At 28.2% G+C, this 63,577-nt stretch overlaps 3 protein-coding genes across 12 annotated transcripts; all 3 read right to left on the reverse strand.

Moving 5' to 3' along the window:
• Positions 1-13,067: 13,067 nt before the first annotated feature.
• Positions 13,068-21,462, reverse strand: LOC111037828 (transmembrane GTPase Marf). Of its 7 annotated transcripts, XM_022320612.1 has the most exons (14): positions 21,335-21,462; positions 21,195-21,261; positions 20,995-21,025; positions 20,600-20,684; positions 19,679-19,808; positions 19,127-19,289; positions 18,834-19,067; positions 15,723-15,830; positions 15,624-15,641; positions 15,117-15,409; positions 14,309-14,486; positions 13,811-14,236; positions 13,579-13,737; positions 13,121-13,522 (listed from the first exon to the last, which is right to left on the reverse strand). In XM_022320612.1, the coding sequence occupies exons 3-14, from the start codon at positions 21,010-21,012 to the stop codon at positions 13,121-13,123; spliced, it is 2,214 nt and encodes a 737-aa protein (XP_022176304.1). In that variant the 5' UTR covers positions 21,013-21,025; positions 21,195-21,261; positions 21,335-21,462. The 7 variants fall into 7 exon arrangements, with proteins under 7 accessions (XP_022176301.1, XP_022176304.1, XP_022176306.1 ...); XM_022320614.1 differs by lacking the exon at positions 20,995-21,025; XM_022320608.1 differs by lacking the exon at positions 20,995-21,025 and having other exon boundaries at positions 20,600-20,831.
• A 5,303-nt stretch (positions 21,463-26,765) lies between these two features.
• Positions 26,766-33,559, reverse strand: LOC111037835 (vesicular glutamate transporter 1-like). Of its 4 annotated transcripts, none has more exons than XM_022320625.1 (7): positions 33,538-33,559; positions 31,939-32,129; positions 30,401-30,719; positions 28,397-28,620; positions 28,141-28,287; positions 27,701-28,075; positions 26,766-27,020 (listed from the first exon to the last, which is right to left on the reverse strand). In XM_022320625.1, the coding sequence occupies exons 2-7, from the start codon at positions 32,107-32,109 to the stop codon at positions 26,868-26,870; spliced, it is 1,389 nt and encodes a 462-aa protein (XP_022176317.1). In that variant the 5' UTR covers positions 32,110-32,129; positions 33,538-33,559; the 3' UTR covers positions 26,766-26,867. The 4 variants fall into 4 exon arrangements, with proteins under 4 accessions (XP_022176317.1, XP_022176316.1, XP_022176315.1 ...); XM_022320624.1 differs by lacking the exon at positions 33,538-33,559 and adding an exon at positions 33,219-33,525; XM_022320623.1 differs by lacking the exon at positions 33,538-33,559 and adding an exon at positions 32,347-32,474.
• A 7,256-nt stretch (positions 33,560-40,815) lies between these two features.
• LOC111037839 (sialin-like) lies at positions 40,816-50,463 on the reverse strand. Its single transcript, XM_022320628.1, has 10 exons — positions 50,332-50,463; positions 50,059-50,264; positions 49,653-49,886; positions 49,509-49,593; positions 47,508-47,734; positions 44,847-44,993; positions 44,664-44,796; positions 44,418-44,573; positions 41,917-42,002; positions 40,816-41,170 (listed from the first exon to the last, which is right to left on the reverse strand). Exons 1-10 carry the CDS (start codon positions 50,336-50,338, stop codon positions 40,979-40,981), a joined length of 1,473 nt encoding a protein of 490 aa, XP_022176320.1. The 5' UTR covers positions 50,339-50,463; the 3' UTR covers positions 40,816-40,978.
• Between the last annotated feature and the right edge of the window lie 13,114 nt (positions 50,464-63,577).

Raw genomic sequence — 63,577 nt, forward strand, 5'->3', positions numbered from 1 at the left:
GTGTACATAGCGTGCCATCGGTTACGCATATATCCTGCAGAAAGCAAACGCTTTTACATCATTGTTGTCGCGCAAGGTCGATTATTGCTTTTTCATTTTCGTCTGTCGAGCTTATCGTTCGTATACACTATACAGTATATTAGATTATTGTCAAGTATAAACAATCATTTTAACGCCACATCATGTTGCCTAAGTGATATTTTAACAATATAAATCTAATCAATCGTAGGGGGTGGTCAGGATTTTACTCGGTGACCGAATATACTTAAATATAAGATATATTTTGTTTCGTGTTCAATGTCTTAACTCTAAGCAAAAAAATAAGCGAAATATATTATATGAAGTTGAAGCTGAATCCATACATGTGTATTGATGTTGAAATGCACTATGTAGTACTTATAGTACTATTGTATAAAGTTTTAATTTATTTAAAGTTTATGTTTTTTTGTATACGTTTTACTGTCAAATAAATTATGTAAGTAGTGTAAAAAAATATATAATAGTAATATATCCTATAATATTTTAACATGGATATAAAATATTTACAAATACACTCATGCTTAACGTTACGAAACCTAGAATATATTTTTGAACTTTTTTTTGTTAAACTTAAAGTTGATGTCAATTTTGTTTCAATGTCAAATTATAGACACCTGTCAATATTTATATATATATATAGATAAAAGTAGGTTGTCGAAAAAAACGTTTGTTTGATTTAGGATCGTTCGAAAGTACCGTATTGGTGTTTTTTGTATTTTATTTTTATTGGCTGACGTTTCAAATTTGATATCATATTATTATATATTGTTACGGAGAAAGATGAATGGACGTGCGTTTTGTGTACAAGTCAAACATTGTAAAATCAACATTGTTTTTGTGACATGTACGTTTTTGCAGTATTGTCGATTTTATTGATATTTGACGAACGATAAACACGTTAATATTCGTTATCGTTTGCGTATATTACAATAGCATCCCCGTCTGCACCCCCCACCAAGGGATGTACCACAATCGTTTCCCGATAAATGGACGAATGCGGTGCTTATGGAATGATTGGAATGCATTGGAAACAATCAAGACCACGCGGGTTTTTCTAGAAATTATTTAGAGCCGTTTTGTCGATCTGGCTTTGGTAATATATAATATATAAACGAATATTACTGCGGGGCCGTGATGATAAGGTGGCAAAGGGTAGGTACCTATATATATAACGAGAGAGCTGTAGGGATACATATTGTTGGCGATTATTTGGACTTATAATAGGTAGGTATACGTTATACACACACACACACACACACACACACACACACTAAAAATATAATACATATATATATAAATTCTATACTTGCGGCTTAACGTGCAATCTGTCGGCTATTCGCCACTCGATTTGAGGGGGGTGACTAGAGAAATGCAGAGAGGGGCTGATCCGATTAATGTTCCCGAGCCTAATGAGTCCTGGCGATCGTTATACGCTACAACCAACAGCACACCACACTCGCTGAGCCAAAACCTCGACGATCGGGCTGGGAGAACAAAAATATATTCTGAATAAGCCACAACCACGGAGTATAATAATAAATAATTGTTGGAATATATATTATTGTAATACAAACATTGCCGACCATTCATAAGGTTTTTAGTAAGAACGCTATCGTTGTTCAAACAAATAGTTACGCTGAATATTATAATATACAATATTTATACATATATATATATATGCACTTTACAGATTATAAGTAATATATATAAACCGCACTATGTACAATAATATTATCATTACAATGTAAATATTACATAATATAACGCTATATCTTCTGTAATTCCAAAATAATTGTTAAAAACGCAATGTTTTAAATGTTACGTCAATTTTACTAAATGTTCAAAACCGTGAAATAATAAAAAGTAAAATATGTAATTTTTATAATAATACGTCATAACTATTTAATTAAATATATTTATTTGTGCCTGAAATATTAACTTATCTTTAGATATTTGTTTTAGTTAGGTACGTGGTGAGTATAGCAAGATTTATTAATATTAAGTATTAACCATAAACCAATAATAAGTACGAAAACAATAATAAATTATCATGGTAGTGTATTATTGTGATTACAATTTTTATATAATATATCTAGCCATCGAACAAACCATGGAAATCTTGTAAAACCTGGTGCCCCAAATTATTTTTTGGCGTGTTTATCCAAAAACGAATTATGAATATTTCCAAGCGAATGTATCAGCCTGACAATATGTTTCATTAACATTACAAGATTGTTAAAGTTTAATAAAGAGACGTTTTAAATTCATAAATTGTATCAAATATCCATTTCATTGTGTTATGATTATGTTTTATGAATACACCGAAGATTTAAATTATAATTCTTTGTCATAAAAATAAATCATATCATTTTATTCGATTTAAGTTCAACGTATACATAGTTATAACATATAATACGTATCGATAACATCGCATATCGATTCAATAGCGATATGTAAACAACCAAGGAGAGGGTTCTTTTCAAAAACCACTTGAGATGAGGTATAGTTTTGTTTGTGCACAATTCGACAAAAGAATATCGTATTCGTTAAAAAACCTAATAATCAAAACCCAGGGGGAGGGTCACCCGGTTGCTCACTCACCCCTCTAATATGCTCTTGGCAAACAGCTAAATATAAGCGATAGTCATAATAGTTATACTGCACCATCATGAAACCATTTTTGTATTGTAAATTTATTATTTTGGAATTCGGAACGAAATGAATTTTTTGAATTGGTTATGTATGCACCTACCTAATAATAATATTTTGCTATAGTATAACACAAACAATATTTTTAAAAATAATAATAATAATAGAAATAAAGTTTAATAAAATTACTTAATATGTATATTTTATTTTTTGAATTGGCAGCCACCGTGCACAAATCCCACGTACCGGAACCCTCAGGTTTAATAAAACGGGGCATTCATTTATAATTAAGGTAGAATCCAAAGGGGCAATACCCTTCAGGGCGAAATAACACAAAACACCACCATTAAACTAATTACGAGAATCGGTATTTATTTTTCTAATACTCCACCGGGCGTAGTAAATTTTAATTTATACCACATAACAAAACAGTGTCGGCGGCACCGTCACTATTATACAAAGCCGCAGGAAAAAAAAAAGAGAAACTAATAAAATGCGCAACGACACCGAACCAAAACGTTTAAATTTATTTACGGCTTTCGAAAAGGATTCGAAATTGCAAGGTGCCCACCGGAGCTGATGACGTTTGCGTTCAATGTTCACACACATACTTTCTATACGTCAAAGTTAACATCTCACGGCAATAACAGATCCAGTGTTGTGACCCCATGGTGATAGCTCATATTATGAAGAAAAAACTTTACAGTCAAGCCGTAAGTTCACGCGGACAAGTGGTTGAATTTTTTTCAGTAATGGGCGGGTGTGTGATACCTGCAGGAGAATAATATTTATCCAGGATCGATTGGCTCCTGAGGTCTTCGAATGTATTCATCGAATACAACATAAATAGTCGGAAACAGCTCATAATTTTCTTATCGTTCATTTCATAGCTGGTGGTACTCAAACGTCTCCGTAAGACGTATTAACGGCATTTGTTCAATACCAAAATCATGCTCTCGATATTCAAAATAAATATCTAGATTGAAACTGATTTTAGGACAAAAACTGTAATGTTATAAAAATAAAATAAGACAATATTTTCGACTCCACTTTGCCATTTTGCGTCATACAGATATGTATCAATAATATTATTTACTTTTTCTTATTCATAACCATCTTCAATATAATTGAGAGCTGGGAAATTCAGAAGTGCTATTATATTTTAAATATTTTTTTATTTTTTTTGATTAACGATTTGATATTTCATATTGTATTTTTGATGTAAAATGTAAAAACTTAAAAGTATATCATAACGTAAATTCATCAAGTTTTTGTAAAAGTACGTATATTATATTTGTATTATACATGAATTATAAAGTTTGAGATTTTGTTCGTTTGTTTTTTTGATTTTAAATATAAAAGTTGATTAATGTCGGTAATTTAATTTTTTTCATCAAAACAATTGAATAATATTTTATATTTAGTATACAGACTTTTCTTGAATAAACCTAATAAAAACTTTTTTTAATGATTTTTTTTTGCGATGGAAATATTTTGTTCTCTTGAAATAAACCGTCTGACTCACACTTCAATGATTTCATAGGGAAAAAATTTAAAACTTTCAAAAAAAATATCTCACTTTCGACACTTTGATTAAATTTTAACCATAACGATATACTATCTTGGATTTGCTATAAATGCTATGAATTGTCTGACGTCTCAGTGTGTATCAAAATGAAAACCTAGAGCCAAAATTATTACACGTTTTCACTGATTGCTAATAAAATTCTAGATCATTTGAAAATATTGAGACCTGAATGACACATATTTTAAATGTCTCATTTTATAAGTAATGTACAGTTTTTTTTTTTTTTTAATGTAATTTAGTTTTTACCGTTGGAAATCCCATACGTTGTTCAAACACTTAAAACCTAGTTTATAAAAAAGTATTAAAATATATATAAATATTGAGATATACGTATACGTAATTACGTAAATCTTGTAAAGTGGTATAATCAGTAGCATGAATAAAAGGTCACGCAATATGCGATCCCTATATAAGTACAGTGGAGCCTTAAAAATATCATTTTAATTTTTGTGACCACAGGCATTGATTTATTAAAGACTTTTAAGTTTAAGTTAGATTATTTAATAAGAAAATGCTTCTCTGAAATAAATACATATGACTTTAATCGTTAGCAATAATAACAATGTACCCCAATAATATTATTGTACTGATGAATCATAATTTGAATAATTACATATTAAATTTGTATGATAAGAAATCAAGAAGCATAGGTTTTAAATTGTAATTTTCTATTAGCACTCAAGCCACCTAATCACCCCAGTTAAGACCAAGGTCATTAATAAAAAAGCAACATGGACACATGGTAATTTAGGATTAGAGAAACTGTACAGACCGAACTTTTTTAACTTAAAAATGATATAGAGGAACACTTAGCAATCATCCCATTAGCAATGCACCAGTTATATAAAAGCGATTTAAGTATTTTATTAGTAAATCGGAATCGTGTGGTAACTATATGGATTTGAATATTTCAAAGTTATATGCAACTAATAATAATATATTAAAAATGTTAATAGTAAAAACAATATAATTTATAAAAAGATTAAATAATATAGGTGATAACTACTAGTTTATAATTAATATTACATACACCGGGTTCTTTGAGTGAAAAAATAATGGAACCAAGATAATAAAGGGTCAGCAAAAACAATCTTCTTAAGTCTCGTAAATAAAAGACCGTGATCGATCCTATCAAAGGCTTTTTCGAAGTCAGTATAATAATTTATTACATTTGTTTATTTGCCTTTTGAAAAATTGTCTAGTAAGAATTGTTTAAACCTTATTAAATTAGTAGTTGTCAGTTGATTTCATAGTGTGAAACCATTCTGTTGTGTCGCAAGAATATTTTTTAAAAGAGGTCTTAGTTTAAAATTGTTGGAATATTGTTTTAATCTTCTTACAAAGTTACAACTTTATGCACGTCTTATTTCTACAGTGTAATAATTATTTTCAACTTTAAACATATTTTCAAACGATTTACAATTAATGGATGGTAAATGTAAATAATAAAAATTTAGAAAAAATCAATATAAATATATACTGCACAATATATTATCCTTTATAACTATATACTAGTATATTATAGTATACCGTATACACTATACAGGTATTAAATAAATTATTTAAAGTAAAAAAACAAAGCATATTTTGCCAGTTTAAAGATTATTAAGAGAATATTTTAAGGTTTTTTTAGAGCACATTATTATAATCATATTTTAAACTTTTAAGAACTTCGCTAAAATCCGCTCTTGTTGCCCTTTGAGCGGAAAATTCCTAAAAATACAACCGTGCCCACCACTGTTTCAGGGTAGTACAACTGGGGTAATGTCGAATACCGCCAATAATGGTCTTAATAGTATATGTACTGTGTGCGCTTCGCCGTAGTTGGAGATGAATATACACTATGCGGATCCTGCGTGTCCTGCTGCAAGCCGTCTACGAGCGCTGCAGCACAGACCATATAAAATACCATTACATGTGTGTGTGTGTGTGTGTGTGTGTGTGTGTGTGTGTGTCATGTGAGTGTACTATCGGTACAATATATATCATTGGAGCAGTATGAGGATGAAAAAACGCCATTACTGTGATGACCCGAAGGCTGAAACGCACTTCGGAGCGCGTATATCACGCACGTGGTGAATTCCATCAATTGGCGGTCGAGTCTGCGACTCGTTCGCCCTTCTCGAGACCGCGCACCCGCCACCGCCTCGCCATTCCATAATAAAACGACCGGCAGCGTGCGAGTGCACCTAATGTATATTATAAGCTCTCACGTTCTACCGCGACCGTGGTATAGCTGCACCGCCACCGCCGCCGACAGGTTCCTTAAGATTAATTGTTGTATTATGCAGTTCGGGTTTCGGTGTGATGTAAATCCTATTACGGTTCGGCACCGCTGAGAAGGGCGCGAACGGTCCACGCGTACCTACCAATAACGAATATATATTATATACAGGGTGATTCATCGGACAAGTTCATCCCCGTGTTTACTTTCGTAATGAATCTATATGGAAATTCTGATTTTTAGAATTTTTAAATATGTATGCTTGAAGACCATATTTTAGAGTTCTTGAGATTTTTTATACCTACTACTTAATTATAGTAGGCTGCAAGTGTTCTAACCGTAATGATAGGTACAAACTGCTGTTTTCAAATTTGAACCAGCCCCCCACCCCCTTTTTAAATTTGATAGTATTTTCCCAGTTACTGAAATGTATCAATTATACTAAGTAGGGATAAATATCGTTCTTAGAAATGATTTAACAAATTTAAAATATATGCTGTATTGGATCTAATATTTATATTATACCTACTTGGAAAAGTTTTTACAAATTATAAACGTTGAAAGATTTTTATAAATTGATAAAATTGTCAAATCCCCATAGCATTCATATCTTCCAAACCTTTTATCGTGGACATACCTTCAATATTAACCTTTGTACCCAAAGTTATATGACTCAAGAACTACTAGATGGAATTTTGATGTTGATGCGTCAACATGTTCAGAAAAATGATCTGCTAATTAGTTTACAGTAGAAAATGGGGGGGGGGGGTCATTAGTAAAACAAAAGTTTGTAGTTGCATAAGACAATCTTTAAGTAGTGAGTATCTACACAAAATTTCAAGAATTGGAAAATATGATCTTTAAGAAGGTAGTAGATACCTATATGAATATTGTCTTGTTTTTTTTGCATTGTTGAAGAAAACTGGCCGGCTTGTTGAATCGCCCTGTATTAACTGTCCGTACTGCGATGATAATAATAATAATAATAATATGTACGGCGCGGTACATTTCGAGGTGGGTTTTTATTATTTTTGTTTTGGCCGCGAGTTTTAATTAAAAACAAAATCTCGCGCGAGGTATACGCGACTACTGTGGAGCAGCAGTTATGGTGCGCGCGTGTGAAAAAGACAGATCGAACAATAGTAAATAATTATATGATAGAAACACTAGAAACCGCAGCTCTGCTGGACGAGCTTCGGCAATAATTGAAATGTCCTTTATAATATTATGCACCGCTGCAGCAGCTGGTATAATGTATGTATAATAATAATAATAATATTATATGTTTGAATGTTAATTGCCTCATTTTCCGCCGACGATTTATCGGTGATAAATATTAACGTTGTCCCAACACGTGTCGCACTAAAAACGACTCTTACACAGGTACCATAGTAATATTACAACTATAAAATAATATACAATGATTAACATTTATATATTGTCCAATGAAAACGTAGGTATTAGGTATATCATATAATAAGTGATGATAATTTCGTATTAGTTAGATACCGTGTCAGTTGACATTTTAAAATAACCAAAAACAACCGTTGTACAGTAAGTACTTGAAAAATAAAACTCGGACTTTTATCTGTAACCCGCACATTCAGAGTCCTGGACCGATGAATGTATCGATTTTATAATTATGAGTGTTTTATTGCTTTTTAATGCTTGTCATCATCGTTCTTTTGGGGCAGTAAAAATGCTTTGATTTTCTACTTCTAAAGAAGTTTCTGATAAAAAATTGAATCTATTTGATTTTTTTTTTTGGGGGGGATGAAAAATAAAAATGCATAGTTAGCAATTTTCAAAATAACCAAAAAAAAAAACGATAAAAAAAATTAAGGAAAACCTGGGATTTTTAAGCAAACCCAGTTTGACAAAATTTTCACCTAATGTTTATATTTTGCTATAAATAATAATAGAATATTTTTTAAAACATTCTGACTCTTTTTAAGCTATAAAAATGTATATAAGTGTTATAAAAAAATGTGTAGTTAAAAATTCATTGGGGGGTGCTTTGGCAGCTTAGCACCCACAATTTTCTTATATTAATTTACATTTTATTAGTCATTACGCAGGTATCCACAACCATAAGATAATATGAAAAAAAAAATAAAGGGGCTTGAGCACCCCAGCTTTTCATTAAAATTACGCCCCTGTATGTACCTACCTACCAGTATAATATATTTCATCAATATTTAATAGGGGGCCTATCTGAGCTCAGGGTACTACGCGATCAAAGTTCCAGCAATATTGGTGTATCTTTACACGAACGGCTTCAGACAGTAAACGGACAGTTTGTACTACCTATTGTTTGAGTTGCATATCGCGGACACTTAGTATGGTGAAAATAATTGGGTAAAAATCGATCGCGGACACTTTGTACGGTGATAAAATATTGGTAAAATTCGATCGCGGACGTTTTGTACGGTATAAATAAACCGAGAAATATATCTTAAAAGATGAGATAAAATTTTAAAAAATGACAGACACCAAACAATTAAGAACTCACACAGGACGAATAATTTTAGTGAAGGATGGAACAGTTCGTTCAATAAATTGGTTGGATCGGTTAATCCAAGTTTCTGGAGTGTTTTGCGGTCTTTGCAATTAGACGAATGCTCTTGTCATTTGAACAAAAACACAAGAAAAAAAACCAAAATACACAAAAGAAAATTCATGATGCCTGTGTACAGCATGAAAGTAAAATAATAACTAATTTACAATTGCTCGAAATAATTTGCCATACGTTTAATTTTTAAATATATATATATTATTATGATTTATGTGACAGTGAATGTTTTAAAAATACATACCACAAATAGTTATTGACGAATTTATTTCCATAAATATTATTATTATTATTTTTTTTTTTTTTATATATTAACTACCTATGTTTTTTTTAAATAGTACAAGCTGTCCACCATGAATATTTTATTACTTTTTGAAATAGTACAAACTGTCCGCGGTTTTCATTTTTTGTGGGTGACCGTACAAAGTGTCCTACAACCGCTTCAGACGTGTAATTTCAGTGGTTCTTCCCGTATAGGTAGAAACATAAAATTTGGCAAAAAGGTAGGTATGTATAATAGAGCAATTAAAAAAAAAAAACAAAAAATTGCAATTTTCACAACATTTAATGGCATTTTAGGTGTACCTATGTAGAATTGTAGAGCAGTATTTTTTACATTTTTCACAACCTGAACAATGAATATTTATCAATCGGCTGAATCCATACATTTATCAGTTTTGATGAAAAAAGTAAAAATCAGCCCTTAATTAAAGACATTAGGGGTTGTAAATTTGATTTTTCTCATACTATAATGATAACATTAATACATAATTTATCAACTGTCATTTATCGCACAGGAGTGGGAAGATACTTGACATATTTTGGCACAATAAAACCACCTTATAGTGTTCGGAGAAAAATTTAAAAATTGCAATTTTCTCAAACTCCTTAATACCACTTTAGTCAGGGTAGCTATAAATGCACGAGTTGACATTGAATTTACGACTAACACGTATAGGAAAACCCAGTTGTCGAATACTGCATATTATTATGATAAAATCCAAGAAGACTTCGCCCCCTCAATGCAGAAGTTATAAAAAAGGATTGAAATCCAACAAAACCCGTGATAAAAGGACCAAGTTCCAAAACAAAGTTCTTCCAAAAGTCTGCCTATAGGCTATCAGAGTAGAGATAGGTACCTATATACGTTTCGTCCAAGTACCTGTGCTCTTTTTTTATTATTGAAACAACCTAAATAGTTACACAAATATATTCGTGTACAACAAATCTCATTTAATTGTATTTATTAAATCACTTAGGCAGTTACTAAAAAAAATACCGGTGGGCGATTGAAATCTATATTTCAGTTGTCGACAACGCCGAAGAGACAAAATCAAATAAACTGGCCAAGTGATAAACAATTAAAAGAGATTTGTTACAGCACATTAATGTATTTGTTTTTATTTTTTATGAAAGTTATTGACTAAAAAAAGAGCATACTTTGCAGCAATGTAGATATCACTACTTTGGTGGGCAGACATTTTTGGAAGAACTTTATATTGGATCTAGAACTTTTTCCTCTGTTGATTTCTTGTTAGGTGTAGGTAGTATGGAGGAACAACAATATGAACTCGTAATAGGTATGTGATATTAAATATGTTAATATTTAAATTAATAATATTAAAAATTAAACTACACAAATAGAATATTTTATGTTGAGCTGCAGGCTATCGAATTAATAATAATATTTAGAAACTCGCGACCTCATATGCGTTATTATTATTATTATTATTATTATTATTACTATTATTACTACATCGCCTTGGCGCCATGACCATTGATTCGAGTGACTTCGCATGCGGGACTGTTCAGTATAATACTATGTGTGTCTTATATATACCCTCACCCTTAGCCCAAGCGGATCGGTTGCGTTGCCGGTGGCAACCGAGATGGCTTTCCTCGGTAACGTGCGACAGTGCTAACGGTTCGAGACTTCTGTCTTCTGTCTTTGATTCCTGCAATTATTATTATTATTATTGTGTACCTACCCATCATATTGTTTCGTCCTGCAAAGGGTTCTGTTCTGGATAATAGTATTATGATTATACGCTGTGCATGTCGCGGGTTTCGCAGGCGGCCTTAGGTGCAGTGGCCCTCGCGAGGGTGGTTATAAGGGCTGAGTACGTGATTGTGCGAATATTATATCATATTTCAAAATAAATAGCACGCACGTATTTGACATATATATTATTATTATTATTATTATTATTATTATTATAATGGATATTATATAGGTACCTCTGTACCGGATCTAGGGAGGGCGCGTACGGGGTTGTTTGCCCCAGGCGCCGTTTACTGCATCAGGGAAAGGCGTCTAGACATTTATTTCAAAAAATGAAAGAGGCCAAGAATTTAATTTTAAAACTGAAAATTCCCCAACTACAAAAAAAAGAGTGGAAGTAGATAACCGTTCTTCTGTTGACTGTTGTATAGTAGGACTAGTAAGAGTCCAATTTGCCTGTCGACATTAGGCTGGCACTGTAATGGATGAATGAACTTTAAATTTGAATTCAAATAAATTCAATGACAAATCATATTGAATACGATGAAAAAATTTAACTTTCTGTTACCAAGATAACCAAACAATTATTTTAATAATATTAAAATGTTGACAAGACCTCGTATTAGATTCTGAGCTTAATGTATTGATTTTACAATGTTTCTTTTTGTGCCTGTCACCTTTTGGGGCAATAAAAACGCTTCGATTAGTCAAAAGTAAAAAATCAAATCAGAACTTTTTAAAAGCATCAGGAAAAACAAACAGATTAAGAAAAAATTGACATTTTTACGCGTAACAAGTTTTTGTTTTTTTTGTAACTTTAATAAAAATAACTGTATATAGGTACATCACAATTCCAGTGAATGTTTATATGTGCATTTTTATACACAAAAATATCTTGTCAAATTTTCAACAACTTAGTGGCACAAGAAAATTAAAATTTTTATTAGTTTTTTTTTATTAATTTTCGCTCTGTTAAAATGTAAACATTCAATACAAAGTTACTCTTACATTTTTATAAGTGGACATTGCAAAAAAAAAAATTAAGCGTAAACCCGCAATATTTTTTAAAATTTTTCAGAAAATTCATTGAAATCACGAAAAATTGAAAATTATTTGGGTATATATATATATATATGTATTATATAATACAATATATCTAAGATTTTAAAATGTAAGATAAGATTCCCCATAAGTTTTCCTACATTAAACAAAAAAAAATTTACCCAAATTTCAAATTCATTTTTATAGCATTTAAAGTTAGACATAAGATATTATCTACTCGTAATGAATCGTGGTAAATATAATTAAAAAAAAACTATATTCAAAGATGATCCCAAAAATAGCTTTGAGGATAATTTATCAATGAGGGGTGATCAAAAAGACCTAAAGGTTCAATTATTGGTAATTATGGAACTAAGATGCAAAAACGCTTATGTCTCACCTACATAGAGTATAATATTATATGTCAATATACATTTAATTTTCAAAGTATTTGAATGTATTGTACCAATTGAATACAAGATCTATTTTATCATACAGTGTACATACTATATTTCAAATAAATTGATTACATATTTTCAATAATAATAATGATTATTATTTAATATTAATTTATTTTCATAGTTTTGAGTTGATACTAAAACTCCATTACATTAAAATTGTTTTGAGTTGCATAGAATAAATGATGAGTTTATTACTTCTATTTTATAATACATTTATTTATCCATTTATTTTAGAAATTCAATGATAACTGTAGAATTTTCAATAAATTATCTAAGACTTATTCTTTAATCATTTTGTTCAAATATATCAATCATTATTTTGGTGATATTATGTCATTCAACAATAGTCAAATTTGTTGATCATTGACTTACTAATTAAAAAAAAAGAACTGAAACAATTATTAATTCAAAACTTTTAAAAATGGTTAAATTAAATGAAGTAATGAAGATAAAATAAACATTTTACACCTACTCTAAAAATAACAAAGAAATACTCAACAAATATAAGTACAATTTACAATCGGTTTACATTTTGAATACAAATCTAGTTTTTTATACATAGAAAAGTATCGTCAAACTGCTTCAACTCTACTTTCAACAAATCTGCTTTGTTTCTTAAGACCTTTGCAATTTCAGTTGACTTAGTTAACATTTTCAATTCTCGATCCAAATTTTTCATTTCATCATTTAGATTAATAGTAGATTCATCAACTAATTGGCATAATCGTGCAAAAGTAGTAGAAAGTTCCTGCTGTACTTGATGACTACAATTGGCAGATGTGAGATCAACAATCAAACGAAGCTTGGCAGTAGCATGATCAACATATTGTCTTTTGAATTCTCTTTCTTTTGCTTTTGTTGTCCAAGACAAACGCTCATATAAGTATAGAACCCCATAAACAGCACCGGTAGCTACAATCAAACGCCATCCAACTGTTTTTAGCATCTAAAAAAATAAAGAATTCAAATACCATTCAAAATAACAAATGCATTAATACTTACAAATCCTGCTAAAACGAGTCCTCCTACGGTACCTTGTGTACCCACAGACGCAGCCAGAACACGAGATATCATGGATAAATTTTGTTCCACAGCTAAACTATTATCAAAGCCATTAAATGAACCATCAACAGCACTGGTCGATGGATTGTGAGATGGGGACTAAAAATAATATTACAGTTGCATGACAAAAAAGTCAATAAAAAAAAATTTGATTGTTACTTAAGATATTTACTATTAGAACCCTTGATTGATTACGTGACCAATTGGCTAATGATGATACACGAGTTATTAACTTGGATAAGCCCCAAGAGAACTTGAATTCAAGTTGCTCATGAAAATCACCGCATAGATTATCACAATGTAAACGGTACAAAACTTCAAATGGTTCACGTTTGGGATTTGTTACATTGATGTTCCGTTTATCTTCTGGCAAAAGCGTTGACATCTTATCAATCATTTCTCTTTGACTTTGATCTATATTCATAGCCAATGCGGTAGATAGTTTAGCTCGTAAATTGCTACCAAGCCCTGATTCTACATGGCTATGAAGTTCTTTTTTATAAACATTTAAGACTAACGCTTCTGGATGAAATGGTAAATTGAATTCATCAACTAAAACTGATAATCTGCGAATTTCATCATTAAGGGCTTTAGAAACCTAAAAACAAAACCAAATAACAGATGGTTATATACTATACGCATTACACGTACACAATAAAAGTAAATTCACTTTATCCTCCACATCATCAACCATCTGATGGATTTTCATTTTCATTTGATTTGTTATACATATAAGTTGTTGTTCCGTAAAATTCAATTTTTCTTGAAATTCTTTTTTTTGACACATTTTTGAATGTGTTTGTTCTTGACTTCTGTTGTAAATTGTTTCCATAATTTTATACATTTCTCTAGAAATAATATAAGAATTTTTAGTTTCAATGAAATTATCCAAACAAAATGTTTAACGTTTATTCTCTACACTCCATTCATGTTTAGAAGAAGCCAAGGCAACCAAATTTGACACAGGAGTGTGACTTTACTTCACAGGCATACTGCAGAATTATAGAGGGTTAACTCAGCAGGGTCATAGTCTAAGAAATAAGAAGTATGGTCAATGAAGAAATAAGAAAGCCTATACTTTTTTAAGAGGCAATGTATAATTTATATCTACAACCAACAATAAACTCAAAGTGATGTCAAGTGTATACATTTAATCTTATGCAATAGAGTATTCACAAAAAACATAAAGCGATGCAAGTGCACAAACTAGGACAAAAACACGGTTTGTTTTGATCATGCTTCTTATTTCTTATACTTTTAGCAGGGTGACAAAATGGTGTTGCCTGACCGCTGCTTGATTATAGCTGGTCGCCACCAGACACCCAGGATCCTTTTAACGTAAATACAGAATGGAGCAATGCAGAATTTATTAAAATAAATATTGTTATTACATGTGTATCATAGTGTCTTATAAATTGTATAAAAATTAAATACTATGATTAGTAGGAATAAACCTTAATAATTGATAAGAATCTCACTTGACTAAATGCTTTCCTTGCTGTGAATGATTTAAAAACTTAGTCTTGATTGCAGATTTTGAGATACACTCCTCAAATCTACGTTCAAATTCTTCAAACTCCATATATCTAGCACTAAAACCTTCAGCTAATGCTCCACTATTTAGAGCTTGTCCATTGCGTTCTTTTACACGAGCTTGTAACACTTCTTTCGCAGAAATAAAAAATATACGAGACACTGCTTCCTCTGGTGTGCAAACTTTCAACTCCTTCACCAAAAAATCTGTAGCACGCTCCATGTGTTGTTTACGCACCTAATGAAAAAAAATGTATACGTTCAATTTAAAAAAAAAATTTATTTTGAAATAAGCAAAAGAAATCAATTATTATCAAAATTAAAACTTAAAATAATGATATGCAGATATATATTATTAATAAAAAATATATATATTATGAATATGAATGACATAATTATTATTATAAATAATTTATTTAGAACAATTTGACAGAAACAATGCTTTTTCTTACCTGTTCTTGGCTATTAAACTGGATGGAAAGATAATAACATAAAACAAGATTGATATTTAATAATAACAATATATACTTAAATATGATCATGGGATTTACCTGGTCTAAGAACTCTGGTTCATTAGCCGATGCGTCCCAGCGGTTGTTCAAAATAAATATATTTGGCTTGGATAATTTTGTCGATACTTTATGAAAAAAGTTCTTTTCCTGAAAGAAGTATAATTTGTATTATTAATAAAGAATGGTTGTTAATTATTACTGTTAAAAGGATTTAGTTTACAAACTAAACTATAAACATGGTAATAATCCAAGCAAATTATTGTATATTAACTATGCACATTGCATATTATTATTATAACATACTGATACTTTGACGTCTAAATTTATAATTATGTACTATTACAACTAATAACATTTTTAAACATTTTATCTAAAATGCAATTAAAAGTACTCATAAAATAAACTAAAATTGATTTCATTGTTTCAAATTTTAATGTTATATTCTATACTTAAATGATAGACATACATTGCACTGTTAAAAGTATATACATTTATTTATATATTTTAATTTAAGTAAAAAAATTAATTTAAGCATATTGCAAAGGTAAACAAATTGTAAGTATTATTGATGTTTTAATACAATTTAAACTAAAAAATTATAAACATTTTTTTAAATATTTATTGATCAAATAAATACAACTTTGATTGTCATTTTATAAGTAGACATTTTTATGTTGACTAACTAAAAAATAATTATACACAACATTTAAATGCGTCTCGACAAAAAATACATAAATTATTTACTATAATTAAGACAAAACTTTATTATTATAGCTATATTACAAAACTAATGAAAATAAAATGTTAAAAACATTATAAAAAGTTATGTTCAAAATTCAAATCATTAATAATAAGCAACAAATAGTAAAAAGTTTAAAAAAATAAATATACATTATTATATATGTTATAAAATGAAAAGTTGCATATTATATTAAACAGAAATATATTATACTACACACCACTTTAAGTAAAATAACAATTTAGAACCCAAAATAATTCATAATTATAATTCCTATTCTACTAAAAGTTTTCATCTAAGAAATATTGAATCTAAAAGAAAACCAGTACTTTATTTTGTTATTAATATGAATTTTAAAAATAACATTTAAACTAAAAAATGTATGAAACATTTTAATGCACAGCAAATTAATCATTTTAATATAAATTCATTCAAATTGTTGCGTTAAAAAAATTATTGTCAACTATAGAAAATATTATATAAAGGATGCGCTATGGATGGGATGGAGAGGCCATCAGCCTTCTCAAATGATAAGTTTTAGCGTAATATATTTTTTATACTATAATCAAGTCATATTTATTTTTATTTTTTACTTATATATTATCTATGTTCTCAGCAAAAATATGTTTAGTTACTAAAGTACTGCAATTAATTGATTAAAGTTTGGTTATCAACATTTTGATATTTGGATTTTAATTTATTATTGTGATGAAAAATTGGGCGCAGTAAGAAAAAAACCTTGAATAATTTTAAACAAATTGATTTTTCACATTAATTTCTTCGTGAATAATACATGTTGCAAGTACCAGGGAAATATATGACCACAAGGTTGATCTATGTTAACAAACAGCAAGAAAAAAACAAGACAAAGAAACAGAAAAACTTTTTGAAAAATATCGTATATGAAATAATAAACATAGCACAAGAGTATAGGTTCCTGGTACAATAGTGATGCAATCATCAAACTGCAATGACCATAATAATTAAATATTACAACATTTATTTGTGTCATCTATGACCATCATCAGGACCATTGAACAACGCCAAACACCAGGGTCCCAAACAATGGTAGGACAAGGAATGCATAAAAAACATATTTATATATTTATAGCTTAATGATGTAGGTTAATAATGTGTTTAATTTATATGAATTTAGTTTAATTTTAATTTTATAGCCCATATTTATTTAAAATCATTTAAAAATAAACGTGTTTTTGTTTAGTAGGAGTAGAATAATAATTGTTTTTCTATTTTAAGGTTACTAAATATACTGTTGCCAATATGGTGTATACAAATATAATACTGGGTGATTCTGTATCAAAGAACATTCATTATTTCAAAAACGATCAACGTTTTTGAAAATAAAATTGTATGAATAAAATCAAGTTTTTAAAAGTAAACAATTTAAAAAACATATGTTTTTAATTTGTATTGTTTTATAAATTATTTACTTTTTGGATGACTAGGTTTACTCATTTTTAATTCCTTATTCCATGTCAAAATTTAAAAATATTGTACAGAATAGATTAATATAAACAAAATCAAATTTTAGATGATTAGTGGATGAATTATAAGTATTTTAAGTGTGGATGAGCGGCAGAAATGACCAAGAGGCACCAAATTAATTCCGAGTATATATTTGTATTGGCACTATGGTAACTTTTTTTACAATTAAGAATACAATGGGTTGAATTCACTTTTGGAGAAAACATTAAATGTATATGTAATTATTTAGTAATATTTGATTATTATAATAGAATAATATAAGATAGAATATACATCATATCAATAAAATAACTAAAATTGTTCTTCTTTATTTAAATACCTACAGAATTTTGTCCAAATTTGAACTTCAGATGTCTTTAAATATTATTTCGATTATTATATTCAGTATGAACTACTTATGAGGGAACCTTATATTAAATATTCGAGCTTTAACTATAAAAATTTAGCAACTAATACATTTTGGTAATTTTAACCAATTTTGACTTCAAATGCTTATAAAAAAAAATTAACCCATTAGTTTGACTTTGAGTAAACTAATAAGTACAAATGAATCTAACTAAACCTTTGTACTTTCATAAAGTAATCTTTTTTTATAATTATACTTCAAATATATTATTTTATTTCATATTAATTTTATACTAATTATAAATTAATACAATTTGTTACTTGTTTAATGTGTATATCTCATACATAAAGTGAGAATACATGTAATATAAAAGAAAATACCTTTTTTTTGTTTTCGTAACTGAGGCATAAATGTGAGAGAATAATTTAAAGTTGTTCATTATAAATAATGCAATATATTTAATTTGACTTTTTTGTTTGAATTTAAATTTACTTAGATACTACTCTAAAATATTAATTTATAATTTAAATATTATTTAAATTGTACACAATTTACTTACAGTAACCATTAATGTGGATTCAGCATTAGCAACTAACACAAAAACATCAGCATCAATGCAATGTGCATCAATCCAATCATCTAAATGTGGAGTAACATCCACTCCTGGAGAGTCAACTAAAGCTACATCATCTCTCAGTAAGCTGCATTTATCTTTTGGCCAATAAACATGTACCAATTCTTTTTCATTCAATTGTTTTTCATAATTCAATGCATGTGCTAAATGAGTAACGGACTAAAAAATAAATTTAAAAATTTAAAAATTTGAACATACTATAGTGGACAACTACTTACTTCCACATTCTGTTTCTCATTACTACCTTCAGTAACTAAATATGCATCACCAGTTTGAGACCCTTCAACTTGCAGAAAACAATTAGTTGTATGACCAATACCACTAGGAAGGACTTTTTCTCCCAACATTGCATTTACAACTGTACTCTTTCCATTGCTTGTTCTAAACATTGTATTAATGATTTAAAAATCGCATTAATAAAATTCATATTAATTATGATATACTATCATAAAGATTTTTGAATTCCAAATAAACAAAATTAATGACATTTAAGCTCCATGATTCAAAAATGTTGAAATTTCAATTCATAAAAAAGAATAACACAAAAGTAATACTTTTGTCCTACTGTTTATAGGGAGTAGTAAGTATAATTTACACATCACAGTGAAAATTCCCCTAACGACGTTTTTTGGGGAACAAACTACTAACTTTCTATAAACTGAACCCTCTGAAAAGTGGACAAACTTTCAGCGACAGAATTTCTGGTATTTAAAAGTTTCACTATGTTTGTAAGTTTCAAACTATATACAATCAAACCAAAAAACACAAACCTGCCAAAGAAAGCAACTTTCATATGATCACGAGTCAACACTTCACAAATTCCTTTGACTTTAGATCTATAATCCAATATAGACTTCAATTCATTTTCAACAATCACATCAGGACATATTTTATTCACATCTAAAAAAAATAATTATAATAATCATAGTACCTAATAATAAACAGTAAAATATAGAATTGTATGAATATTGAATACATCAATGATGAAAGTCTTACACTATATACAAATTCTTAAACTGTATTTCTAATGCATTAGTACTTTGATTTTTTTTTTAATACACAAATAAGTATAATATGATCTAATATTATAATAGTGTATCACTGAAAGAAATTATAACAAACAATTAATAAAATAAAATATAATATAATTATTGTCTTGGCAAAATTCTACTCTTCATAATAATTCAACTACATATTTTTTTTAGCAATTCAAATAAAATTTTTATTTTAATAATATTTGTGATGAACAAAAACAGAATATCAATTAAATATTATAACTTGACTAATAAGTGTGGTTTGTAATACATTTGTTTTTACAATAAAAATCAAACTTAAGCCGTCAAATAACAAATTATAACAAATTTATCATTTTAAGTAACCTATAATATAATATACAGTTTCCAGACTGAATGTTCAAATATAAATAGGTTTTCAGGATTTTAAACATATTTTGTTTTGATTTTAACATAAATGTTTGATTACTTTGTAAATAATACTAGAGCCTAAATTATTGTTGGAGCTCTCTAGCTTAAAGCTAGTGAGACACTAAAGGGTAGGTCAAAGAATGAAAAAATGTTTAGTCTAGATACTCAATGTAAAATGTACTGTATATAAGACATATAAATAATAAATATCAATTAAATATTAAGTAGCTTTAACAATTAATTGTTAACAAAATATGTAATAATTACCAATCATGCGTTCAGATGCATCAGCCACATAGTCTTGAATATCAACAAATATGTTATTGATTTGTTTTTTAGCTTGGCCAAAGACCTGTAAGGGTGAAGAAATTTGTTCATCTGTTAATGGATTACGAGGAGCTACTAATGAATCACCAAATCCAATTGTGCGATTTATATAAGCAGCCATTTATGAAAAATGTATGAAAGACGGTGACAACATGCAAAGCTCAAATGCTACCTGCCAAAAAAAAAAAACAAAAACAAATTAGAAATAATAATTGCTGTAATAGCTTCATAAACATCAAATAATATATTAAGTACGTAGTTACGTGGATATCCTAAAATACTTTTAACATCCTACAGGTAATATCGTGCATGTTTAAATAACTCTGGAATCATACCTGTTTATTCCAAGACATTAATTAAAGTATACTAAACAAATAAAAAGTTTTTATTCATTTATAAAATCCATTCAACTTTGATTGGGTTAATATTTGTACCAAATGTATTTATGGTAGTTTAGTTTTTGTATTGATGAAGTAAGTTTTGACGATAAACCAACACCAAATTATTTATGGTTAGATTATTGTGCTATACTTACGTTAATTCAATTCGAGGGAATATCAGTTATCGGCCAGAAAAAATCAATGTCTGTAGTCTATATTCAACTGAAATCATATTATAAAAGACGCAAAAGAACGGTTATCATATTTTTCACAGAGCAACAATAACAGTTATTACCGAAAGGGTTTTAATCTCTTTTCTACCAGATTCTCTTCGCAGTTTTTTGCAAGCGATAAAATAAAATAAAAATGTTAATGTTGTTAAAATAATATTCTCTTGCGGCCGTGCCTTAAGAATAGATAGCGTAAAAATGATAACAAAAAATACGATAATATTGAACAGGTTGACCTAGAGTGCAAAAACAATAGTACATGACGAGAAATTATTTATGCACTTATTGGTGAAACTGTGCGAAGGTCGCATGTAAAAGGCGGCATTTCGATTAATCCATCGTGGTTATAGAATAGTGGTGATGTGGTGATGCCCAACCTTTTTTCTTCAGAGGGCCACTTTAGTTCACAATTATCTTCGAGAGGGCCCATAATATGTAAGTACTAATAATCTCAATCTTAATCTAATATAATATATATATATATATATATCTTCTAACTTTATAAATGTGAAATGAAAAATTTTGTACAGGGTAAACTCTGGAACTACTTATCAGAATTTTTTTAACGAAAGAGTATATCAAGGAGAATGTTTATATTGCAATAGCATTTGTCTTAAGTTAATGAGTAATTGAGTTATCTATTAATTAAAATAAACTTGTAAATTGTATACCTATGCCTTTTTTACTAAAAAATAGTCGCTTGCTGAAAATAAATAATAATCAAACTCGACAATCACAGATGCTTCCAGGCAGGTCGGGGTTCAATGACGAATAATAAACAATTATTTTAATTATTTAGTTAAGCCAAAAAAAAACAATTAATTTTATCTGAATATCTTAGCGAATGTGTTACATTAGTTATTGGTAAAAAACTAATTTTCTTTTTGCAACTTAGAGTTTCTACCTACTATTATAAGTACCCTCTAAAATTGTCTACAAGAAATAGCGATCAGATGATGGAGATGATATCAAAATCAGAAAACTATCGAATATCCATAATGTCATAGGTAAGTATACTTACAAACATAATCATAACGAAATTGTTCGGTAAAATACGGTTGAGAACAGTACCTAAATATTTTAGTTGAAATCAGCAAAAAAATTGATATCTATTAATCGTATATCTATTCACATATTTGATATTATATTTTGGGCTTATAAAACAGATCGAGTTTAATTTTTTTAAGCATTCATCAAATTGAATTTTTGCACATTGCCTACTAAGATAGCTGAGTTGCACTTACATCATACATACATCAACGTATTCACAGTCAAAATAAAAAATATTATTCATATGAGTATGCACGTAGCGCGGGGTTAAGTAATAATAATATAGCATAATGTAATATCCTACCTGATAATATACTGCTCGCGTTATAACAAGCGAGTCTCGTATAGATATGCCATTTTTAACGAGCAACGGGAGCAGCTAGTATATTATTAACATATAAAAATAATAATTTAAATATAATATAATTTTGTTACACATAGTAGGTAGGTACTAGGTATATACAATTACAATATACATGCATCTAAGCACAATATGTGCATATTGAACTTGTTTTCTTATCTTTTATGGGTTAGGTAATAATTTTACTTTTTTTAGTATATGTATTTATTATTGTTTTATTTAAAAAATTTTAACGGACCGCATAGAATACCTTCTCAGGCCGCGGGTTGGGCACCACTGTTATATGGAACGTGGGTCTACTCAGTAGTTTAGTCCAAAGAATTTTAATAACATTGGCAAGTGTCTTGAAATTCAATAAGTAAATTTTATCTAAACATTTATACTTATTAGTTATTTTTATGAATAACCTTCATATTGTATTAACTTTGCCACAACATGTTAACTATTAAATCATCATAACCATAACCCAGCTAGTTCTAACATGAGTTTTGTACAAAATCAAAATCCATTGTTTCTCCTTCAGTAAAAATAATATTCACTATTGTTGAGTTGTCTAGGAAATATTCAAAACAATTCAAATATTATGGCTCGTCTATTTTTATAAAAATAATTATTTTAAAATAAAACATTACCAAAAATGATTCAAATAAAGTCCATAAAACCTCAATTCATATACAAGATACAAAATATAGTAACATAGTGGGTGTTTGGCTTCAGTCCCAAAAGTGTTCTGAGGTCAAGAATCAGTCGGTGTCACCAATGCCCGGATGGGTGACCACCCGGGTTTTATTGATAAGCCCTGGCCACATATATATTATACACGTGTTCCGTGTTCTAACCGATCGTTCCATCCCCACAGTTAAAAACCTACGAAACAACCTTTAGAGTTCTGGCTAATGAAATGATCATAGATAGATTTTGAAGCCTTAGCTTAAAAATAAAAATAAAAATAAAATAAATATACTTAGTGTAAGTGTGGAATAGCCAATTCATTTTTCATATCAAGTCATCTTCAATATTTTTATTACATATTTAATATAGGCACATACAGATAATAATAATATAATAATATAATGATTATCAAATCAACTTATTTCATCAAAAACATTTTCAAAAAACTCGTATTAACTAGAGAGTCAAAATAAATACCTAATAATGATTATATTATTTTGACGTATTAAAAAATCTATCCCTAATTTAATATCATTTCTGTTATAAACAAAACTGTATTTTTTAATAACAATATTATACTGTTGTTTAACTATTGTACGGTTCAATAATAATAATAATAATAATAATAACAATTTCTACCAACTATAAAATTATACTTATATCATAATATATTACAACAAACATTAAACATACATAAGACATAACTACATATCACACATATATATAATATATATATATTATATAAGCATGAATAAATAATTTGTTATAGGTACATAAAATAATATAACTATTGTCTATTAGTAAAATATTTTATTATGATTGCATTATATTTCGGGTAACAATTTTTTTTTGATAATAACGAAGGTGGTTTAATCAACTCTAATCGACTGCCTCTAGACAGAGTGAATGATGGAGTCTAAGTTAATATCTCTTTGCCAGACCCGTTGTAAAGATATTTTCTAACTACAAATTACTATACTCTTTGATCTACAGTCATGGATTAACCGCATATACTATAGAGTTCTTGCATTGCGTCATCGGCTTACAAACAATAATAATTGTAGCTGCAGCAGTGGATGTAATAATTTACTTTTATTCTACCGAACTAGACAACCAGTGATCAGTAACTCAAATCACACTGATATGTACTGACAATAGTATATTACATTTTAATACCTACATAACATATGCATTTCCAAACAAACGCTTAATATAATCTAAATCTTATAAACCAATAGCCAATAGGTATGCCTAAATACCAATGTTTTTCCCGTTTACTTCTACAAGACTTTACCATCTGTTCAGGCGAGAACAATTATTTATTGTAGCGTATGTGTTAAAGATATAAATACATTATACATAATCAGGTAGATATCTAAATAATATACTAAACTTTTGAACGAAAAAGTCAGTCGATGAAACTACTTATTTTCATTAGGTAGGTCAATATAATTTAGTAAGATTAGTGTTATGGTAGAACTGATGTAAGTTCTAGTAATTTAAAAGATTGTAACGAAATTTGCGCTTTGAGCATCTTATAATATGTTCTATAACCTTAAACCTAACCTTTACAAATAATAATTAAGGCTGATGCGCTGAAACTCCATTTCGTAATGTCAGCATATTACACGTATATATAGCCATACAGCTAAACAGATAAGTACCTAATTCAAAAATCACAGGATATGTATAAGCCACGAGTGCAGTGGTGCACAAATAATCTTTTAAAAATGTAAAATATTTAAAAAGTTTCTGTATTATAAATTGAAATAGTCAATATAGGTATGGATATTAAATCATATATTATTTTATATTGGTACTTTTTTTATTGATCGGTTTCTATGGCCATTAGCATTTTGTAGGAGACCCCCTGTTACGGTTGGTTGTGAAACACCTATGCATTATTAATTTTATTACCTGCTAATTATGTACATAATATGATATATGTATAATATATTTAACATTTTTATATTATTTTCAATAAAGATAAATACACTTCATATGACCATATCTGACGGCATGTCGTCGTTCCAATACACAGATAATATACAACTGATGCACAAATTTTTTGTTTGTCAACGTGTTATTGTGTAGGTTATATTATATTTGTATGGCCTCCCTGTGCACAATGGAAATTTGACGCTTTGCGGTTAGTTAATCTCATAGGTATTATATTGGTAAATATACGCACCGCGCACGCTCGTCAAAAGTTACTACAATGTTGTTCAACAAATTCCAATGAAATTATACATTTATACAAAATTATCGCATATAGTAAATCCATACCATGTAGGTATGACAAAATACATTTGTTTTGTCATGCATATGGATAGACATGTGCAAGGTTAAAAGTAAATCATTAAAAATGTCATTAAAATATTTTTTGGAGTATTTGATTTTACTATTTTTCTTTTAGACAAACTATTTCTTAAGGGTGTCGTAATCGAAAAAGTTTGGAAACCTCTGCTTTAACTGCACCTGACAATTTGAAAAATGCTATCATGGGCGACAAAACAGTGACGTAGGCTTGGGAGACATTTTCGACAACTCAAATAAATGACTAGAAGCCTCTTAATTTTGAGAGGCAGGATTACGAAAGAAGGAAAAATACTAACTTGAAACTTTAAACTTACAATAAACCAAATATTATTTTTTTTTTTTGAAAGCCAAGCGTTCAGAAAGGGCGGGTCGTGATATGTTGAGGGGAGCATAATTTGAAAAGTACTGATTAATAAGCCGTCTTGCAAGCGCCCCAGGGGAAAACCTTGGCAACGGTGGTAAGATTATGCAGACATAAGAGCGGTAGACGGAACAGCAAACATTGAGACTGCAACTGACTGTAATAAATGTAGGAGTTTGATAGAAGCTGCAAAAAACTTAAATAACCAATAAAGCAAAAAAAAAAACAATATATATATGATATAATACCAATACATATATTGATGAAAACGGGGAGGCTCTAAATTTTCCATTGGACAATTAAAAGACAATTTGTTCAATTAAAATTTAAAACCACTAAAACTTGCTTATTATCAGTAACAGAGTCCATCTAGTTACCTAAAAGGTAAATAAAACAAAACTATGTACTTTTTAAAATGTTTCAAACTTTTATAAATATACAAATTTTACAACTGCATGTCTGCACACAATGATAATATTCAACAATACAATTCTCAGAATAAATTAGTATTATTTAACCCTTAAAGATAACATTTTTAGATAGAAAATTAGAAACATTAAATTTAGGTATGTTATTTAATAATAATTGTTCCTCGAACCGCTAAGTACTATATTACAATATAAAATAAGAAAAGTAAGAAAGACATACCTATACAATAATAATATAAAAATTATTATTTATTGTAATACAAACATTTGATTATGTACTCAAAAAAAAAAAAATTACAAAAACATCAGAATTAAAATATAATCAATTATAAATGTTATATCCATAATGTACAGCCGTATAGGTAGGTACATTAAGACATTAAGTAGTTTTTTAGTTATTATAGTTCTTACACTATAGGTTGAATTTCCTTTACATCTTTCTGCTCCTCATTATTCCATTTTTGTAATTTAGAACTTCCAAAAATCAAAAATGCAATTCCTGTTAATGAACAAAATGCTGCCGATACAATAAATACTTTTTTCCATTGTTCTATGGTTTGCTGAAAAATAACAATTTAAGCTAATGACTGTCAAATATTAATATAATTTATTTGATATCATACATATTTTTAAGTATATTAATAAAACAAGACTTTGTGAATACAATATTACAATTGCTATCGGCATGGATTATCGTTTACTTATATGAAAATAAAACGAAATTGAAATTGTCTATATTTTGTACAATATAATTTTTCTTATACTATAGATTATAGAATATTAAAATAATAAATATTATGTACCATATATACCATACTATCTATTTACTACATATTATATACCATACTATTAATACCATCATGCAGAGTTACATTAAAAATTAATTCATTAAATGATTTCCCTAAAATTTGGGGTTCCGAATCATATTGAAGCTACTTGGACAATTATTCATTAAATGTTTAGTCATTGTTTATGCGACCCGGCAGCAGTGATCAGTCTCTTTAGTATAGTTATATTATTAAATCAATGCGAGTGTATTAGCCTATAGACAGTAGACACTTATACCTAAAAAATAACAATTCGAGAATGAGGATAATTATTTAGATTCCCGTGAATTTAAAAATAGAGTAACAACTTTAAATCTCGAATAGTGAATTCCCAAACAACTATCTGCTATAGGTGGTTGAGTTTAATTGATTAACTATTATGAAATAATAATAATAATTAAAAAACGAAATACCTGTTGATATGTGATCAATCCCACAATGTATGGTGAAATACTAATGCAAAATATCACAATTGTTCCATTTATGCCTTGTAACACTCCCGCGAAATTTGGAGCTAGATCCACAATTCCTGGAAGTGCACCCGAAGAAATGGCACCACTCACGACCACGGCGCATACCAAATTAAATATGACAAAGGTTTCGTTACACCCAGAATATGCAAACGTCAAAATAAACAGGCCATGGACTATGTTGCTGAAAACGCATGCCAGTTTGCGAACGTTCGTTATGGACATTGTCTTAGCTTGGATTAAATGATCACATAAACAACCAAAACTAAATGCAAATGGCCATAAAAACAAATGTGGTACACCAGACCATATACCTGTCTAGTAGTGAACAACTTATTATTATATATTATTTGTAATTTCACGTCACGAATAAACAAACTTACCTGTTTCAAGTTAAAACCCAACACAAATTTGAAATACGTTGGTGCTTGGAGGGATATTGTGTACATTCCCCAGTTATAACCAATTTGCGAAATGATGTTCACCATTAAAGGCAAAGACGTCATAATTGATTTCCAAGGTGTTGAAGACTATAAAAGCATTTAAAATATGAGCGAAACCAAAATACTACACGTCTTCACTTAATGCGAATATGAATTATGAATAATAATTAATGCAATAATAATATTTTACACTTACGGAAACATTTTTTACGATAGAGTTGCCTAGACTGTTTTCTATATATTTTACTTCTTTCTCGGTTATAGTCGGATGTAATCTTGGTGAATCATATACTAGATAAGTCCAACATAAATGCCACACCAAACCAATTGCTCCCGTTATGTAAAATACACTCTCCCAACCCAGCCAATCCATTAAGTAACCACATACCATGTAAGTCACAGCCGTTCCAACAGATGTACCTTCACAACACACGCGATAAACATAGATGTAACTTTTAGAAATGTGTCTATTAAAACACATACAATTGTACTATAAATAGATACCCGTGTATATTATTACAAAGGTGTTAACATTAATTTAAATATGGTTTGTTTAGGTAAATAACATTACATATGGGTAGTAATTAACAAAACAAATATACGTTATGTTCTTTAGTTACACACTATATAGGTACACAAATGTACGATTTCCAATTAACAAACTATTTACGTAACAGCGTAAGTACTATGTATATTACATAGATGCTGATTAACATCTGGTTATTCGTTGGTTATTTGATATTAATAGTGAGCCAATGGCCCATATGCCGAGGCTTATCTAAATAAGAATAAAAAAATCTAATAAAAATAAAATAAATATGAGATCCTGCCTGTCGCTAGACTCCGGAGCTGCTCATTATGTCACTAAACTAATTAATTACAGTCTATCATCGACAACCCATCCAGCAACACGTTTAAAGATTAAAAAATGATACTCCCACGACAGTTTGCCATAACTATATAGGTAGTATAGTCTCGCAAAAGGATACTTTTTCTATACTCAAAAAACATCGATATTGTGTACAAAGTGTGTAGATCCATCATATTATAAATATTAATATATGTCAATGTCTATATTTCGTTTCATAGTCGCACCTAATTACGATAATTAATCAACAAAAGTAGAATTTAGGTATATAAAATAAAGAATAGATTTTTAGATATTTAGACCTATATAAGTATCTATAAGGTCAAACAGCTGGTATCTCAAAAATAATTTAATCAAGTAATAAGTTAGTTTATTTTTCTCGTTATTTTTTTTCCAAATATTTTTCCTGAGTGTTATGTAACTTAAAAAGTCACATATTTCTATATATATATTACGCCTAATAATAAATAATATCATTATTTTTAGATAGGCTATATTATTATAGTAATATAACTAACAATAATTAACGAATGAAATAATATCATGTTAGTAAATGTAATTTGTACGAATAAAGTAATTTCAATATTATTTTTTTAACTGCTTATTGATTGCTGCGAGTCCAACATTTTCACATTACATGCCTCGGGACATATCCATTTACCCGTAACAACTAACGAAACATTCCAAACGATAGAACCTATGAATACAATCATTTTAGTATTATACCTATATCGTATTTATTTTATATATATATATTATTTATTGATACATGTGCGCATATGGCTATATGCCTATTATATATATTATATTTTATAATTTCTATTATATAACCTCCGTTCTAATACTACATTATTATAACAAAATTTCATGGCACCTGCTTTTGCTTCGTAGTCGTGACTCGTGGCCATAGACAAATATACCGTTTCATACTTTCATTCAAATATAGATGATAATAAATATGGTATATAACTATATAAGTAGGAAAAATAATAAGAACAAAAACATACCGATTTTTTTCTTTGGTCTCTACCCAATTGGAAAATTTCGTTGTAAATTAAATTAAATTTACACAGATATTATTATCATTTAAAATCCATCTTAGTACCTTCTTCGTAGTATTTATTTTATTTAAATTTATTTATTAGGTATTAAATGTTTAACCTATATCGACAAATTAATTGTCTATTAATCGATTTTTTTCTTAGATGTCAGAGTCGAGTACCCACTTACCAAAGTAAGAAGGCCATCAAGGCATAGTTATATTATTTTTAAATAATTAAAAACTGAATTCTAAAAATAACAATGAGTAAACTAAACTTAAAACATAAATACCTAAGTATGCTGACACGAAACGGCTTCTTTCGTGAGGTGGTATCCATTTACCCGTCATCGCCTGCATCGATGGCCATGCTAATCCAGCTATGAGACCTTGAAAAACTCGTATTAAAATCAAAGCATTGAAATTAAGTTTTGCCGACAGTGGTATCACACAAGTCAGGAGAGCAACTAAGCCGTTACTATAGCCAAATATGGATTTTGCGCCGAATTTTTGTGCTAATAAGCCACCAGGAATTTGTAACACCATATGTAACCAAAAAAATGAACCTTTAGCCATATTTTGTTGGTGTTCATCCCACTGGAAAACATTGCCCTAAGAGTTAACAAATAAAATCAATTTTTTTATAAAACGGGATTACAAATTAATTTAAAAATAATATTTCCCAGCAAAATACCTAGTTAAAACTTAATATGATATTATATATTTAAAAATTTTGGAATTTTCAAGGTCTTCTAACATCCTCAAATCATAATATTTAATATTATAAGTACAAAATAGTGTCACCTTGAGAGATTGTTTGTCTGTCGTAGTTGGGAAATGAGTCCGGTTCGGACTTTTTTTTATGATTAATATTGTATTTATGAATTTTGTCTTTAGTTAATTGGTTAATCATTTAAGTAATTAGTTTATGATTTACTATTAAACTATTGTATGTTATGTTTAATCATCTAGCATTACTTCTATGTTTATATTCAACTGTACTTGACCCTGTACTTGACACTGTACTTGAGCCCTGTGGTGTTTATCTTAATAAAATAAAAAAATAAATAAAAGCTCAGTCGAAAGTGATATTAATGGTATCTCTACTAAAAAATTCGATACTTTCTAAAATATTTTATTTAAGATAACTTTTTACTTAATATCGTATAAATCACGAAAACACATAAAGCATCATCTTATCAACTGTCATTACTATTGAGCCGAGTAATTCGTAGTATTACTATTTAGTATTTGCTGTTATAATTTAAAATTGTAAAGAAATCAACATTGTGAAATTATCTGTAAACATCGTGATCAATTTGAAGATTTTAAAATGTACAGAACATTTTTTTGGTAGAGCTGTTGATATGCCATTATTCAATTTAATATTTCCGTATAGCTACCTCTATTCTATAGCAATTTGTAAACAAACGTCAACAGTCTTACACGCATGAAACATTTCGTGTTGCCGTGTTGGGAAATATCACTTTAAAAGTTTTAACTACATCGACTTACAGTTTCACTGTGTATGATTTAACCCAACTCAATTCACACCGGTTAGATGTGTATACAATAATATTATCAATGTTTTATCAGTATCAATATTACTACCTAAATACCTAACTAACAATAATGGCGTATACAAATAGATTTATAATTGACCTTTAACATTACATACGATATCATCATTGTAATTTTGTTGTGTATCTCTTTGTATTTCTAGTTTAAAATCCGTAATGCCACTTAAAAACTGAACATCGTCACAACACATTTCACGAATCGCGGTGTTCCTACCTTGTACTTAATGCATATTTGTAAAAATAATACTTACATTATCTATGTTAGTGCCACTCAAATATGATGTATTCTGCAAAAGGCTATTGTTTTCATAGTATTCACTTTGTAATCCGTCTTTCACAGTTATTGGTCGAACCATAGACACTATTGCTATATTGAGATTCATTCGTAGCATGAAATTCATGCCGAAACCCCAAAAAGTCATGTACCATAATATTGTTCGTTCTGAAATCGTAATAAGCAGTAACACGTTAATTTTTTAATAAACAATCTTGCTCGAAAATAATGAATAAGTCTACTTGAAAACATAAACTAATAAATCGAAACAATTATAAGCTATTCACGATTAAATTCATAAATACGATTTGAATGTTATTTAAAAGTTTGAATTGACTTAGTGATTATTTTGAAACGTAACCGAAAGTTATCTAAGATATTTTACCAACTCTGCATGTTTCAACTGGTATTAAGTTGTGGCTTCTTCACAGATATTTTTTGATCGCTAAAAAAGCGCGAAGAAATCACCACTATGCGATGCTACATTAAACTAATGTACCTATTGCAATTATGATTATAATATATGCAATCTTATTTTATTGCCGGATTATGCGTGCAACTTGAAGACAGTGTTAAAACACAGCATATCTTTAATCTTAACCTTTGATTATGTAATCCTCGAAAATCCAATAGTTTCTTAATATTTTAACAACTGTATTTATTAAGTCATGAATTATTATGGTTATATGAATTTACGATACTAAATTGTTTATTTTATATCCAAATCCAAAAGCACAATCTATTATTTTTTAATGACAACAATAACTAATTATACCTACGTATAATGTGCCAGTGTGCTTATAATGATGTACCTATTACAATACTATTAAGTTGATTATTATAATTTTATTGATACTCTTACAGTTCAAAAAATTCAGACATGTTTTATGCTCATTCAAGTTAAGTCTTCTGTGGAAATATATCTATTTTAATATTTTATCAAACACCAGTGATTATCAACTGGTGGTTCGCGGCTTTAAAGGAGAACAATTAGAATTAGTATGAATATTCAACATTATGTATTAAGACATTAATTTAATAAACATGTGTACAATTAATTACAATATTATTTCCGGTTACATGAATTACTTCCACAGGGAAGCTTCCTCTGCACTCATATATTATAATTTGGGCAAATCTAAGTTCTTACACGAGACCGGACAGGTAAAAAATTACATAATATTATGTATGCTCCTACATTGTGAAAAAATGATATAATATATGTAAGTTCCTGCACGGTAAAAATATTTTACTTACTTATATCAGTTTCTACCCCAATCGTTTTATCTGTGGCTATTGGAATATGTTACTATGGATTAGGTGTGTATATTTCATTTTTTTAAATAAATAACATATAGGTTTTATTAAATTATTATTTTTATAACAAAATATAATTCCTATATAATATTTCATATACCGAGTGCGGGCGAATTCTGACGAATTTTAATTTAAGTTTATGAACCAAGCATTAGAGACAAAGTAATGAAACAAATTATATCTTATTGAATACAGAGATTATATTTAACTGTTACCAATAAAATCTTAATTTTTAAAAATTATAATACTTAAGCCTAACCTTAATAATTTTGGTATAAATATACAGTCGGCTATCCGTGTACGCATTTACGCACTATACTGTCAATATACGCCGTAATGGCAAAACGCATTGATTTACAGGCAAAATGTGACGTGTCCTGCACGATTATTGATAATGTAAAACTATACATCATGAACTTTAATCTAGCAACAACCGAGTTTATCTTATCTACATCATAGTGCATAACCACAACACTCTTCAAATTACCAGAGTCCACTGCCTCCATTCTGTATTAAAAACTAAAATGTTAGTCAATCTGATGCTACTGACTTACAAAAATATATTATAATACATATTTTATACTTTTATACTAACTTAAATGTAGTCAAACGAATGATACTTAAACAATTGTATTGCTGTGTAGGAACATATATAATTTTTTCTGCCATGTATTAACTGATGTAATACCTACCTACCTTTTTACCATTTGGGACCTTACGGCTTACACACATCGTTTGTGGAATTAACGTAGGTAATTCCCCTATAATTTATTTCACTTAATTTATTAAGCTAATTGTTCAGTTTTTGTAATAGATTGCAAAAATAAATAGAGTTGAATATATGTGTATATATATATATGTAAATAAAGTGAATTTACCCTATGAGTTATATAATATTGTATCAAAGAAGATACGAATTTCCTTTCAAGTGGTACATAAAAAATCTGTATAGTTATGGTACTTAACGGTTATTTTTTTTTTTATTTACCACAAAATAATTAAAATAATTTTTTAAGCTGTAATTGAATTTAAGCATCATCCAATTTGAACATTGAAGTATTTATTGTTTCGTACACAAAAACAAATATATTTATATTTATTTGTAAAACCAATACATTCATAGCTCTGCTCAGAATGTAAAATGAAAAAATTATTCCATTCAATATAATAATTCATACAACTCATATTGACGAGTTTGATCTTTCCTTGAACTCAGGTTTATTTGTATTCTTACATTTTAATAAATATGGGTTATTATTACTAACTATAAAATACAATATAATCCCCCTCCCCCGTTGAAAAAATCTTAAATGCCATTAGAATAATTCTATTAAAATAATTTATATTTAAATATCAAATCATTTTATAAATTTATACATAGATACTGAATGATAAGTTGAGTATTAAAGCATATGCTTAAAATGTGTCTCGCCATAATTATTCACGTCTAAAACATTTTTTTCTCATAAATATTTATGAAATTATATTTTGAAAATTATTAATATTTTAATAACCCACAATACATCACTAAAATGTATAATACACATGCGTACTATTTTTTGATTTATCTTAACCACCCAAAATGATAATACAAAAATGTTTGATGAAAATCTGGGTTAACCACTTTATAAGGTTATGCATCTGAATTCTGAATATTTTGAAAAATCAGTTGTACAACTATCATTAAGTATTCAAATAATTATGCAATTTTCTAAACTTGCAAAAGATTGGTAAAAATTATACGTATAAATAGTATAGTCAGTCGGGTGTGTATAGTAACAATCACATTGACTATTGAGACCAGCTGTACTCTGTAGGTATAAGTTTGAAATATTAAAATGCCTAATATTTTTTATTTTTTTTTTAATAGAAATAATATTTTTATCTTATTTTATACTTAAGTACAGACAAATTATCAGAACAATTTTTCTATGAATATTAAATCTTACTCTTTGTCCCTATTTATTTGTACTATAATGCTGTCATTATTTCACTTAAAGTTGCTATATACCTATACTAGAATAGTCTGCTGTTTTCCAATTAAATAATACCTATCGGCGTTATTATCAAGAAATTGTTCTATGGTAAAAATTCAAACAATAAAATAATGATTTCTTTTTACAATTTATAGTCACTCTTAGGGGTGGAGATGCCTGCTCCAAGAACATGAAAATAACATTTCATATTAAAATTAAATGTCAGGTATAAGCTTTAAAGATTGCAGATTGTTTTTTATTAACCGGCACCCACTTCATGAAAAGTATCCGCCCACTACAGTTTTCATATTCTGAAATAAATATAGGAATATTTTTTATTTTTCAAAATTCAAATAAAATGAAGTAATTAAGAAACAAATTACAACCTTATAACACAGTGCATTTTGTATGTATTTACTTACCAATATTATAAGGAAAAAAGACTTTTCATTCTTATGAATGCGATAGTAAGATACTATTTTGTTAAGCATATTTATGAATAAATTATGAGTATGAATTGAAACATTAGACATTAAAGACATTAAAGTTTTTGGCAAATAATTGTAGTTACTGGTCAGTTATTTTATTGACTGGAAAATGTATTGTTCTATGCATTTATTGTATGGCGAAGAACCGTTTATCATGAAATATTACAATTTATGAAAACACTCAATAATATGTGTATTAACTGAAGTATAATACCTAAATCAAGTAATTTATAAAAATTATAACTTATTAATATAAAATATAATTATCATGTATTATATTAAAATGCTGAAAATGACAATTTTTTTTTTATTAATATTAGGATGTGAAATAAACGGCTTAAACACCAAATAATTGTTTAAATATAACCATGAAATTAATAAAAATACGGAAACATAACGCTCCCTTATACTTTTTCTACAAGTGCGTAATATAGCAAACTGATATGTTAGCTTAATTTTCAGATATTACAGCGATATCGATAAGACTATAAGAGGAATAAAACACCTGGGACTATGCAATTCACACAAAAACAAAAGTTTCTGTGTGTATTCGGTATGCAGACGGTCTTGAATCTCATGTAAAGTGTTTACAGTTTGTGGATGTTTCCAGTGTACAAGGTGCGAATAGCGTTGTTGCTACTATTTATCAATGTTTTGAACATTTGAATATTAATATGAACTCATTAAATATAGTTGCACAATCATATGATGGTGCCAGTGTCGTGATGTATTGGAGGTGTCAGGCCAAAATAAAAGAAAAACATCCTAATGCAATTTACACACATTGTATGGCACATACACTTAATTTATTTGTAATATATATGTGTAAATGAGTTAAGGTATAGAATGTTAGAATGCCCAGTTTTTAGTGAGCACTAATTTATTATAATAAATTCAAATTATTTTAGTGTGCCTTAAATGTATTTAATACATTTAAAAATCTGTATACGTTCATTTTTCACGATCATCGAAATGTTCTAAGCTCATTCCAACACAGTTTAAATTAGAGTTAAGAAAAAGTAATGTGCTTAGAACATGTGATCTTCGATGAATTTCAAAAACCGTTTCAATAATTGTAATTATTAATTGGAGTTTTTAATAAATGAAGTTGAGGCTATAGGTGAATTAATTAAGATTAATTAAATGATTTAATAATAAATCAAAATAATTCTATAAAATCATGTGTTGATAAATATATTATTGTTACTTCACAGTCAAAATTTCTTAATTTAGGTATTTATTTATACATTATATATATATTTTTACAGCTATTAGTAGCCAAATAAAAAGTTGTGACTTTTTGATTGTGGTAACATTATTGAAAGATGTTCTTTGTATAATTTATAATATGCTTAGTATACTGCACTGCACTGAAGTCAAAATCAGCTACTTTAGGAAAAGCAAAATAAACTACTAATGGAGTTATGCAATTTTTCGAACAATTAAGATGTGAAGATGAGGTTTATACATTTTGGAAAAAAATTGAATTGATGGCTGAAGAATTTAATATAACTTTACAAATTAATCGCATAGGTATAGTTATTAGTTATAGTTATAATTTGTAAATAATTAGTACCTCTAATTTATTGTTTTTATATTTTTAAATGCTTATAGGTATATGTAAAAATATAATTTTTTAACTGTTTAAGGTTCAAAATGTAAATGAACTCAGCCTACATATTTGAATAGTTATCGCCTAGAAACAGTAACTAGAGAAAAAGATCAACAAAATAACTCATCAGTAAACAATTTTTGGATAATAACTGTATATTTTCCAGTAATTGAAACTGTGATTCCAAATCTTAAGCACAGATTTTCTGAGAAAAATGTATCAATGGATTGTTGATAACATTATGAGTTTAAACTATGAAACAAGTCTGGAGTTCATCAATCATTTTAAGGTTAATATAAATTCAAAAGTAAATTTTAATCATTACGAAACAATAATTTTATAACTGTATAGGATATTTCAAGTGTAAAGATTGATGTATTAAAAGCTGAAATGATGGTTGTTAATGATTGCCTACCACCAAACTTTACACTCAAAGATATGAAAAAGAAAAATTAAAAAAAAATCCTTTCCAAATTTATGCAAACTTTTGCAAATTACAATCATAATTCCGGTAAGCTCTGCTACTTGAGAGCGAAGTTTTTGGATGATGCGGTGGATAAAAACTTAGCTATGATCAAACATACTTCAGCAAAAAAAAAAAAAAGGTTTACCAGTTTATCTTTGGCTGAATATAAAAAAAATATTTGTTAAATCAGCTAAACACCGAAACTATTTTCAATAAATATTGCACGAAATCCAGAAAAATTATGTTGATTTAAAAATGTATAATATATTATTTATTTACTTAACAAGATTATGAAATTAAAATGTACCAATATATTACTGATATTGTAGTAAAAATATTAAGTTTGAAGTTGCTTTTCTCTGTTCATATGAAGGGTGTTAATATGTGTTTGAAGTTTTGATTCATCGATTATTGTAGGTCTAGGTATGCGGGGCGGCGAAGCCCTCCACGGCTCTGTGATGAATTTACAGATTCAGCACCCCCACGTTTTAGAGGTTTTATCACGCCTATGGTTTAAATATCTAATTTTGCACGAATTTAGACTTAAAATATATTTATAAAAAAATAAATTTAAGAAAATATATTTATTTATTTTTTAAATTTTATGGTGAAAGTATGAACTTAAGCTTAAAAAAATAATTTAATTTTTATGAATATCAAACTTTAGAATATTTTGGGAAATTTCAGTGGTCTACGCAAATTTTGTTGTAAATTATGACTTCAAATGCTTATGAAAAAATATGTATTTTTAAAATGGTATAAAAACATCTTATGAGGAAACATACATGTATTATACTTTCAACCTTTTTTACACAACGAAAAATTATTTATCAACATTTATAGAAATAAATAGGGACTTCCATAAACATTGTATATTTTGTAAATATTGTGATCATTTTATCATGTATTAAAAATTATATTATACAATTTGGGGGAAATGTTAAGTATCTGAGATTATTCGTTTATGAGTTACACTAAGAAAAGACAAAATTGATTTCGTCAAAAAATTGATTCTAATTTTTTATATTTGTTTTTACTGACGCATTTGAAAACTACTAGGAATTTACTTATTTTTTACCCCCTAAAGTACCTACTAATTAAATTAATTTGCCTGCCAGAAAATGCTGCTGTAGAAAATTGGAACATTTTCACTGCTTCAAAAGGTTATGCAGACAGTAAAAAACTAGGTATCATTGTAAGATCAATACAGTCTTTTCTTCCGGTCATAATTTAAAAATGAACAACTCAAAGTTATGAAATTAGAATTTTTTTTATTTGTTTCACTATATTTTGATTTTTTTTATCGGGATGGTGTGTGGGTTCCAATTTTATGGTTGGGTTTCATAAACAACAACTATATAAACTATTGAACCTTATAATTTCCCCATTTCATATATTTTATTAAAATTAATTTACTTAATTTTTTCAGTATAAAATCAAAAAATATATATACTTGGATGTGTATCAAAACGCATACAACACTTAAATTAAAATTCATTACATATTAGGTTCGCCGAGCCACGAGCCGTGGGAATCCACTTAAATGGACGTGTTAAATTTGAATTCAATGATATTATATCATTGCAAACAAAAATTGATTCTGAGCGGAGATGGTCTGTCAGCCTTTGTGAAATTTATAGATGTAGATGATGCGTTTTTTATACTGCAATAATTAAAGTAACTTTTTTTACTATTAGTATAATTACGGAAGGTTGAATTAATTTTTGCCGAAAAATTGTATTTATATTTTAATTAATATTTAATTTTTTTTTTTTTTTTTAATTGATGCCCGGCAACTGTGGCCATTAGCTATTAGTAGGTACTGTAGGTTTTTGTATTGATGGTTTGTATGTTTTTGGTACGGTAGGGGGGAACACGTGTGTGTTTGTTTTGGCAGAATTTCGAATGGGGCACCCGTAGGTTTCTGCCATGCCCCGGGGGTGGGGGATGGCAGCACTTGCTCTCCGGTCACCGCGACTTGTCCGGAGAAAAATGCCGCCGGTGGCCGAGGATCGAACCGCGACCGGCTGAGTCGCAGCGGAAGAGTCAGACCACTCGGTCACCTCGTCCCCCTATTTAATTATTATTATAGATAACATTCTATATTTCTATCATATTATATTATTTTTATTATTATTAAGTTTTGAGTCAATGCCTGCTTCTTACAGTAGAAGTGGATGACTTCATGTTATAAATATAGGTAATAGATTATTAAAACTAATCTAAATATTTTGAAAATGTTATTGCTTGTAGTAAAATTTATAATTTTATAAGTCTCAACATTCATCAACATTACATGTACATTTACATAAGTACATGCCAAGTGACAAGTGTTAAACAGTATGTACCTTACAGTACACATATGCACTACAACATGTCAACATTAAACACTTGAAAAATCGCATAAGCCCTCCAATAAACTAACAATATAAAACACGTACCTATTAATTACAGATAAGTATGCTACTTTATAATAGATATCAATTCAAGATTGAATAAAAAATATTTGATTTATTATATAAAAATATATTTCGGAATAGGTAGTAAATTAATAGTAATTATATAGATATTAACTAGATTATCTTACGCCACGTCATCCTCGATAGTGACTACGGTTCCTCACCTATAGTCAAAATACATAGGTAACATATCACCAACTAATAAATAAAAAAATAACAATCTTCAGTAATAGTAATAGTTTTTGAGCAAAGCCAGGAATAAATGTTTTGAGTTAGCAAATTGATAGGTCTACACCCCCCCTGAATTTTAGTTTGGAAAGCCCTGTGTAAATCCCTTCCATTGGAAATAGCTGTGAACGCCACTGCGTTGAATGGTACGATTCTCATATCGCCTTTTTAAAGGTAAATCAAATCAAATTTTACTGTACATAAAATACAGGTACAACACTGGTGACAGGTACATTTACGTTTAACAGTTATTATATTAATATAATTAATAGTTAAGAACACAATATCATAATACATAAAATATTAAATGATAATAGTGATAATTCTAATTCTAATTCTTCAAATTAAAATTACAAATAGACAACATTATTATACTTAGACTACTGAGGGTAACACTAATGTATAACAATGTAACAACAAATCAACTATACCTAATTCCTTATTTCGACTATTACACAACAACAAAAAATCTTAAGTGTCCACAGAGTAAGAACTATTACTTTTCTTGACAATTGATTTCAATTCTTTTTCATCTACAACTGGATCATTGTATGTATTCCATTTTTGTATATCTGATGTTCCAAAAAATATGTAAATTAACCCAGTGCATATGCATATTGCTCCAGATAAATTAAATACTTTACACCATTGACTCAATGTTTGCTGAAAAAAATCGATGCACAGATATTATTTAATATCCACATAATAATACACAGAGCCCTAATAATGGTTTGGATATCGGTTTCTGCTGTGTGTTTGTTTTAGTTTTGTGTCATTTGACTTTTCTTCGACAATTCTGAAACGCGTTTTAAATATTGTACAGATAAATATTTTCTGATTGCGATTATTTGAGGTCGAAACATTACATACAAGATGCAAATCAGAATGAATTCAATTTGTCAAGTTGAATATTTGATAGAACTAAGCCCCCAAACTACGATTGTGGAAGTTAAATGTTATACCCTTTCTGTTTTAAAGCATAAGTTTATAAGAAGCATGTCTTTTGGAAAAATGTATGCATTTGAAAAAAAAATTCATGTTCTATTAGTTAGGAATTAAATTAGGTTTTAGATTTTGATCAAAGCAAGCTAGTTGACTATTTTAGGACTTAAGGTTTTACAGCGATTTTTTTTTATTCTGAAAATAAATTTAGTATAATGTTAAAAATTTGGTATAATTTTTGTTTTTATCAATGTAAATGCATAAGTTGATAATTAATGCTATTATTGCTATTGCATTATGCAATCAACTAATAAATACAAAAAAAATAATTAAGAACAAAACAAATATGTTGTAAACAATTTTTTTGTACCCACGTCATTTACTCATTTGTGATTAAAACGCCAGTCATGACATAACACATAATAATCCCAAATTATCTTATATTAGATAAAGATAAAAAAAATCACCTGATTCAAGGTTAAATAACCAACAATTATGGGTGAAATGAATCCTGATGACGTGGAAACAGTTCCAATAATTCCTTGAATCACTCCTATAAGGAAAATTATATTTTGTATTACAGTAGGCAATAACACATCAAAGCTATGTAAGTATATTATAAGGATACAATACCCTTAATAGTTACATTAAATATTGATATAAAATGGATTAAACAAAAAATTATATTTAAACAAATATATATATATATATAGACATTTAATGACATTTCATTTTTAAGTATTTTAATACAATACCATACAAACTAATAGAAATATGTTAGGTACCATTTTACATTCTGAGCAAAGTTTTACAATGGTTAGAATTTTTTGTCTATCATCACGTTTTGGAATAGAAAAGGCTCCAGTCTTCAACTTTGAAGTTAGTTTCCGGTGGAAAATTAAATCTAGTTTGTAGTTTGAAAAGTAAAAAGTAGGAAATAAACTATTTTTTAATAATTGGGAAACAAGCATAATATTTACGCATTAACAATTTTTAACAAAATAATTTGTTTTTTTTTTCATTGAAATTCATAAATAAATAATAGAAGTGGCTTGAAATTTTCACCAAAAACGTATATCCTATTAATTTATACTTCATTTATGATTTTAAAAAAATTGACTTTTTAAAAATATTTAATATTTTTCACTTTTTAATTTTTTTTTTATTTACGTTGCTAAGTTCGATAATTTTGATACTTAAATACGTTATTCTTACACCAGTTAAAAATGTCAAGTAATGGTCACTGTAAAAAATATTCATAAGCATTTAAAATTCAAAATTTAATGAAATTGAATAATATTAGACGAAAACTAAAATTTTTTTTGTTGAAATTCAAAAAATAATGATCATAGAGACACTTTTTTCCATTACATAAATTATAGTCTTCTATAGACATATTAAATATTTAGACTAATTTAAAGCAATCTATAGATACTACGATTCTATTCACACCGTTCTACACTATTATAGTGCAGCGGTGCATTGGTACCGTACTGTCTTACAAGTTAATGACTTCAATACAATATTTTATGATAGCTATAATTAAAATAACATAATATACCCTGGGTCTTTATCAAGAATTAGTTAAACCAAATGTATTTATTGTCCACTATATTAATAGGTACTGCCCACTAGGTAGTATTATAAATGTACTACTAAAATACAATACAATATAAATTATCACTGATATTTTTGACCCTAAATTATTAGGAATTATTATTACAATGTTTTATTATTGCTATCACATAACCGAGATGGTATATATATATATTAAATGTGTATTTAGGTACCTACTTCATAATAATGTAAGATACTCTATGTCTCTATACTATACGCACGATGTCAGTAATAGGGAGCTCACGTCATAATATGACGTGTTTATACTATATTGGATTAAAAGTTATGTTTTATTGTTTTAAATTCAGTGAATTAGGTCTTTCCCTGAAAAAATGTAGTGTGCTTATCTGAATTCTAAATACATTTATATTTTGGTTACACGTGATCGCTATCCGCTTGTCGTTTTCATTACAACAATCCGCGTTTACGTGAATCTTTACTAATAAAAAGTTACAATTATAATTCGTTTTAATATTATAAATGTATAAATAATGTACAACAGTGTTTATTTTAATTTATAAATGTATATAATAAATTAGTGTGGTGTAACCCCTTCAGTCAAACACATCATATGCTTCTGCCACGAATACAACGACATTAGAATCAACCTCAAGCTAGCTGACAACCTTCAAGAAGCACTAGGCCCCGACCCGGACAACATCGAAAAAATCTTCACTTTCTTAAAATTAACTAAACCATACAACTTAATCTAAGCAGGTCTCCAAATCCCAAACTTTTATTGTATAACTCCCCCCCCCCCATCCCTCTTTCTAAACTAAAAATGTAAAACCCTTCATATATATCCACATATTTTTATTATGACATTGTATTTCTTTCTTTTATTTCATTGTATATAACAAAAGCCAATAATCTGTGTTGTTGCGGCTTAAATTAAATAAAAAAATAAAAATAAAATAATAAAATAAAATAAATTAGTACATTTATTACTATGTAGTTGAAATTATGTTATTCTAAATCACACCTCCACTTGAAATTTGAAGTAGATCGACTGAAATAATGAAGTTTTTACTTTTTATGATATGTATTTTTTTGGCATACGCATTTTGTAAGATGAGTGAGAGTAGGGCATTTTAGAAAAAAAAAATGTAATCGAATTATGAAGTAATATTATAAGGTATGATACTATGAATGGCGATTTCCTCCCCCCCCCCCCTTAGTCAAAAGTTGAAATTGCGTCTGCTATTACAATAACTTACTTACTAAAATATATTAAATTCATAGTGTATAGGTTCTAATCCAGAATAATTAAATAATCCAGTAAATTATTGTACCGTTTCCGTATAGCAAATATTAGATACACGATTTATATTATGTATTTTAAATAATTTACCTGCATAGTTTGGAGCAATATCCACCACTGAAGCGAGTGCACCAGAAGATATTGCTCCGTTTACAGCAGTTGCGCTAAAAAGCATGATTACTGCGACTACAGAATTACATCCAGAATAACAAAGACCCATAATGAATAACCCTTGTAAAATATTACCTTTAACCAAAACATAATATAAAATAAAAAATTAGCTGGAACACTTTAAATACTAAGTAAGCTACTAATTAATTTGTATAAGTTTCTTACAAAAGACTGTGGCAATCTTGCGTACATTGGTCATAGACATTCTTTTAGATTTCACTAAACGATCGCATATCGTACTAAATCCAAAAGAAAACGCCCATCGAATAATGTGAGGCATTCCAGACCATAAACCTGTCTGAGAAACGTTTGTTTTTACAGTTGTGATTATTAATTTTTATGTTATACCTGTTTTATATTTAAACCTAAGACAAAGTTAAAATATGACGGAGCTTGAGCTGCAAGTGTAAATAAGCCCCAGATGCCTCCAGTTTGAGTCACTAAATTAACCATCAAAGCTTTAGATAAGAGTAATGATTTCCAAGGTATCGGTAACTGCAACAATATTGAAATATATTATATTATATTAAAATAGTATACAATAATAACACAAAGTAACAGTAATAAGAATTACATCAAATTTAATATAATATCAACAAGTTATTTTATTATCAAATAGTATTTATAGGTATTATAAAATACTAATATAGACATTTTATAAATAAAGTAACTTTAAAAAAAAAATTATTTCGTTTCCAAAAAAATTGCGTATGTCCACGCTCATGCTTGCCTTTTAGCTACCTATGCAGAGAATGAAAAAATAAGCTATAAACACCATCCAAGTCTCAAGAAATTTATTGATACAACTTTTAAGAAAAAGCACTAGTAGTTTTGAGTCTATTAAATAAAAACATCGGTTAAACCAACATCAATTTTAGATTTTACACTGATTATGTATGTTTTTATATATTTTTTTTTGTGTCTGTCATCACGGTTTGGAGCAGTAAAAGTGTTTCGATTGCCTTCAACAGCAACTTTTCTGATAGGAAAGTGAATCTTTAGTTGATGCATTCGGGAGATCAAAATTTTAAATTCCCAATAGTTTTCAAAAAGCAACAGAAAAAGCAAACAATTAAAGAAAAACGGGAATTTTTACGTAAGACCAGTTTTTGAAAAAAAAATCGATTTTGGTTTAGTTTAACTCCAAAAAAATAACAGTAAATCCATGAAATTTCGACTGAATATTTGTTTAAGCATTTTCTATACACCATACAATTTTCAAAATATTTTGACTTGTATTGAACTATTTATAAGCATATGAAAATTACGATTATTATTTGTTTATTTTAAACTAATGTCAATAAAACATTTTTCGCTCAGTCAAAAAATTGTAAATGTAATACAAGAGTCCTCGTAAGTTGTTGTTGGTGGAAATTAAAAAAAAAGCTAATCGTAAATCCATGATAATTTTTTGAGTTTGAATTTTGACAAAATTTGTAAAATTCAAGAAAATTAGCAAATTATTTTGAGTTAGAAATTAATAAAAAATTTAATTTTTATATCTAAGATTTAAAAATTTAATACAAGAATCCTCATAAGTTGTCTACCTTTAACAAAAAAAATTTGTTACCGGAATGTCAAATTAAATTTTTATGAGCATTTGAAGTTAAAATGTTTACAACATCGGATATTCACTCGATTTATCTCGTGGCTATATTATCTTGTTTTGCTGTATTTCAAAAACGAATTACTGTAGACACTTGAAATTTACCCCATATGTTTATTTTATCAATTCATATACTTGATAAAATTTTCAAAATATTTTGACTCATTTTAAGCAGTCAATGGACTTTTTCAATTTTTGTTTCTATATTGTCAATACAATTTTATTGGTTGGGTCAAAAAGCATGAAAATGTAATACAAGGCTCTTGGTATATTGTTACAATAGCAGTTGAATAATCTTAAAAATACATAGGAACATTTTTTTTTATAAGGGTTTAAAGTTCAAATTTTGATAATATTTATCAAATCAAAAATTGAAAATGATTTTGCAGTCAACAATTTATAAAATTTTCAATTTTTTTAGCCATGAATTTAAAATTGAAAACAAGGTTTCACTTAAACAGTTTTTTCCATAACTAAAAAATCTGAAATATATATAAATACGGTTATTATTTAGAGACACCTTTATAAGTTCAAATTTGGACAAAATTACATATTTACACAAAAAATAACGTTTGTCCTTTTGTTTTAATTCGGTTCCAAAACAGTCAAATTTTACATAAGTATATTTAATATTTGTCCAGCATCACTGATAATTTAAGAATAATATTATTCATAATATGAATTCAACTTACCAGCTACCTTATTAAGTAATAACAATATAAAATATCCTAGACTGACATACCGTCTCGGCTCAGAATCGTTTTTCGTATAAAATGATATCGAATCATTGAATTCAAATTTAATATTATCCATTACAGTGACTTTCTTCAAACAATAATAAACATACATAAAACTATAATTTCAAAAATAAACATTTAACAAAAACAAGGGAAAAATTGTCGATAATTAAAAAATAATAAAATTAGCAAAATTAAATATTGCATACCCACTACATATACATAATTCATATACATCTGTAAACTAACATTCTAACACAATATTTTTAAACATGGTTGTGCCCAAGGGGGGACCCTCCTCCCCCATGGATTGACAAAATTTAAAATGTATAAGGTGTAAACCACTGATTGTATAATATTTTCACATGTTAAAAATATTTGGACCCCCCTTTGAAAAAATCCTGGTACGCCCCCGTTTTTAAATAAAGAAACTTAGTTTGGGATTTTTGTATTTATGAAATAGTTTTTCGGGAAAAATAGTTTCTAGATTTTGTTTTTTTTTGAGGAATTATCTTGCAGAATGGTCATTCTGAAATACAGGCATCTTATAGATAATTTCTGAGAAGACCTACCATATAAACTAAGTAGTAATAATTTAACATGCATTTTAAACAATTGTACCTACATCATATTACTGACTATTATTAGAACTATGATTTTTCTTACCGGTTTTGATCTAGTTTGGATGGTTTTACCAATGCAATTTTCTATGTATGTTCTTTCTCTAATACTGATAGTAGGATGTTTGGCTGGAGTATCATAGACTAGTAAAATCCAGCAAATAAACCATAATAGACCAAGTCCTCCACTAACGTAAAATACGCTCTCCCAACCAAACGACGCGATGAGATATCCACACATGATATATGTTACTGCTGTGCCGATCGAACTTCCTTTGCATATAACGAAAAGAAAAAAAACATGAACACCAAAACACACACCTATATTTCTGTACATGGTTATTATGACAAATACAAAACCTTAAGTTTGTAAAATTACACTAACTAGATTGAGTATTCATTTAAAATGCATAGCTAAGATATTTATAATTAAAAGCCATAATCTATTTATATTTATATAACAATGAATGTTTCTTTATTTGCCCTCTATATACACTCAAAAATTACGAGACCATTTTCAACAAAAGTTATTTAATTAAGATTTATTTAATCTAGGAGGGTGTTTATAGCTTATTTGTTAACCTCACATGGGTTGTCATAGGAAGGCTCACCTATACATTTAGCTTTGGCTCACAAAAATGGAATATTTTTTTGTTTATTTATAGGGTTTCCATTGATTACGGACTATATTACTATTATAATTATTATTAAAAATTTAACGTATAATAAAACAAACGTTTCAAATACATATTTTTTTTAAACAATTCTTAAAATCAGATAATATTTATGAACACAAATACAATAATTACATATTTATAATTATGATCTGTTTTCTTAGCTAAAGGCTCTTTACTAGTTTTCGAAAGATAACATTTTTTAGTTGTAATTTAGGAATGTATACGTGTTAGCATTTGAAATTTTCACCAAATATTAATTTTGGAATTTTATATTCATGATTTGATTTTTTAAATATTTCGGCTCTTGTTGTGCTATTTTAAAATGTCCATCACTTTGTAGTTTTTTTTTTGCGAAAAATGTATTATAAAACTTGTTTTTTGGTAAAAAAAAAAGCCTTAAAATGTAATATCCGATTCCTCTTAAGCTATTACAGCAATAAAAAAATATCGAAAATCCATAATAATTATAACTTTAGTTTAAAATTCAAATTATAACGGAGAATCTGACATGGTAGTTATAGAAATCCATTTACAGAATGAAAGCTGGAGTAGCGAGTACAAAATTCAACAAGGTGAAATGGAGCTTTACTGAATAAGACGAAGCATGTAGTTGCTGAAAGCGCCAGCCCGGAGAACATTTCCCCTTAAGCTCCGTGAACCAAGTACAGTGTACAACAGAAGATGTGGAACAGGCGAACATCATTGCCATAAAGGGGCACACACGTCACACATTGGATACAATATAAAATTATAAAATGTACAACGTAACCATTATGTTCTTTATATTTTAAATATGTAGCTTACTCTACCAAATTTATTTTTATGTTCATTTATTTTAATCAACTGCAAATTACTCTATTAGGCATATTTATATTTTATTTATTTCCGTTACTAACCTTACGAATTTAGTTATACTATATAGTAACATTAAACTGTATTATTATTTATCGGCATTTACAATCGAACTCGAGGAAAAGAAGAATTATTAATATCATTATGTGAAATTGTTTGTAAAAATTAGTTCAACGGTTTATTTTCCCAATAGAAAATGATTAGGTAATATAAATGAATTATAAAGTATACATAGAAATACAAGCTGACCATGTTTACTCAGAATCGTTTTTCGTGTGCAATGTACATCAGTAGTTTTCTGGTTTCCTTTTTTTTTAAGCTACCGTAAAAAATAATATTATTTGTTTAATTGAGTTCTCGGTCATCATAATAAATACGTCAAAGAACTTGTAAATACATTTCTAAAATATCTTGTTGATATAATTTGAACAGCTTTTGGTCTTCCGACATTCGTATCATAATATTATTGTATGTACCATACTACCATTTTAAAAGCTTTGACGAAAGTATCAAATTACCTAAATACGCCGAAACAAATCGACTTCTCTCGTGTGGCGGTATCCAATTAGCGGTCATTGTGTGCATTGAAGGCCACGCACCACCCTAATAAAAATAATGAAATAAAAATATGTATCGTCAGTTTAAAAAACAAAAAGTCATACAGCTATGAGTCCTTGAACAGCCCTAACAACCACGAGTGCTTTATAGTTGAATTTTGCAGATGCAGGTACTGCAAATGACAATATCGCCGCCACACCGTTGCTGATACCAAACACAGTTTTCGTACCATATCTTTGTGCCAGGATTCCACCTGGTAATTGCATGATCACGTGCAATGCGAAAAATGCACCTAGTATTGAATTTTGCTGATATTCATTCCATTCGAATTTATTTTCCTTCATCATTTAAGCATGTTAAAACAATATACATATTAGGTGCTAACGATTAATGACTTAAATAATGCCTTTACATATTAATATAATGTATAAACTATGTTGGTCAACATTTTAATCACGAAACACTACAGCTAGATCATGATTAAATTATTATTATTACTACTATATTTACGTTTTGATCCGCCAAAGATATTTGTGCTAAAGTAATGTTCGACGTCAACGATTCAGTGTGCCTGAGACACTCATATTGTACAACCGTTACATTATTTTGAGATATTGAATGTTTAATCATTGACACGATGGCTATATTAATATTCATTCGAAACATGTAATTAATTGCAAACCCCCAGAAAGTCATGTACCATAAGACTGTCCGTTCTGTAATGTTATTTTATATTTATTAATAGAATAATTTTTTGAAAAAAAAAAACAAAATATTACTTACTCTCCATAGCTATTGTTGTTTTGAAGAAAAATCAATCACATAACTACCTTGTATTACAGTATTCTCTAAAATGAAGTGATACAAACAGGTAAGTACTTAATCAGGCATATCACATAATGCGTACTTCATAATGATATTAAACATACAAAAATATCATTATCAACGACCTCATATTAGTAAAATGTTTACATTGTAGGTACAATGTTTAAGTCGTTTAAGAGCACTTTCATAATGTACCGTAATAATACTAATTATTAAAGATTAATTAACTTTTAAAAATCCTACCATGTCATGGATATTCTTTTGTTAACCGATAACGGTCATTGTATTAAACGGATATTATATTACTAATTGAATTGCCTGGCTTTGCCCGGTTAGGTTAGGTTCGACTATTTTATAAAAAAAAATGAGGTTGAAAAAATTACTATTTTCTTTCATTTTTTGTTATATATCTCTAATTTGTGTAAGTCTCTGAACACATTGATATTTCTATTAAGATTACAATACATCTCTGTAAACAATATTTTTGTCTTAGGTGAGGCGAGACACCTAGATTTTTTGTCGAGCTAACACGATGAGCTGTGAATGATTGTTCCCAGATAAACACATCCTTTTGGCACAATTTGTGGAGCGGCCAATGTTTGATTTCCTCTTAGTGGGCATTATGCGACCAATAAAACAAAAATTCTTCAAAATTAACAAATAAAACTAATCGATACAAACAAAAAAAATAACGTTAAGACAGAATATTGCACTGCTCTGTTGAAATTTCAACGGATAGATAACGTTTGTAAAATAAGTATGTGTATTGATTTATTATGTCAACAAGTATTTTATTGTTTAAATTTGTATTATTAAAAGTTATTACGAATATTCAACATAATATTGTTGGAATACGCACAATGCACGAGATTATTTTTATAGATTAAGTTCTCGGAACAATTCATATCTACACACCGATATCAAACACATAATTTCATGGACAACAGGTCAGGTTGCAAGTAGCTGGAAACCCGTGAGCCGCCGTGCCTCAAAATATTATATACTCATTTATTTTAATTGGTAATAACTAATAACTAATTATTTACCAACTTTATAGGACTAAATTTAGGCCTAAAACCGGCTCTGTGATGTTCTCTTTAATTTTTAAAAAACTCCATGAAGATTGAAGAAGTAGTTTCAAAAATCGAAGCCAACCCGTAACAAAGATTCCAATTCCACTTTTATATACATAAAATATGTTATTCAGGGTCTAGTTAAAAATGAAAATTTAATTCGCCCTCTAACAAAACAAAACAATACATCTATAATTAATTATTTAAAAATAATATATAATATATATATGTGTATGAATTTTTTGGTATTCTTCTTTAAAATTGGTTATTTTTCGCTTATTAATATTTTACTATTTTAATAAAAAGAACTTTGTTACTTTTTTTGGATTTTTTTTTAACTAATGTAGTTAGATAGATTGCAGAAGTGAAAACGATGGAGAAATCAGAATTAGACGAGGTAGTCAGACTTGGTGTCGAAGTTGTGGCCTTTGAAAGTTTATCATTTGTCAGTTTGTCACGGACTCACGATAATCGAGTATGTCTAGTTGCGGTGCTAGAATAAGAATGAGTGATAACACTCTCCATTGTTAGTATGATGCCGGGTCATAGATTAATTAACTAATAACTACGATATTAATATTATTTATAATTGTGGTAATAAACTTATAATTAATATTATGTATAGTGTTAGTAATAGTATAGCCCTATGAGCCTACTCTTTTTACAGCTACCAAGATATATATATAGAATACAGATAATAAAAGTATTAAGTGTGTAGTTGTATAGGTAATTTATATAGTATATCTATAAGCCCTGCACAGCTATACATTGTCTGTCATGTATTTTGGCATTATAACGTGTATCATCGCCAGTTAAGTATGACAAGTACCAGTGAAGTACCTATAGTCGCTGACTGCGCCTACCATTTCCTATCGCAAAACTCGAGGTCCTACGGACTCCTCGTAACATTACCAGTTTGAATAACACGAGTAATCGCACTAGCTCTCTACGCTGACCGGCTCCGGTGGCCAAACGCGAAGTCGGACCTCGAGTAGGATAGTAGCTCGGCCCTCAGACCCCTGGGGGTGGAATTGGCCCACTTGAAGGGACCAGATTTAGCATTAGTTTTACTGAATTTCAGGATTAGTATACCAATTGCACTCATTATACTTAAGGTATGTTTATGTATATTAGGTATGTTATGAAATATAAATTCACTAACCAATATAGACGTTCATTGTGTACCAATAGTTGAAAACAATTGCTTTATTTAATCTGAAAAAAGCTATTTCCTATTTGTTTATATACAATGAATCATATTTAATTATACACTAAAAATATACTATATAAAATAATATTATGATAATGATTTATTTAATTGGAATTATATATTTATTTATATTAGATTATATAATATTATGTATTATTAATGTCCATGTTCATTATAATTATTTAAACAAAAATATTGTTATATATACCTATGCTATTGAATAAAGTTAATATTACACTGGAAATATACTGAGCGCAATAATTGTTATATCGGGAGCAACTCTCTTTGCCCGCGTTTAATTTAAACATCAGTTTGGAATTCTTGTACTACAGCCTTAAAAATTATGTCAGATGAAGTCATCGATGAGTTAAGTCTAAAAAATAGACACATACTTGGATTTTGTGTTAAATATGTTAATGACTATGACTATGAGACTATATATATATAAATACATATTATAATATAATAAAGTAATAATAATGAGTTATATAGGTTTGTAATAGGCATAACTAAACTATATTTTGTTATAGTATAACACTTTTTAATTCTCGAGGTAACTCGTCAAAATTTTGGCAATGTACTTTGTTTTAGTAAAATTTATTCAGGAATTTAGCGCAATCAAAGCATAAAGTAAATAGGTTAACAGGTTTTTTTATACAGTGGTGAAATTTCGATACAAAAACTGGGGGTGCTGAAACCCCTTATTTTTTCAGTTATTCTACAAACAGCATACATTATAAGGATAATGCTAATTCCAAAACTGGGGATGTTAATCACCTATCCCCCACCATCACCACCACTACCAAACTACGACTATGATAATATGACGCACGCCATCAATCAAAGTTTATCATTTATTTGATATTTTAAAAGCCCTTACATTTATTGTAATACCTACTTACTGTGTCACGGTGTGCTAGACGAATGTTTGGTTGCAGCTGTGCAACGCCTTCAGTAGTGAGTTGATAAAATATATTTATCTAGTAAAAAGATGCAGTCTACAAAAATTCACAGCATGGAATATAGATATTATAGTGTTATATCTATAAAATAAATTCAACATCGACGAGCGTTAAGGCATTCCTTATTGTACTTAAATAATTTATACAAGTTGTGACGGTTTCAGTAGTTCATACAATTTTAAATGTAGGTACTATAAAAATCACAACATTCGAATAATCATAGTTTTTTAAAAACACGTATACACTATACAATAAATTGTACATATTTTTTTGGAACTTATAGTGCACTTCCGCTAGTCATAACAACAATGATTTCTGAAAAGCAGAGGTTTTTTTATATAATCTCATCATCTTGCGTCATCAAATTCCAAATTTATCTTAACAAATTAATTGAGTGGGCGACTGGTGGCCACAATTATAATATACTGACCAGTCTCCATTTTTAGTTTTAGCGACGTTATCGTCATTGTCATGACACTATACTGCAGGAATTCTATTTCTCTTGGCTTGCCTTTAGTCACATAAGATTTTTACACGTTAGATATGATATTACAACACATTATGTACCACCTGTACCTCTATAATTCCATACAGAAGCATGATATAAACAACATGGTAAATATATTAAAGTTTTAACAAATTTTCATTTATTTATTTTATATTTTGCCGATTATTTTAAAAAGTATGAAGAATTTTCAATTTCAACCTCCCGAAAGTACCAACTGGATCCAATTGCTTCCAAAAACATCCATCAAAGTTTATGGTCAGAACATTATTTTTCTACTAAAATGATTGAGAATTTGAAGTTGTACAAACATTTTCAAATATCTCACCCAAACCTTTAAAGTATAATTTGACTGGGCAAAATAAAAATAAAATTATAATTAATTTTCAACCCATTGATAAGTCCCGCGTTCGCCACCGAAAGGATCTAACCGTCAACCATACCTCGTTCATTGTTATTTATATCATGTAAATACTGAAACTGACTACCAATATTAAATATTCATATTTTCATATTATAATATTGAATAATAAGTATAGTGTCGATCGGCGGAAATCTACAAGCAACTCCGAAGTTTACTGACAACCAAAATCAAATATCTGTTATCTTTAGGAATAAATCTGAATTTCTGAAAGAGGACCCAATTTTCACATAATATTGGGTTAGCTACGTCTTGACAATGACCATGACATAATACATATACCGTAATTCCTGCCGTCTCGGCTATTCGGACTCGGGTGCCCAGACGCCCCTGGAAACACTCCGGCTCAGGAACGGACGACGACTGCATGCGGTCCTGGTGGCGGACGGTGCAAATAAATGCCGTGCTGCCGAAACGTTTGCCGTACGCCGACGCGTTGGATACGCCGAATCGCCATCGCGCACCAGGGCCGTATGTAGAACAGCGGTACAGCGACCGTCGTCGGTATCGATAACTTTGTTCGTACGATATGACGTTATAACACACAGTTTTCTACGTTGGAACAATACAAATTATTATTATCATGGTAGTCGAAACGCGGACCAACAGACTAGGCGCCTGCGATCCTGGTCGTCGTGTCACGTATTATTCAAGAACAACATCCCATAGACGTCCCATAGACATCGCACTAATCGCGTGGACGTGATTTTTAGTTTCAATCATACTATATTATGTTCTATCTTTACCACAATGTTTTGCCACCTGAAGTTGAGAAAGTCAAATGATTTTGATTTAAAAATTCATTAAAATATAAAATCAAAAATATCAGATCACTACTTAAAAATTGCAGCCAATGTGTTTCGAAATGTTCAGGAATTCAAGATCACATCGATCGACAGTCATCGGCTATCAATATTACAAATATCATCTGGTTGAGCTCCTATAAAACCAGAGGGGCAGCATGTCAACCAAATAAATCCGTCATTATCATATTTATTTCACTATCTCAGGTTAATCATTTCAATAATGGAACTCATGGATATAAAGCTCTTTTTGTCAAAATTCTTTCCAGCATGGCAACATCCTACTCTCTCTCGACTTTCATGTATTCAGATACTTGACCATAGACTTGAAAATAATATTAACATCATATAGGTATTTATTTATTTAACTATAAAATTATAAAATTATTTATTTAATTAATTCTCCAAAGTTAAATTTAAATGATTTAATAATATCTGCAAACCTACGGATACAAAAAAATTCATAAAATTCTAGTACGATTGTTGAAAAATTCAATAATTTTAATCGAAACTTTGACTCGTTGTCATTTAGTCAATTTTGATTTTAGAGCTATAGTAAAAAGGACCAAATCGACTTAAAAAATTCGGTCTATCCTTTTCTAATAGGTGAGTGAATATAATTGTTACTTTTGGGAAGTCCAAATATGTGTTTAGTTAAAGTAAAATACATGTTCCATAAAAACAAGCGAAAAAAATAAAAAATAGGAAAAACCAAATTTTAGGCAAAACTAGTTTTTGACAAAAACAATTTTTTATCTTGTTATAATTCAAAAACTAATAACCATTTAGATACCTCCTTTAAATATTCATCAAATGTTAATATTAGCATTTCCCATAAAATATATTATAATTTTCAGAATATTTTTAATCTTTTTGAACTTCTAATAGACATTTGAAATTTGAAAACAATTTTATGAATATCGATAAAAAAAACATTTCCTCCTTAAAAAGATTTAAAATTCAATGCAACATATCTTATAAGTAAGTTGTTATCATAACTTTTTTTAAATATTGAGCATAATTTTGTTTATTAGCATTTGAAGTTAAAATTTTCAAAATTACGAAAATTTTTAAATCACTTTGTTATAGCTAAGGTTTGAAAATTTAATGCGAACAATCTCATAAATATTTCATACTGAAACAAATAAATCTAAAAAATACATTCGCATTTTTTTAAAATAATGTTAATAATTTAATAATCAGAGGGAAGAATGTGGGACGTATTTATTTTGCTGGCCTACCTACGTATAATTACACTCAAACACCATAAACACGACAAATAATAACACAAGTCACACATCATAATATTATTAAATAGGTACCTAAATGTGCAAAGGTATTATACGACCTTTATTTTAATTCTGTATTATATATGTGATATATTATCTTTAAGTAGATATTTCACTATTTCGTAATAATTAGTACAAGTTATTTTTAATTTGTATGCATACATTAATGCACCAATAAATTAGGTTTAGGTAATTGCATATTTGCATATAATATGTACAATATAAATTATTTTTTATTAGAATATTTTATAAAATAAAACTGTTAATTAATATTATTTAAAATAGGTATACAATACATAATAATATACATGTATAATATTATTATGTGGGTATTTTATGTTCATTTTTATGTAAAATACAATAGGTGACAGGTGAAGGTTTCAAGTGTTTCGAGTTTTCGACCATACAATTAAATCAAAGAATGTTCTAGTCTCAATTCTGTATACGTGGAAATTATTATATTCGTATTTTTTCAAATGTTACCAAAATGTAGATACAGAAATATATTTTTATGTTTGGGTACACTTCAATTTTAATGATCATATTTTTAAGAATTTGTAACGATGTACCTATCATGACGTTGACGTGCGTATAACTTAATATTCATCACAAATCTAGGATTTGTATAGTATTTCTGCAGGTTGGTCGCATTGTGTGATAAGTATAAAGTAATCAAAAAATAAATTTCATAAATAAAATTTAGATGTTACCTAGAAATTAGAATAAACTACATAATGTATTTTTGTTAATTTAGTTTTATTTTACTATTTTACAATCTTACTATTGACTCACAATTATCTTACCTATTGATTTGATTTTGTTTTTATTCATTTTGATGAGATATTTTTTTGACTCTAAGGACACTTTTTATAGTAGAAAAAATACTTAGATTTTCAACTCTAGGGATGATTTCTAGTACTAAATTGGATATTATTGGTATTCTGTGGCCTGTGGGACCAAATTCTATGAGCTTTTTTTTAATAATTGGGAAAACTAAAATAAGTTTTCGTTATCCGAGTATAATTTAAAAACGAATAATTGCAAAAACCTAATAGACATTTTTGTAAAATATTTGTAATAGCATTTTCTAAAAATTATAAAATTTCCAAAATATTTCGGTTATTTTTGGCTGTATAGTAAAATAGACATTTTCACCTATCCCCGTTTTTTCTTTATAACTATTGATAAAAATATCTCATAATACTCATCCAAAAACCTGTAAATTAAATACTAAGTCCCTCATACTATGTTTTTTAACTTGTATTAAAAAAAACCCGTTGAGCGTAAATCAACATTTTTTAAGAGCGTTTGAAGTTTGAGTTTTTACTCGTGTTGTTAAAATCACGACTTACTTTCAATTTTTAGTTAAAAGTTCATAACAATTCTTAATGAAGATTTTTTTTAATTTGTACAAATAATAAATACGTATCATACAACTAACTAGGCACAAATTAGCAATTATCATTATTTCATGTTATTTGTATTTGAATCTAATGTATAATTAAATAGTATATAATTCTGTTGTAATTGTTTCTAATTGGTATTGTAAGCCATATGGATGTATTACGAAGCAATTATATTAATATACTGACCATGAACAATTAAACAAGGTTATTTATTATACGATATGCATAATATTTTATATAAATTACAAATACGATCAAAATAACTTATTTATTTTATGGTATTAATTATTATGAATATTTTATGTTCTATATGATTTATTATTTTACATAAATTTTTTTAAAACATATGTCATACAATACTATAAATTATAATACTATCATTTACATTATATGGTTCTTTGTAACCTACTCTTTCTCAATATCCTTTAAATACTATACAATCACATTATTCTTTAATGCTGCTATTTGGACCTATCTATGTCAGGGCCTCAAATATATATAATGTTTATGTGAGCTGTACAGTAACTTACACTCTTCCCTTGCCCTGATACAATTGTAGCCAAATATTAGTGGTTGGCGACAGGCGCCCCCGTAGTCACGTACTCACGTCTGAACCAACAAATTATTATTAGTAATTTAATTCCTGTTCAAATATAATGATATGTACATACAGACAAAATAATACATTGTTATCGATTTATCAATTTGATTACGAAATTATTTTGAGGTTGAAATAATATCTTAAAAGTTGGGCAAGTGGGTATCGCTCTGCTGTATGGTAGGTGTTGAGTGGATCACTGTAATGGATGTGTTAAATTTGAATTCAATGACATATCATCGTATACGAAAAACGATTTTAAGTGGAGACGGTCTGTCACTTGATCATATTTCATGATAATATATTTTTTTGATATTGCTATTAAAAAATAATAGTAACTTAATTTATACTATTAGTATTATTATAGTAGATTGATTTTAAGTGTTGTCGAAAACATTGCGTTAGTTATATTATTTAACAGTTAATTATTATAATAGTGTATAAGTGTATATTTCTATCATATTATATTATAGTTATTGAAGTCCAAGTTAACCCCCACATATTATTGTAGAACAGTGTTATGGGTTCATGGTATAAACAGGTAATAGCTTAAAATTAATTTAAACATTTTGAAAATGTCATTGCGTTTAGTAAAAGTTATAATATAGGTAGGTGGGTATATGTTTAAGTCCCATTTTGAACTAAAACGAAATAACTAACATCGTTATATTTAAATATCTAATTTTGTCCAAATTGGAACTTGAAAAACTGTGTTTATATATTTTTTGTCTACAATAATAATTATTTATGAAAAACCTTTTTTTTTTAAATGTTCAAGTTGCTTGACCTCGCTAAAAATTATTCATCGAAAATAATTGAAAAATTAAACTAAAAAAATAGAACATTTCTCGTGCCTGCGTGCTTGTTTGTTTAAATGTATAATATAAACAAACATACCTTCCAAAGACACACAGTGCTTGAAAAAAGTTAGGCAATGGAGCTGCACACATTTTTAGTCAATATAGGTCAATTCGATCAGTGTCTCACAACTCTCACACAATTAAATATTTTGTAATAAAATATGTCGAACACTATTATAGTATACTAGCATACCTAGTGGCTAGTACACAATATCTACACTAAGAGTTAAGAGGATCTGCACCAAAAGGATGTTAGGAATTTATCGCCTACAGGCTACAATATTGTATAATATTATCGCATACTCGCATAACTCAATTTAAGGACTTTAGGTATTGGTAAGGTACCTTCTAAAGTAGTACCCATACTTTACTTTTAAAGGACTATTTGTTCAAAATTATTTATCAGTAATAGCTGTAGAGCAAATAGGGTATTATACGGTTAACCTTATTGGTTTTTTATAATATTAAATCTTTAATTTTGAAGCGATAAGAGTATAATGTTTAATAAATAAACATTGTATTAGTAGGTACCAATAGTGTGTGGTATTTTTTTTAAAATAAACTTTTCAACATGGTTGTGTATACTGTATACAATCCTAATTTTAGACTCGCTCCTGTATGACATAGTCTATAAACTAAAGTATTGAAACCCAGAGTGAAAATGAGAAAGAGTTAGAAATAAAATATGTTGTGTATTATATATATATAGAATATTCTATTTATATTGTTAAATTCAATGAATACCAGCAATCATACATTATTAACTGTTTTTACGCAATAGGTTTATTTTGTAAATTTGCTTTAATTTTCTTACCACAAAACGATTGTAAAATTGTTAATACAAATACATAAATACCTAGGTACTCAAAATATTTTTTAAACAATAAAATTATATAATTGGCAAAAAAAATTAATATTACCAATTATATTAGCTAAACAGTTATAACTTGTAATATTTAGGGTGCTACAAATGTATCAATAATTACTTAAAAATTATCACATGTATTAATATTTTTTTAAAGAAATCATGAAATATTCATCATTATGTTTTTATGAAAGGAATAATTATTAAGACATTCCATTTTAAAGTTATAAGCCCACCAAAGACGGTATTTTATGAAATAAACATTTATATTTATTTCTATTGAATATTGATACTATCAAATATCAATGTTAGTTATTAATAAATATTAAATATATAACTATGGTGATAATTCGATGAACAATTTAAAACCATTTTAATTGCAGGGGTGCAATTTTGCAGGATATACATCAGCTGCCTTATTTTACTCATGCCATATAATATTATGAATATTGTTTTCATTTTATGCTGGTGCCAATACAGACAAAATAAAATTAATGAATCATAAAAGAAATAAATAGTAAACTTTTTAGAAATAAGTTATAACTATTAGAGTATTGAATATTGGTGGGTCAAATGAATTATACAATTATATTATAAGAATCGGTTATACTTAAATGGTATTAGCAAGAACAACTAAGCCCCGAAAACAGTAATTGTTTAAAATATTAAGAAGTTTTTGAGCAAAGAATCTTTTATAATAATTGTGGTTTATACAATTTTTATTTTTAGTACATTTATTTTGTACCTATCCAACATTCCAATGCAAAATCAGAATGACACCTCTTCATTTTACTGACACTTTCCTAAAGAAAAGCCACATTTAAAATCAAAATGGCACCCTTGGTGGTTCTATGTACAACTAAATTCTAAGGAACAATTGAAAATTTTAGTAATTATGTATAGAATCATAGAACAATAAGCTTAAAATTTTTATTCGGATTTTTAATAAAACTATAAACCTAAATCTAAATCGATTCAATAATTTTACAAGACTTGTGACCATGTGATTTATTATGTCTTCAATATTAACATATTGATGGAATTTATGTCTATATTATTTGTTGCACACTTGCGCTTAAAGTTCAGACTTTAGAATCAAGTATCAGATTATTAAACGATTCACAGCATTTTATTATATAAATATTATGAACTTATAAAAAATTGTAAAAACTTATAACCAGAGCTTTGACTTAGCAGCACTAATAAACTGATATAACCTAATAATAATCTTGAAATATGCACTATGCCCTAAAATATGGAAATATTAACAAAAAAATATTAATTAATATTAATTACTTTTAATATTTTATATTCAATTTCAGATTTAATTTGCACAAATAAATAATAAATATGAATTGAATTGATCTCAAAGCAATACTGTTCAAAGTTATCTGATAATCAAATAGGTAAGTACGGGTAATTTTGTTATCTGTTCAATTTGTTTTCTACGTAACTTCTTATTACTTAATGATTTATAAAAACATAAAATGCATTTGCTTTAAACACTAATCAGTAAAAATACCACCAAAACTAAAAAAAAAAACTAAAATCTAAAATATTTAAAATATGCAAGAATATGCAACATGCAATTTTATACTTAGATCCTAGATGCATATAACAAATGTACTCTGATATTTTAATCTGCAGTATACTATGGTAATTAGTAAATGCTATAGAATCTGAGTTCTGCAGCTCATTAGTTATTTACTATTATATGATGTATGTATACCATACCAAATACCAATACGGGCAATACGTTGTAGTGTGTATAGTTGTTAAAAACTAAAAAGAAAAACAAGCAATTACCTAGTGCATTATTATAATATTGTGTTGCCTATTTATTATTTAAAGCTCATCACCGTCTAAATCATAACAAAATTAAAAAAAAAATATAGGTACACAATATACCATTGCTAATTTATAATCTGCTAAATTTAGGTGTAGTGTGTATACAGACAAGCAGACAACATCACTTAAATAATAGTATGATAACGAATTTTTTTACCTAGGATTTTTTGTACCTAGGATATACTATTAAATAATACAGGTATCTGCAACATGTGTAATATAAAATAATATAGACTTTAAATCAAATTATCATAATATGTGGCAATAAGTCTTTATAATATATAATATATAATTTGAAGCTTGGTGAGGCTCCGTCATACGCCCAATCTGCGGCAATGCTCTGAGCATACGTTCCGGTCGTCGTTGCTATCACTCGGATGGGTGACCACCCGGGTTTTTAGCAACAATTCCTTACCACACAATATACAAAAAACGTGTTCGGACCCCCCCCCCCTCACATGGTACCAACTTACCTTAGTAGTTGAAGCCTTAATAATAAAAAAAAAATACTTATAGATTCGAATAAACCAATATCAAAGCACAATCCCATGCACTATAAACTACACGAATCCATGAGAACACCAACAATTTGAAACCATTTTAAATCGCCTGTGAATTTGGCCGATCTTCGTAACACATAATCACCTCATGGCTAGTAAAGACCTTTCAATACGTGAATCATGAGGTATAGAGCTATTCTGTGTCACCTAAATTCACTATTTTCAAAGACATTTCAAATTTAAAAAAAAATTACACTTGTTGATTCTCAACAATTTCTAAATGGTGATGATTGCAATTAGTAGTGCTTTAACAAACTGTCCGCTGACTATATAATATGATGAGTACTGACAACAATTTAGTGAGTACTGGCTAAAATATATTAAGTACTGACTACTAAGTTACTATACGTCTGTATAATAATATACAAGGTTGGGATTTTATAGCACTTAAAATTGCATAAATATACAAAAGAATATAACCTTAAGTCCTCAAATATCGCCAAATAGTAAATATGCTATAAGAATAACGAAATGTCCAAAAATAATAGGCATGATATTAACTATGAGTACTTTTTAAAGCTATAATTTATAGTGCATATAGAGTTATTGATATTTGATCCGTATTTTTACTACAAGGACTTCTATAATATAATAATTATATCCTCGTCTATAGATTCCAGACATTGATAGGCGCATTGTAAAGGTATTTATTTGAATCTTACTTATTTAGATATATATTTAATTTAACATTTATACAATTTAAAATCACTGGTGGAAAAATGTATTACGATAAAATGAATAAATGTTATCAAAAATCTATAATCTTTATCTATTATCTTTATATATATATATATATATATTAAT

Source organism: Myzus persicae, unplaced genomic scaffold, assembly GCF_001856785.1.
Source record: "Myzus persicae strain clone G006 unplaced genomic scaffold, MPER_G0061.0, whole genome shotgun sequence".
Lineage (NCBI taxonomy): Eukaryota > Metazoa > Arthropoda > Insecta > Hemiptera > Aphididae > Myzus > Myzus persicae.

Coding starts and splice junctions, on each gene's coding strand:
- LOC111037839 (XM_022320628.1), bottom strand. Junction 47,735..49,508: donor ATTTGTTTCGGCGTATTTAG/GTAATTTGATAC, acceptor TTATATGCAAAG/GAAGTTCGATCGGCACAGCA. Junction 44,574..44,663: donor CAAGATTGCCACAGTCTTTT/GTAAGAAACTTA, acceptor TTTTGGTTAAAG/GTAATATTTTACAAGGGTTA.
- LOC111037828 (XM_022320609.1), bottom strand. CDS start 20,780: ATGGCTGCTTATATAAATCGCACAATTGGATTTGGTGATTCATTAGTA. Junction 15,831..18,833: donor AATCCACATTAATGGTTACT/GTAAGTAAATTG, acceptor TACTTCTTTCAG/GAAAAGAACTTTTTTCATAA. Junction 14,487..15,116: donor CAAGGAAAGCATTTAGTCAA/GTGAGATTCTTA, acceptor TATTATTTCTAG/AGAAATGTATAAAATTATGG.
- LOC111037835 (XM_022320622.1), bottom strand. Junction 28,621..30,400: donor TTTCGTGTCAGCATACTTAG/GTATTTATGTTT, acceptor TGTGTTGTGAAG/GTACATCTGTTGGAACGGCT. Junction 28,076..28,140: donor TGGGTTTTAACTTGAAACAG/GTAAGTTTGTTT, acceptor GTTCACTACTAG/ACAGGTATATGGTCTGGTGT.